The sequence below is a fragment of the Mesocricetus auratus genome, unplaced genomic scaffold (assembly GCF_017639785.1).
Source record: "Mesocricetus auratus isolate SY011 unplaced genomic scaffold, BCM_Maur_2.0 Super-Scaffold_100004, whole genome shotgun sequence".
Taxonomy (NCBI): Eukaryota; Metazoa; Chordata; class Mammalia; order Rodentia; family Cricetidae; genus Mesocricetus; species Mesocricetus auratus.
In genome coordinates, this window is record NW_024429189.1 from 56,566,825 (window position 1) to 56,633,108 (window position 66,284).

Below are 66,284 nucleotides of genomic sequence, written 5' to 3' on the forward strand. Positions count from 1 at the left end.
ATAGCGATCATAGGCCATAACCACCAAGACAAATATCTCAGTGGCACCAAAGAAGTGGGCAGAAAACATCTGTGCAATGCAGCCATTGTAGGATATAGTATTACACTGTACCAAAAAGTCTATAATCAATTTTGGGGCCACTGTGGAAGTGAAACATACATCCATGAAGGATAGGTAGCTAAGAAAAAAATACATTGGATGGTCACTAAGGTGACTGCACCTGATGGTGAGAACAACCACCAGGTTTCCACAGAGAGTTGCAAGATAACAAAACAAGAATAACACAGAACATATTGCTTTGGCATCTTCATTATGGAAAAGTCCCAGTAAAATGAATTCTGTGAGGTTTCCATACCCCATTTCTTCTATGTGCTTGATTATTTAAAGGGAAGGAATGCTGTATCTTTCAAGATCTTTGATTCATTTTTTCAAAGTCATGTTTTAACCGATAAGTATACACAATGAATGTTAAAATAATTCAATTGCAAATCTGTAATGATAGAACACAGAATAAGGTAAGTACATTACTTGAAAGTGCAGTACAGCTCATTCAAGAGAATAAATGCATAGAGTGATACTGTATATAATAAATTAATTGTAGTTGGAAGAATTGCAAAACCTTACGTTTGGTAGGAACAAGAAGGTAAATAATTTAAAAATTAAAAAAATACTCTCAGTTCAAAATCAAGATGTAAGTTCACTGTAGCAATTTAAAAAATAAGTAATAGCCGGGCGGTGGTGGCACACGCCTTTAATCCCAGCACTCGGGAGGCAGAGGCAGGCGGATCTCTGTGAGTTCGAGGCCAGGCTAGACCAACAGCCTCCAAAACAATACAGAGAAACCCTGTCTCATAAAACCAAAAAAAAAGTAATAAATGCAATAAATATCAACTAGCAAAATGTCAGAGAAGAGGGTAGATTTTTTCCAGGTTCAAGAATGACTATGACTTTCTAGATTTCACCTCATTTCCCAGTATAGTTGTCTGGCTTTTTTGGAGGCTCTTGTTGTTGTTATCAATTACCCATATTGTGGCATTATCTTGGATGTCAGCACCTGCAGGGTCATAGAGTACATCCAGAGGAGTGTCCTTCCATCACATTTTTCAACAACTTGAGTTTCTAAATTGAACCACATGTTTTAATTTTACCAGACACTTTGTATATTAATAATAGCAAATCCTAAAATATGTCAGTGATAAAAAGAGAAGTGATAAATTATTTTCCTCCTTATTTCTTATTTATTTTCTGTAACTGTAATAACCTGGTCTAAAATGTGTAACATAGATGCTCAATTCAAGGAAACTTTATAAAAGTAAATCAATCAATCAACTTCATTCATGAATGAAAATGTCACTCTAGTGCAATAAATTAGAACAGTAAGAAATCAATGCCGTTTGAATTGTATGACTTCTAAGGTAAAGCTTCAGGAAAAGTACATTTGACACAGAAAGAAATTGTGCGTCACATTTTATAGACTGACTCAATTTCCATCCACTTTTCTCAAGTGAATACATTGTTATATAGTTATTCACAAAAATCTCTGAAAGTGTCACATAAGAAAGGGTTCCATAGCAAATGGGAAATCATGTAAATATAAATTAAACAACAATGTTATATTACTCTGAATTGGCACTATTATGCAAATATAACTTAAAATATTTTAAGACAAAATTTAGTGCTTAGTTAGGGAATAAGAACTTGCCCTGTAAAAAAAGAACCCCACTAAACGCAGGTAAAAATATTCATTGCAACCTAGTAAAAGAGAGTATGATACTTTCTTTACTGTGGAATACAAAGCAGAAACTTCAATAAGTCAATTGGATCTGTAAGGAGATCACAAAACATAAGGAGCTACAAAGATGACCCAAATGCAATAATGAGCATGTGCAAAAAGCCACACCCAACTAATTTCTATGAGTCACTGAGAACTTGTAAATGAATTTGAAAAGGTGTGAAATGTCTTGGTTACATTTGAGGAATAAAGGACATCTGATAATTGAACTATAGATTGATCTCCTTACCAAAGACGTTTTTCTTACTTCTTTAATTAAAAGCTTAAGCCCATCATTCATTTTAATATGGTTTTGGAAGAATTCATTATATATCAGATGAAACTTAGATCAATAACGAAGAAATTATAATCTCCCATTAAAATTCTGAAAAACTTGACGGCCTTCTTTATTATTTAACACTTTATTTGCACTTTACTAAGTTGTAGAATTCCATAAGCATTAGAATCTGCAAATTGTCACATATTATGCAAATGTAAGTAAATACACTCCTGCAAAGCATACAGAAGACCAAAGAATAGTCTACATAAGGAAATAAGGAACACATTAATCATTAACTGCCTTTATAGCAATACCCCTAATTGTGCATTTGCTCTCAGGATGAAGAAAACTAAATCCCCTTGTTCTTTTAAATCATTAGTAGGATTTGAATAAACTCATGAACTCTTAGCTCTGAAGTTGACATTGTGGGCATCAAAAACAATGGAAAGAGGGGACTATTCAACTTCAGACTTTCAAAATATGTTGGATGTCATTTCACATGTGTGAATTATTCTCTTCAGAAACAGGCTTTACCAATTATGTCTTAACATGCAATAGTAATCTATTGTTGTGTCCCCAAGGAAAGCAGCCTATCACTGTGATTGTGCTGGTCAATTTACAGGAAATTGACAGTAATCATATCCTTGCATATCTTATATAACTCTGAGCTTTGATTATTCTCATGTAAAATAATATGATCTAATATTTTCTACCACACAGGGTTCTTACTAAAAACAAAAATATCCACAAACAGCTAAGTGTAGACATATATTGCTAATATGTTATGAGAACTAACTAAAGATGAACTATTTTGTTATTATTTTCTTTTTATGAAAATGCATCTTCTTAATTTGGCTTATTTTTAAAAGGACAAAAATCCTGAATATTTCTGAGGCATTTGTAAGACAAAGAAAACCCTGAGGATAGGTTTTCTATAGTGATTTTAATGCTTCCCCAAATATGAATTGGTAGTAAGTTATTTTGATCACTATTTCTCGATAAAATCGTATACTAATAAGAACACAGAGAACATAGTAATATGGATGAAGGGAATGAAATAAGATAAAAAAATTTACTCAATTAACCATGACCTAATGCATGCAAATAAAATCCCCCTTATAAATTTCAGTATTCAGACCAAATATTTGCAGAAAATTACAATTTCTTTCTCTATTAATATTCCTAGATTTTTTAAAGATTTGAGGAATTTATCATATATTTGATAAATTTTCTTTGAATTATTTTTATACTACTTCTACATGTTTTAGTTTGTCATCACTTGTCTATCTTGAGTAATTAAGAGCATATTGTCACTTGCTTTCACATCCTATCCCAGCCATTATCAGTGTCTACTTTAAAACTAAGACTTCAATAAGGTACTCCTATGACCAATTTTCTGTTGTAATATATCTCCCAAAATTTTCTAACAAACTATTAAAATGTGAAGTTAGGATAGAAATGAAAATAATTCAAGTTTATAGGAACAGTTAAGAAGTAGCTATATTTTCAGAAAATATAATTAATGAAAATTATGATCCTAGTGGAAAACAGGAATAAAAGAATAGGTTATCCTATGACTTTAAGTTAGACTCAGGCTATTTTTAAAAAGCAAAGGAAAAAAAGCAATGAAATAAAGAAAACAAAATCCCAAAGATCGCACTTTTGATGTTGGCCAATTCCTGTCAGCATTGGAAATAGTATCTTTAACGGATAAATTCATGACAATAAATTTTAAAATATATTCTAGGATGAAATTACACATAGATATTTCAAGAGGTAAAAATTAAGCTAAATAATCTATATGCTATTTGTACCACTATAAAATTTATTTAAAATCAATAGTCATGGAAACTTACTTTGTGAGTACTATGAATAAGAACAAAAGGCACATCAGATTCACGCGAAAAATGTGAGATGCATAAAGAATCTTTGCCCTTGTCTTCCTTCTCTGTAATGGTGAAATTTCAAGTCCAGACCTGCAGGGCTCAAAGCTTTTAGAGAAACTGTAGTCCAGCAGAGAATTTAAGGGAACTGGAGGGACTTGGATACAACCCCACTGACAGTCCCTAAGGATATTCCTGAAGCAATCTGTCAAAAATATACTCATGTGATTTTAAATACCATGTTTAACTTTTTAGCTGTACTTTAAAAAATATTTTAAATTATTTATATAAATGATGCACCATATCACATGATTTATGTTAAGAGGAAATTTTTAAAAATAATTATTTAAATGTTCATTGTATGTTGATAGTCTTTCTAACTATAAAGATTGAAATCTATTAATAATAAACAAATTTGCCCCTCTCTTAACAAAAGTCAGCTCAAACTTAGACGTATTCAATCAAATTGTCACTTATAATGTCATTCCTCATGCTTTTCATCAAGTTTAAAATATCTATTTTTTTCAGATCGCCTGATTCTTTTTCTATATATCTTTTATTTTTCTCATTTAATGTTATTGTTTCCATGAATTTTATTTATTTTTTGAGATTATAATTGCATCGTTTCCTCTTCGCTTTCTTTTCTCCACACCTTTCCACATATTCATTCTTGCTCTCTTTCAAGTTCTGGCTATTTGTTCTTTTTTATTCTCTCATATAGTACATCCTGGTTACAGATTCCACTACTCCCAATCCCTTTATGCTCCCTTCCCGCAGAACCACTATGCCACTACAAACCGCCACCACCATCTCCCACCAGAAGAGGGCAGACCTCCCAGGAATATCAATGAAACATGACACAACAACATATTAATACCTGGCACAAATCTTGACGTCAAGTCTGGGCAAGACTATACAGTAGAAGGAAAAGTCTCCCAAAAGCAGGCAAAGGGGTCAGAGACATCCCAATTCTCTCTGTAAGAATTATTGTAAAATACATATATGTCTATACATATATATCCATAAATACATAAGTATAACCTGCTCAGTCTGTATAATGTTACTTGCAATATGTTTTAGGTTGACCATTTGGTACTGGATAACCAGTAAGTGTGATTTTCCTTGGAGAAAACTATCTTTCCCAGGTTTATCATTCCTTAGTTGCCTGTATTTTTAACAATCACCATATTTAATGAAATTAAACTATTCTTTCTTGATTTTTAAGAAATTGTTTAAATTATATGTTGCCAAAAGTGAAAGTTAAATTTGAAACACCCATTACAATATAAATTTTGTTTGGATTTTAAAAGAAATTTTTCTTAATGTGTATATTATGATTTACTGAAGGGCATGGTGTTTTGTTTCCATACAGGTACCAGAAAGGAATTTGTCCAGGCTAGGAAGATGATAACAAACAAAACTAGAACTTGACTCTGAAAAATGTTTCACTACTAAAACTATGTGAAGCTGACATATAATGAAATCCATGTTGCTTTACTTTACCAAATTGCTATTTTTTAATTATAAAATTTAAATTAGAAAAATCTTATTTTACATATCAATCCCAGTTCCCTCACCTTTCCATTGCCCAACTGACCCCCATATCCCATATCTCTTCTGCTCCCCAGGAAGGGTGAGACCTTCCATGGGGGAATCATTAAAGTTCAAAGTCTGTCACTTCATTTGGGGCAGTGCCTAGGCCCGGCCTGGTATGTCTAGACTGACAGAGTATCCTTCTAGTGGTAATGGGAGTCAAAGTCCATTTGTATACTAGGGATAAATACTATCCCACTTCCAAAGGGCCCATAGACTTCCAGGTCTCCTAAATGACACCCATATTCAAGGGTTCTAGTTAGGTCCTGTGCTGGTTTCCCAGCTGTCAGTCTGGTGTCCATGATTTCTTGTTCAGGTAAGCTGTTTCTGTATGTTTTCCCAGCCTGGTTTAACCCCACTGCTCATCACTTCTCCCTCTCTACAACTGGATTACAGGAGTTCAGCTCCAGGAATTCCTGTTGAGAGCCCAAAGTGATGTAAGAAGATGCTGGTGTAGAAAGAAAACACGGCTGAATGACAGGTTCTTCTCATAGGCAACAGCCTTGTCTAGATGTGGAAAACCATCTTCCTCTTTCAAAGGAGAGGAAGCTGTTGTTGAGAACACAGGAGATGTAAAATAGTTCATCAGGTCATAGCCCTCATTTCCCCATGCAATATTTTCATTTTACTACTCAGGTTTCTATCCTTTGCTCTACTAAAGTGTTTGCTGCAAGCAGCATGCCTATTGGAGTTGCCCATTAAGTCTTATCTGCATCTTTACTGCAAAACTCTCAAATAGTTTAGTGTAGGGTCAGTCTGCAGGAGATGTGTGGCAGCAAGCATGGGACCTCAGTGTTCAGTGCACGTCCAGAAGTTGCTGGCAGATAACCCTTTTATATGCTGTGAATATATTTTATTTCAATTTGCTAAAAAAAGAGCTGGTTTAGCCTATAGCAAGGCAGGTTAGAGTGAGGTGGAAAATCTAAGCAAAGATACAGAAGAGTCTGAGCAGGTACCAGCAAGTCACCAAAGCAACAGGATGTACCAGAGACAAGGTAAAATCACAAAGCCACGTGGCAAATATTGTTGGATACAAATGGCTTAATTTAAATTGTTAAGAGCTACTTAGCAATGCCTTAGTTTATCATTATTATGATGCCTCTGAATGATTATTTTAGAGGAGGCTACATGACTGGGCAAAATGCAAGAAGTAATGTTATATAGAGTATAAATAGGTTCCCTATAGTGATGGAAAAATGACACAGTGTTGTTCTTCAAGAAGACTCAGTTGTAATTCCCAGCACCCACATTGAGGTTCACACCTGTTGTGGAATATTATTTTATCTGGGCAAAGATGTGTTACATTGTTTGTGCTTCAAAATATTACCTTAACTGTGTAAAGGTGTGTAACTTTGTTTATGCGTCATTTGTTTAATTAGGTAAAGATGCAATTATTGTGCATTTATTGCATCTTGCCTGCCTGAGGTACCTGATTAGTCTAATAAAAGCTGAATGGCCAATAGCTAGGAAAATAAAGGATAGGCAGGGCTGGCAGGCAAAGGAAATAAGTAATGGGAATGAGAGAAGAAGGAGGAGGATGAAAAAACAAGGGAGAGATCCAGGGACAAAAATCAGGCAGTTGCCAGCCAGGAGACATGAGAAACAGTGAAAGAAAAATATGTAGAAGAAAAGAAAAGTAACAATCCCTGAAGCAAAGGGTAGATAAAGAGAAACAGATTAATTTAAATTAAAGGGGCTAGCCAGATTTGAGTCTAACCAAGGCTGAGCATTCAAACTAATAGTCTCCTTGTAGTAATTTGGGAGCTGGTTGATGAACAAAAAGGAGAAGTTCCAAGTCATCCAATTTTCTCTTCTGATGTCTGTGCACACCAGGTGCATACATCATGCACAGAAGTGCTTGAAATCTAAGCATTCATATACATAGAGCAAACTAAATGAAAATGATGTCGTTACATTAATATGCTTATTTTCCTTGCCTTTTTATTCTTCTCTCATATATTGCATCCCAACTGCAGTTTCCCCTCCCTCCTCTCTTCCCAGTCCCTCCTGCCACCTTTACTCTTCCTCAGACCTACTCTTCCTCCATTTCCCTCAGAAAAAGGCAGGTTTTCCAAGTTATCAATCAAACAAGTCATATTTAGTTGCAATAAGAGTATACAAATCCAATTAAGGCAAATTAAGGTAACCAATTAGGATGAAAAAGGTCCCCAAAGTAGGCAAGTGTCAGAGATAGCCTCTTCTTGCACTGGTAGCAGTCCCACAGAACATCAGCCTATACAACCATAGGATGTATGCATAGGATATAGGTCAGGCACATGCAGGCTCCCTGATATTTGTTACACTCTATATCAATATCTATGAACCCATATTAGTTGATTCTGTGGGGTTTATTATGGTATCCTTGACACCCCCCCCACTCCTTTAATCTTTCCTTACCTTCTCCCACAGGATTCCCTCAGCCCCTTCTAATGTTTGACTGTAGGTCTCTGCATCAGCTCCCATCAGTTTCCCGATGAAGCCTCTATAATAGTTATTATAGTAGGCTTCTGTCTACCAGTATAGTAGCGTATCATTAAGAATCATTTAATTGACATTTTTCCAGTTGTGTTTAGTTCTATCCTAGGTCTCTTGCCTATCCAGCCTCTGGTTCCTGGCCCTCCAGATAGCATAGGTCATGGACTCCCTCTCATGACATGATACTTTATCTGAAGCAGTCATTGGTTTTCCACTCCCACAAGTTCTATGCCACCTTTACCTGAGTACATCTTGTGGGTAGGACTAATTTTAAGACATTGGTTTTGTGGTTGAGTTGGCATCACAATTTCTCCACTGGAAGCCTGCCTAGTTACAAAAGATGGCCAGTTAAGACTCCAAAATCTCATTACTAGATGTCTTAGCTCATGTCACCCTTATAGACTCTAAACATTTGGAAAATACAGAAGAAAAGGACAATTTTCTTAATATAAACCACTTACCAAAGTTAAATGAAGATAAGATAAACAATTTCAATATACCTATAACCCCCAAGAAAAGAGAAGTAGTCAGGAAAACTATCCAAAACAAACAAACAAACAAAAAGCCCAGGACCAGTTTTAGAGCAGAATTCTATCATCTGATAAAGAAATACAAACAGACAGGTATACCAATGAAATCGAACTGAACACCCTGATATTAACTCATACATGTAGGAAGAATTAATATCAATACTCCTCAAATTATTACACAAAATAGAAACAAATGAAACATTGCTAGATTTATTTTATGAGGCTACAGATACCCTGGTACCTAAACCACAAAAAGATTCAACAAAGAAAGAGAATTGCTGATACATTTCCTTCAGAAACATTAATGCAAAAATATTCAATGAAATACTCTCAAACAGAATCCAAGTATACATGAAAAATACCATCAGTCATGATCAAGTAGGCTTCATTCTGGAGATGCTGGCATGTTTCAACATATGAAAATTTGTCAATCTAATCCAACATAAAAATGAACTGAAAAAAAAGTAACATGATCGTTTCATTAGATGCTGAAAATAGCCTTTGACAAATCCAACACCACTTCATGTTAAAAGTGTTGGAAAGGCCAAGCATTGGTGGCACATGCCTTTAATCCTAGCCCTTGGGAGGCAGTGGCAGGCAGATCTCTATGCGTTTGAGACCAGCCTGGTCTACAGAGTGAGTTCCAGGATAGCCTCCAAAACAATACAGAGAAACTCTGTCTCGAAAAGCCAAAAAAAAAAAAAAAAAAGGGTTGGACATATCATGGCTACAAAGAACATACCTAACTATAATAAGAGCAATTTACAGCAAGCCAATAGCCAACATCAAATTAAATGAAGAGAAAATCAAAGCCATTCCACTAACATCATGAAATGACAATCCAACTTACCTTCTTCATTAATTTATGTATTTACTATTAATTTTGTATAATTGTTCCTGAAACATTTTAACTAAACAATTAAAACTTTAATGTACCTCAATCTTATATATTTTATACCTATTTTTGTGAGTTTATTCTTTAATTTGTTAACAAAGAAAAGTAACAATAATTATCTCATATTCAACTCCATCAGAGACCATTTTCTTAAGAAACAGAAGGCATCAAATATTATCCTGTCAACAGGAATTTCAAACTGAACATGCTACAATAACAGAATCAAGCTAAAGGTATGATATAATGTCAATATTTTTGAGATTTATGGGAGATAAAAACTCACAGAATATTAAAGAAATGATGTACACTATACTTACCAGTATAGTTTATTGTAGACTTTCCTGATTTCTACTAACACACATACAAAATATGATGATTCTTTGAGCTAAAGAAATTATAGGATGGGATTTTATCTTTGTTTTAGAGCCCATGACCTAAGTGTGCAAGGACCAACATTTAATCCCAGGCACTCAAAAAATCACAGGAATTATTAAATAAAAGACAGAAATTTTATGGTTTCTGAAATAACGCAATTGGTATGAAATTTTCAGTATAATTTACTGTTTTATGAAGATAATAGAAGTCTTAAGTAAAAAATAATTCATGTTTAATTTTTTCTGTGAGTAAAAACACATGAAAACATTGGCAATAGAAATATAATTAGCATGAATTTTTCAGTAATAGAATAATAATTAATAATGGTAAATATAATACTCCTGGCTAACATAAAAGAATCATCCAAAAGTTTGTCTTTTGCAAATATTCTTTTCTTCTGGATAGAATTCACATTGATGCTAACCTGTATAGACATCTCTACCTAACCACCCTACATATGCTGCACTAAATCTAACAATTTTAAGTAATGAAAATACCACCATTAGTATGGTCAAGAGAAATTATTATAATTAAACCAGAAGAGATCATTCAGAAGAAGGAAATAAGGCTTACAAAAGAATCATTGACATTGTAACCCTAAAATTGAGAGCAGAGTATCAGACATTCTCCACAGTGCATTTTTCTCTCTGAATCCTGTTAGTGTTATAGAACAATGCAAATGAACACTTTATAAGAGTTCTGAGGTAAGTAGAATTTACATTCCTTCAAGAATATGCATATTCATCTATTCTCCACCCTGCTACAATTTGAATATGGAACAATTATGAATCCAGAAAATAACTGAAGTTGATTATAAGTTCAAATTAACAAATTGTAATATATATGCATATACATACATGTATGCAATAAGAAGTAGTGGGGAAGTAAGATATTACAGTGTTGAAGAAGAGGGGGGTTTGAGCGATGAAAAGGAAGGGAGAAGTATTGTAATTATATTAAAATCTCAAAAATGAAATACTAAAAATAAGAAGTAGCTAACTGGGAGAGGGAAAATTTATCAGACATTGAATAGAAAATGTAATTGTAAAGATAAATATTAGGAAGAAATTTCATAAGTCAAAAGGAAGAAAGAAGAAAATTATAAACACAGCCACAAGTGTTGTTGGGACCGAAAGGCTGTAAAGGCACAGAAGCAGTATCACACATGCATAAAGACAAAGGGTCTTCATACTTATTTGTGTTTTGTACTTTGTCTGTCTATGTAAAATTTGACTCAAAGTGTTTCACATTGGCTTTTTACTATATAAGCTTATAAACTCATGTCCTAAGAAACTAAAACATTAAACTAATAATAGATATATTTATTGACTTCTAATTAATTGCTAACTATGAGAAAATATCAAAGACCTCCTTTTACTTTCTATCATCTGAGACCAGTTTCTTCTGCCACAACTTTTTCATGGCATTTTTCATCTCTGCATTCCTTAGTGTGTAAATCAGAGGGTTGAGCAAAGGTGTCCCAATTGAATAAAATACAGTTATCATCTTGTCCATAGGAAATGTTGTTGCAGGGCGCGTGTATATAAATATACAAGGTCCAAAGAAAAGGATGACAACAGTTATGTGGGAGATACAGGTAGATAGGGCTTTTCTCCTTCCTTCAGCACTGTGGTTTCTTAGGGAATGCAGGATGATGATATATGAGACCATCAGCATGAGGAAACTCACTGTACAAATGGCCCCACTGTTGGACACCAGAAGTAGGTTTATCATGTATGTGTCTGAACATGCAAGATTCAAGAGTGGCTGCAAGTCACAGAAATAGTGATCAATCTCATTGGGACCACAGAAAGGTAAACTCAAGGCCAGAAATATCTGAACTAAGGAATGCACACAAGATCCCACCCAGGCTATGGCCACAAGAATCCCACAGACCCGACGGTTCATGATGGTCATGTAGTGCAGGGGCTTACAAATGGCCACATAGCGGTCAACAGCCATGAGGATGAGGATGAAGATCTCCAGGCAGCCAAAGAAATGGAATGTAAAGACTTGGATTATGCACTCACTGAATGAGATAGTGGCCTCCTTCAGCAGAGAATCCACAATCGTTCTAGGGGATATGGTTGTAGAGAAGCAGGTGTCAGACAAGGATAAGTAGAACAGGAAGAAGTACATGGGACTTCCAAGTGTCTGGCTTGCCTTGATAGTAGTAATGATCAGCAAGTTACCCAGTAATGTCCCCGTATAAAAAAGCAAAAATACAACAAATAGGATTTTCTTTCTAAATGGATCCTGTGTCAAACCAAGTAGAATGAACTCAGTCACGCTGTTATTGAGCCACATTGTTTCATTAGTGATCAGAAGTAGAAAATATGAAATATTTTATCTGAAAAACAATAAAGACATTTATTTTGAGGATGGTATTTTATTCTTCTGAGTATTTTATGCAAAAGTAAGTAGTCCTTATTAGTGATATTCTGTTATTTCTTTAGTAAGGGATTTAATACTTTCTCTTAAATTTTAACGACCATTTACGTGCATTAGTATGAATGTGATGGTTTTCCATATGATTCTCCAAATACAAATTCAATTATTACAAGTTTGGTTAATTGTATAAACCAATGGTTTTAAAGTTTATATCATTAAGTTTATTTTTAATATTAATATTAAAGCACATAATGTACTCATCATTCAGCATATAGTTGATTGCCTTGGTGTTTCAAGGAATAGAAACCACAACTTAAAGAATATCATTTTTGACACACCATTAATCATATTTTTGTAGATATGATTAAATGTATACTCTTTCAGCACTCTACAATACTTCTTTCAGAAATTCCAGTCTTAACATGACAAATTAAATGTTTATAACTTCCTAATAATCTTAAAATGTCCTGTGTTAGTTATCAATTGACACATTCAATGTATCAGAATAAATTTTTTTGGTGACTAGAAATATTATTAATTTTACCATTTTAAGTTCTTGCTTATTTTTTAGAGGCACATTTTTAAGTATCCAGAGCTCTTTGGTTACATATGAATAAAATGAAAATGATGGTCATCATTGTTCAATTATTAATGTTTTTATGATGAGTTTTATTTCATATGTGTTAAAATCAACTTTCAATGGACTACAATACAGAGGTAACCACTTTTATTTTTACATCAGCAAATCTCTAATTATCATGTTCTTGGAACAAGGCCGTAGTTCAGATAAGAAGATGCTGTTTTGCAGAAGAGAAAAAGTAAATAGTTCCTAATTGACTCTTCCATTAGTTTATTTCTGGCTGCAAAATTCAATAATTGCCCATTTTTAATGCCACTTCTTTCAATAAATAAGTAACACGGAATATATATTATTATCCTCCTTTTCACTTTTAAGGAAAAATAGCCTTTTTAGGGGGTTTTACGAGACAGGGCTTCTCTGTATTGTTTTGGAGGCTGTCGGTCCAACCTGGCTTCGAACTCACAGAGATCTGCCTGCCTCTGCCTCCCAAGTGCTGGGATTAAAGGTGTGCGCCACCACCACCCAGCTGAAAAAGAGCCTTTTTACCAATTATTTCTGATCAAAATTAATTTGAATGACATGTATAGGGAAGTATTGAAGTGACATCTCCTCATAAGCTATATGAAAAATCCATGTATCCCTCTGTGTTCCACCAATCCCACCAACATATTTACTGCATAATGTTCATAGGTGTCCATTGAAACAAGGGATATGAAAGACATGACAAACACAAAATTGCTGTTATATGGATTTACTTTACCCTCTTGGGAAATTTTCTTCTCTATCATTGACTTGAGATGGCCTTTCTTCTATGAATCAAAATACTATGGTAAAATGTCAAAGTTCCTTACTGTAGGTTCTGTGATCTTTGACAACTGTCAGGATATAAGAGAACTGAGTTAGCTGACTAGTCACTAAATGAGCCCATTTCCTTATTTTTTGCACTCAAATCTGCAATGGCGTGGTTGTTCAGGAAAATAGCATATGCTTTGTGGACATGGTGATGGACAAAATGCATCACCTCAAAACATTTTAGTCACTTCTTAGAGAATGAAATGTTTTGGGTGTTTGATACAAATCCCAATAGTTTTCTTTCATATCTTGAACAAACACATTAACCTCAAACACAGGCATTGATTTTGTTTTATAAGGAATCCGGAGTACTAGATTCAATATACTTGGCAAAATTTATCATTCTTGATCAAGCATTTAGTCATTACTTTCATCAGCAGTCAAAAAACCATGATGGAATGTACTCAGTTTATAGCTATTGCATTCATCCTGACATTTTAAAATTCAGTTTTAAAGAAAAAGAAGTTTTTAGTTATTGTTTTAAAATAAAGAAACTAATCTCTGATTTGTGAGAATCCTTTCTTCACAGGTTTTGTTGTAGCAATATAGGAACTCAATTCATTGCAACTATCTGAATGATTCTTTAATTTCCTTCCTTGAATAAATATGCAGGGAATTTAAGCTCCTAAGATAGGACACTCCACTATAACAAACTCAACATCTTGCATATATGGATATCAAATATTTTACATTGAGCATTATTTCTTAATTCTTAAAATGTAATACTTATCTTGTTGATGGTGAGATAGTTCAGTGGGCAAAGTATTGCTGAGTATGATATTATGAGTTCAAATCTCTACCAAGTAAAATTCTACACATGGTGGAATGTACTTATAACTCAAAAGCACAGTACTCATCTCAGAAATCCTTGCCCAACTGAAATTTATAATATTGGAAGCAAATGAAGAAAATATTCTAATATCCACTTCTGGCTTCCACAATTAGGCTGACACATCCTCATGTACATGTGTACATCCACACACCCACACCACAAATTTAGTATGTATCTGATTCTTTTAGTGCATTTCTGACTTTAGATTGTATTCAAATCATGAATTTACTGGAGTTTCAACCTACTGTATATGGAAGGAAAATATTATCCTAATTTATTTTTTAAATCTCCAAGATCTAAGTATCTGATAAACTAACAGCATGAACTATAACACACGATTTTGTGTTTTAAAGCATACTAATATTATTGGGGTTCTGGTACCCACAAAATGAAGGTTTACAGATTCTGTTGGTGGTGTTTTACTTGGATAATCTTGACATTTTCATGTCTTCTTGATATACTTAATTCTTTTATGGGTGTCTGTATATATAATCCTATGTCCATTTCCCATAAAAATTGTTGCTTTTTAAAAGCAGGTTCTGAAAGGAATCAGGTATGAAAACAGAGCAGTGTTACAGAGATAGCTGGACATACTCTAGGATGGTTATAAGAGATCAACACAGCAGTAAACAGACAGTGAGTTAATGATGTTTGTGGTCGCAAAGCCCTGAATGAAAAGCAACCTAGAAAAATTGGAGAGCAAAAGTGAACTAGAATTTGTGGTGACTCCTCCCATGGGTCTATGCTGCACCTCAGAGCCCCTTCACTGCTTCTCCTTGTCCCTATCTTTGCTACGTCAGTTTATTCTTCTAGAAAATCCCGACACTCCCTTTATTTTTACAAGGAGTTTACCATTCACACTAATGAGAAAAATAAACTTTTCTTGTCTATAGAAGAGGGAGGACTGATGAGCAAAAGGGTTAAGACTGGGCTTGGTTAACCCCCAGAAACAGCTGACCTGACAAGGTTTAGCTCGACTGAATAAGACCCCCTGAATGTGGGTGTCAGTGAAGAGGTCTAGGTAATCTATGGGGCCTTGGGTAGTAAATTAGTATTTATCCCATGGATACAAATGGACTTTGAGTACCCATCCAACAATGAGAGATGCCCTCTCAGCCTGGACTTTTGCGGAGGGTCTAGGTCCTGCCCTGGATGTAATGACAGACTATGGACACCCCCATGGAGGGACTCACCCTCCCTGGGGAAATGAGGAAGTATTGAGGGGGTTGGTGGGAGAGCGTGGGAGGAGAGCAGGGAAAGGGAGAGGGACCTGGGATAGACATGTGAAACAACCTTGTTTCTAATTTAAATTTAAAAATAAAAATAAAAAGAAGAAAAATGTACTATTTTTTCTGGCAGGTTTAATCCTTCCCAAAGTCTGAAATAAACAGTGCTTAATATTTCTCTCCTGGTGGAATGATTCATGAAAAGCAGGATGACTGAGGACTCACTCACTATACAATCAGAATCTCTAATCAAGTTATTGCATACCAGGTTCCTTACATATAATGAACATATTATTTAGTTACTCTTCCTCTCAAATATTACTAAGCAGATGACAAGATCACTAAATCCATGTAAAATATTACATAATAGAATATGTTAAGTTAAAAAAGTATTAATTATGTGCAAACACTGAAGAAAATGTAAGATTTTCCCCCTAGTGTATTAAGAATTTTCTATGTTGACTTTACAGCATTTTTCTCTCATCTCTAGTATGCTTGATCTTTATATGGCATTAATTCATGATTTTACCATATGGATTACATATTTCATATATTTTGTTCAGAGTTCTTTTGCATATATTAGCTCTGAAAATTCTGTAAAATGCAATCACTTACTTTCCAAACTAAATCTCAAATGTGAATGAATTTCTAATTACAGTCTCCTGATATACTTGAAGAAACATGGAAAAGTATCTTATTCTGCTCAGATTTGTCAGGTGGAGATGGAAAAACTGTCATCCTCCCAAGACAAGGAAATGTCATTGATCATTGTTCAGCTAACTCTAGTTGTAGATAAGGCAAATCTTCTCCTTAACATCTGGGATCTATAATATCTTAGTGCTACCTTGTCTCATGCTATTACCTCAGAAATACAGTATTTGGAAATTATTCTGTACTCTTCCATAACAATAAATTATGGTCAAGTTTAACATGTGGAACACGTTCTTGTTTTCCCACTATAATGGTTTTTCACAAATATGATGTTTATATAAACCTATGGTCAACATTAATCAATGTTTTCATCCAATATTTGTATTTAACTTACTTTATTTTCTTTATAAGAGTAAGGGTATACAAATATTTGGGCTATTTTTCTATACCTTGCTCATAGAATGACAGAATGGTACAGATTTAAGACAGGACATGTATTAAAGTATACTTAAGTAACCTGTGATAATGACTGTCTGACATAAAAAAGCAAAATCTGTCACTTACCAGCTGGTGTAATCAGAAAGTTAACTTCTATGTCTGTCCATTGCCTTTTGAAGGCAGATTTTTCCACAGAGTACCAAGTCAAACAAATTTATTGTTGCATCCCTGTGGGAATTTTTATACATAGTGGTATAATTAATCAATATTTTAAAATAAATTAGTCCCTAAACTTAATATTATTTTACAGATGATACCTTAATGGTATTGTAAGTTCAACTTTGAGTTTTATTTATCCCACAAGAACATCAATGTAACCTTCATCTCACCTGAGAACCAGATGTTATCCAAGGTGTGGGGTTAGAAGCTTGACACACGCACGCACGCGCGCACACACACACACACACACACACACACACACACAAGAAATGCAAGTGTGTGATGAAGATAGTAGAATGTAGGAAGAAATAATTTTATTAGTGAAAGAAGAAATGGATAATTAAAAGAATATCATTGCTCAGACCAGTGTCTTAAGCTAATTTTGTACCTTTTCAATTTAATTTCATTTTTATAACATTTCATATCAATAAATGTCATTTGAAGAACGAATTTATTGACAAGTTTTATTTCATGAAGTATTCTGAGTATTTTATACTACTACTAAAATAATATTTTTAATTTCCATAGTTGTTCCATAATATAGAAATTAACAAGAAACTTCCAAATACAAGAAAATAAAACAGTACACTGCTTGTATATTTATGAAGTTTAGCACTGAGTTATTCACTAATATTAGTGCTCTGTGATTTTCTTTTAACATGTGCTTTGCTTACCTTGACAAAAATGAAAATTGTACTAATTGATAGTGATTATTATAAAAGGTAATTGCAGTAGGTAAGAAATGGGTATATCAGAATTAATAATTCTAATGATAGGCAGGTAACTGTGTCAATGGCATTCAGGTCACAATGTTATACACACAAAAAGTATTCAGTAGATAGATAAACACATTTTAAATTTTAAGATTCCTACTGTTGAGATGGTTCAGCAAGCAAAAGAGCTTGGCACCAACATTGACAATATCAGTTTGATCAATGGGACCAACACAGTAAAATGACTGAATTATCTCCTGAAAAGTCATCTATTTATTTATATATCTATGCAATTGTTTGTGACCCATTGCTCACTGTCTCAAACAGACAGACACACATGCACATGTGCACATGTGTATCACATGCATGCATCCCCCCATGCACATAAGTTTAAAAACATTTAAAGTATACCTTCCCAGTCAATGCTGCATGTATTAATTTGGAGATTGATTTTAGAGTCATAATTTAAATCGTGAAACTGAATTTTTTAAAAGGACAGCTATAGAATGAATGAGTCAACCAAGTTCTCTATATATGTATTAATATAGATATAGACTGTGCATTGTACACAAGCCAGCCAAAGATGGATTTTGTTTTATGTGTGAGCAGGTAAAATCTGCATTACATGTATTGTAATTCTTCTAGTTTTATTTCTTCATGTTTGTAGCCAGACTTTTCACGAAGTCTTCCTTTTTCAACCCTGATCATCTTTAACTTTGAACATAATCACAGACTTATTTTCTATGGAAATAAAAGTAGAACATGGTTTCAAAAGTAACATATCTTTTGAATTCCATTTCGAAGTCAAAACATTTTCAAAATATATAGGTTGGTTTAACCCAGCAGCATCTATAGTCAAGTGTCCCTTAGCAGCTACTGCTCCTTCCTCATACTCAAAACACACAGACAACACAAGAACATACAGTATTCAGACTGCATGTGTATTTTTCTTCTTTATATTTTTTTCTTTTTTATTACTTTACTTCCCCTTTAAGGACTTTATTTAATTATGTTAATGCTGTATTTTGAACTCTATGTTCTTTCTTTCTGTCTCCACAAGCCTAGGCATAATTTTAAATACATTATAACCATTTAGACATCTAGAGGACTTTGTAATCTGACTTTGTCTTTACTTCATATCTCTATCTTTTCTGACCACATGTGTTTTTAAACTGCTAAGCCACAAGGCTAAGGCCAAAGTGGTATGACTTTGGTTGCTTCTCTGCCTTGATCCTTTGTCTGTGAGAGCTTTGCATCAAGGTGGAGGTATTGGTAGGAGCCGCGTTTACCACATCAGCACTGTGGAGTTTTGGGGCCCATGCTGCCAAGTAGCATGCACCTACAAGTTATAAACTCCATTTAAGTGTTCCATAACATGTTGAAGAATGTGGATAGATCCATTTCTATTACAATGCACAAAACTTAAGTCCAAATGGATCAAAGACCTCAACATAAATCCAGGCACAGTGAACCTCTTAGAAGAGAAAGGGGGTGGTACCCTTGAATAAATTGGTACAGGAAACAGCTTCCTGAACATAACAACAGTAGCACAGACAGTGAGATCAAAAATTAATAAACGGGACCTCCTGAAACTGAGAAGCTTCTGTAAGGCAAAGGACACAGTCAACAAGACAAAAAGGCAGCCCACAGAATGGGAAAAGATATTTGCTAACCCCACATCTGCCAGAAGGCTGTTCTACAAAATTTACAAAGAACTCAAGAAGCAAGTCTCTAAAACACCAAAGGATTCAATTAAAAAGTAGGCTACAGAACTACATAGAGAATTCTCAATCGGCGAGTTTAAAATGGCTGACAGTAACTTGAGAAAGCGCTCAACATCCCTATCCATCAGGGAAATGCAAATCAAAACAACTCTGAGATACTATCTTACTCCTGTCAGAATGGCTAAAATCAAAAACAGCAATGACAATTTATGCTGGAGAGGTTGTGGAGAGAGGGGAACACTCCTCTACTCCTGGTGGGAGTGCCAACTCGTACAGCCACTTTGGAAATCAGTATGGAGATTCCTCAGAAAATGGGAATAAGCCTACCACAAAACCCAGCAATTCCACTCTTTCGCATATATCCAAAAGATGCAAATTCATACAAGAAGGACATCTGTTCCACTATGTTCATAGCAGCATTATTTGTAATATCCAGAACGTGGAAGCAACATAGATGCCCCTCAACTGAAGAGTGGATAGAGAAAATGTGGTACATTTATAGAAAGGAGTACTATTCAGCAGGAAAAAAACCACAATAGAATCCTGAAATTTGCAGGCAAATGGATGACACTAGAAGAAACGATCCTGAGTGAGGTAACCCAGTCACAAAAAGGGAAACATGATATATCCTCTCTCATTTATGGATTTTAGACATAGATCAGGGGAATGCCAGGCTACAATCTTAATGACAGTGAGTCTGGGAAACAAAACCTTCATTCAATGGCTGATGGAAGCAGACGTGGACTCTTACAGTTAAACACTGAGCTGAACTCAAGGAACCCAGTGACAGAGAGAGAGGACTGATGAGCAAAGGGGTTAAGACTGGGCTGATTTAACCCCTAGAATCAGCTGACCTGACAAGGGTTAGCTCTTGAATCCCAGACTGATGCCTGGGAATCCAGCATAGGACTGATAAAGACCTCCTGAATATGGGCATCAGTGAGGAGTCCTAGGTAATCTATTGGGCATTAGATAGTAGATCAGTATTTATCCCTCGCATAGAAATGGACTTTGTGTGCCCTTCCCACAAGGCGTTCTCACCCTGGACTCTTGGTGGAGGGTCTAGGACTTGCCCTGGATGAAATGACAGACTATGGACACCCCATGGAGGGCCTCACTCTCCCTGTGAAATGAGGGTGTACTGGGGGATTGGTGGGAGGTCATGGGAGGAGGGAGGAAAAGGGAGAGGGACCTGGGATTGACATGTGAAGCAACCTTGTTTCTAATTTAAATTTAAATAAAAAACTTAACCAAGGTGGAAAAAAACAGATACTAATGAAAAGTTATTGTTCCTTGTCCTTTTTTCTTTGAAGCTCTTATCATTATTTATTTTTTGTGTTAGGTTTATTGATTGATATGTGGCAATGGGACAACTTTTTTTTTTTTGGTCCAGTCTATTTGGTGTTCTGTAAGCTCCTTGTACTTTCATAGACATGTTTTCCTTTATATTGGGAAGGTTTTCCTCTATCATTTTTTGGAATATATTTTCTGTGTCTTTCATCTGGGTTTGTTCAACTTCTTCTAGGCCCATTATACTTAAGTTGGTTTTTTTCATGGTGTTCCAGGTTTCCTGAATATTTTGTGTTAAGAATTTGTTTTAGCTGGGCGGTTGTGGAGGCAGAGGCAAGTGGATCTCTGTCAGTTCGAGGCCAGGCTGGACCGACAGCCTCCAAAAGAATACAGAGAAACCCTGTCTCGTAAAACCAAAAAAAAAAAAAAAGAATTTGTTTTAAAATTTTCTTTGGTCAATGAATCTATCTCCTCTATTGTATCTTCAACACTTGAGATTCTGTCTTCTATATCTTGTATTATTTCAGTTATGCTTGCATCTGTATTACCTGACCATTTACCCAGATTTTCCATTTCCAGCATTCCCTCAGTTTGTGTTTTCTTTATTGCCTCTATTTCAGTTTTCTAGTCTTGAACTATTTTAACTACTTCATTGCCCTGTTTGATTGCTTTTTCCCTCTTCGCTTTCCTTGCTTTCTTTAAGGGATTTGTTGATTTCTATCATTTTTTCTTTGTCTTTTTTTCCTTTCCTTAAGGGAGTTTCTCATTTGCATTTTCAGGGCCTCTATCATCTTCATAGAGTTATTTTTAAGGCTGTTTCTTATGTTTTGTCTGTGGTGGGATAATCAGGTATGTGAGCATAGAACCCTTAGTTTTCTGGTGGTGTCATACTGGTCTTTATGTTGTTGAATGTATTCTTATACTGTCATTTACCCATCCCTTTCTCCAGTGGATGCAGGTGGGTCCTGTGCTTCAGAGGGTGCCTCTTTCTCCAATTGGTGCAGGTGGGGCCTGTTTCTTAGGTGGTTACTCTTCCTGAAGGAGAAAGTGGGTCCCTACTTCTGCTGGATATTGATACAACTCTGGGACTCTTTCAGTTGTAGGCAGGGCCAAGACTTCCAAGTTTTCAGATGCCCTGAAGGATGGTTTAGTGTTTAGGGTGGCTGTCCCCATGTTTCTAGAGATTTTGGGGTAGAGATTTAGGCATGCAACAAGCTCAGATTGATCAGAGCATGGAGAGTTCCAACTGGGGACCCAGGCACTCACTTGCCTGGTGGGGTTGTACATGTGTATCTTCTATTTTATCTCATTTAGCATTATTGTTTCTAGGATTTTTATTTTTAGATATTTGTTTTTTTGCTTGAGATTATAATTACATCATTTCCTCTTTTCCCTTCCTCTCTTCCAATGCTCCCACACACCCATTCTTGTTTTCTTTCAAGTTCTTGCTACTTTATTTTTTTTCATTTTCCTTTTAATTCTTTCATTCAATGAATTCTGACTACAGGTTTCTCTCCCTCCACTTATCCCAGTAACCCTACCTTCTCTTTTATGGAGATCCACTATCTCACCACCCAGTGTGATCTTCCATGAGAAAATAGCAGGCCTCCCAATTGTATCAATGGAACATGAAACAAGAATCAATGAGAACTGACAAAAACCTTTACACCAAGGTTGGGTGAGGCAACAAAATAGGAGGAAATTTGTCCCACAATCAGGCAAAAGAATCAGAGATACCACATCACCCACTGTCAGAATGGTTGTTAAACCCAAATAATTATGAATATTTATACTCCTAAATAACAAATATAACCTTCTCATTCTGTATAATGTTACTTGAAATATGTTTACAGGCTGACAATTTGGTATTAGATAGCCAATTACTATGCTCTTCCTTTAAGAAAATTTTTCTCCCATTCTCAGCATTCCTTAGTTGCCTGTATTTTTAACCAATATCTTACTGAATGAATTAGGGCCATTCTTCCTCATTTTTTTAGGAAATTGTTTAAAGTGTATGTTGGCATATAATTTATAACAACAGGTATAACATGAAATTGTGGTTGGATTTTAAAAGAAATGTAATATATGTATTTTGATTTACTGAATGGCAAGGTATTCAGTGTTTCTAAGGGGGTACCAGGAAGGAATTTGACATGGCTAGGCAGATGGTAACAAACAAAACTAGAACATGATCTATGTTACAATATTTTACCACTAAGACTATGTGAAACTGACATACAATTAAGCCTATGTTGTTTTATTTTACCAAACAGCTATTGGTATCTTATAACCAAATAGGAAAATGATGTGACTTGCCTCCTGTATATGATTGTAAGTGCAGTTTCTTAAGCATATTGAAAGAATAACTCAGATCAGTGTCCTAGGGTGGGCTTTCATACCATAAACTAAGAAACTTAGCCAATAGGAATTTATTTTTCTCACATTTCTGAAAGCTAAAGTTTGAGATCACACCAGCAGTGGGTTAGGTTCCTGTGCAGGACTCTGAGGAGAGTCCATGCATTGAAACTCCTAGATCTTGGGAGTTCCTTAGCACATGTGGAAGTTCTTTGGTTTCTAAAAGCATCACTTTAATCTGTCATCATTTGCCTATGACATTCCTTTCAGTGTGCCTATCTTTATTCTTTAATTTCCATGTATATAAGTGTTGATATTAAGGACTGTTGATGGGAGATGCCTTTCTGTGTGCAGTGAATATATGTTTTTCTTATTGGTTTATGAATAAAGTTCTTTTGGCTAATGGAAAGGCAGTATGTTGACAGGCAGAAAGTATAGGCAGTGCTGACAGACTAGAAGAAAGCTGGGAAGAGAAATAAAGAGTGAATTGGGAGTAAATACCATTTAGTGGCCAAGGAAGAAAGAGGTCAGGACATCACCAGTAGGCCAAGACCATGTGAAGAGACATAGTTTAATAGAAACAGATTAATAATAAAGAGAAAGCTAGTCAATAAGAAGCATGGACCATTGTCAAAAATTTATAATTAATAACAACCTCTGTGTGCTTATTTGGGACAAAAGTGTGGCAGCATTATGCTGGACAGAAACTTCTGTCGACAAGTGGAATTCAAATTTTTTTCAAGAATTTCCACATAAAATTGAACCAAAGTGGGCTTCCTAGTCTCACAATCTCAAACAGGACAATATGAAGAGACCCTGTGGCAGTCAGGCTTGAGCATAGCATGGCATATTCCCACTTCAGTACACAGAAACCAACTCTAAGCCACATAGCATGTTGCATGGCACATTTAACTTTTACTCATACAGACAAAAAAGGTTTATGGGCAGTGTACTACAAGCTGCTTTAAGGTGGCATAGACCAGGGTTGAGGCCATAGGCACAGCTCCTAGAGCTGGTGGTAAATATACCCATGGCCAAGTTGGAAAGCTTAGTTGATTGGATCCAGAAGCTAAAACCTTAACTTTAATCCTACTCATGCAGTTTAGCAGATTAAAGACTCATGTGGTCAGAAAAAAGATAGCAATAAACAATAAAGACAGAGTTAGAGAAACAAAATCTCTAAATGGTATACAGTGTGTTTAAACACATACCTAGACTTGAGAGAGAAAGGAAAAAGGACAGAGAAAGTTCTTAAAAAGAAATGGAATAGCTGGGAGTGGTCGCACACATTTTCATCCCAGCACTCAGGAGTCAGAGGCAGGTAGATATCTGTGATTTCCAGACAAGCCTGGTCTACAGAGTGAGTTCCTGGATAGCAAAAGATACACAGAGAAACCTTGTATCTATAAAAACAAAAAATACAAAATAAAACAATATGGTGTAATAAAAAGGCCACATAAAGATGAAAAATACACAGAAAGTCTGGCTGCTATATGTTATTGTGTTGTGCTAAAAGATATTTGATTATAAATGCTGCTGAATTAATTCAACCTGTATAATTTGTCCATGCCTTGACTTCAAACTTTAAGTCTAAGGATATGTTACCTTGGAAAAGATTTTATGCTTTTATTTCTATAGAAGATGAAAAGCTGTGGATTCTTTCCAGACTAATATGGTTTGATCAAGCTAGAACCCTGAAGGAGTGGCCCAGGTGATCCAACATGCAAAACACCTTAGACAATGCAGTCTCACAAACCACTAGAGCCAGGATTTGTCCATGGTTCTCAGGATTCTCAGGATGCCCTTAGGATTGACAGCACCCTAAAACAGCAGGAAGAAGTTTGTAAAGAACTATGACAAAATTCCCAAAAATTGTTTACAAATGTTTGTTTTCATTTAAAGGTTGATGTGGGAAGTCCTGTTATTTGTCAATAAAGCACTGTTGAGCCAATAGGAATCTAGATAGGTGGGACTAGGAGTCCAGGAGGACTCTGGGAAGGAGAAACACAAGAGAGTCAACATGTAACGCCATGGGGTCGGAAGCCTGGAACTATTATCCCGTAAGAGAAATACTTAGATTAACAATTATGGGGTAATTACTTAAGCCAGAGCTAGCCAGTAAGAAACAAGCAAGGCCAACAGCTTCATAATGAATATAGCCTCCTGTGTGTTTATTTGGGACAGATGCGGCTCTAGAACCAGTCTGGCGGGAAGGCTCCTCTCAAAGAAAAGCTTCTCTTTACAGAATGGTGTCAGAGCGGGATTGAATTTCCATGTAGAATGACAAAAAGCTTTAAAGGAATTTTAGAAACAGAGGAATGGAGAGAAGCATAGATTTTTATTAGCAGCATTTTTCTCAGGTGTTTTGCTAGCGACAAGCCGAGATTCATGCGGCTCGCTTACCGGAGTCTTCCTGATTCGGCATAAAAAGAAAAAAAAAACAGCAAGCTTCTTTTAAGAGACTCTGCTAACGATTGAAAGGTGTGTACGTACAGCTGGAAGTGGCAGCTTTTGCTGGATGTCAGCATGGACTGAGGCGGTAAGCTGGAGTCACGCTTACGCCTGCCATCTTGAAAAGAAAAAAAAACAGCAGTTTAAATAGCCGCAGTTTTAACAGATAAGACACATGACCAGAAAAACATAAAGATTTACAGTAAAGTCAGACTTGGATGAAGAAAAACCTCTAAAGGTTTACAGTGTTTTTAAAAATAAACGTAAGATTGAGAGAGAAAATAAAGAAGCCAGTTGTGGTGGCGCACGCTGGTACAATTGCTGCAGAGGCAGAGGCAGGTGGATTTCCAAAGAGAAACCCTGTCTCAGAGAAAAAGAAATAAAAGTAAAAGAAATAGAGTAATAATAGATAAATAAATAAGCCACGTAAAGATGGAAAATACACAGAAAGTCTGGATACTGTAGGCTATTGTGTTTTTCAGTTTTTTCATTGCTAAGGAAGGAACAACTGATAAAGTACACTTGCTTATAAATGCTGCTAAATTAATTCAACTTATATCTTTTGAAAATACCTTGACTTCAAAATTTAAGTATAAGGATATGTTACTTGGAAAAGGAGTTTTATTTATGTTTCTACAGAAAATGAAAAGCTGAGGATTCCTTCCAGGCTTCTGTGGCTTGACGAACCAAGACCCCCGGAAGCAGTGAATCAATGTTCCAACAATTGAGACAGCTAAGATGATGCAGCTTTACAGACCCCGAATATACGGACTTATACAGGTTTATGAGTTTTGTCATGATCCCCATGGTGTGAACAGCACCCCCTTCCAGCAGGAAGCAGTTTGGAATGAGCGACGTCCTAATTCCTATCTTGTTTATAAATCTTTGTTTTCATTTAAATGGGATTGTTTATATTTGGTTAATGATCACAACCAATCTCTTTTTAATGGTAAAAAGGGGAATTATGGTATAGGTATGGGTTTTCATTTATTGATACAAATTCTAGGTCAAATTTGTGATGTGTATATATCTCCTCTTGATTAAGTATTGTGCTTATACTGATCTTTTAAAACATAATGCATAATTAAATACATATTATAGATAGTTACTTATAATAGAACTTATAGTTAGGTACGTTAAGTTTTCTAGATAGATAGAGATGTATTTGAGACAGATAGATAGTCTTCAAACCTTTCAAAGACCTTCAGAAAATGGCATTTAAAATGGTTTAGGGTTTTCCTTGACAATGAGAAATGTCTGCTCCTGGCAGCACCAATTATATCTGAGAGGAAGATGGGCATCAAAGAAACTTGTTATGGAGTTTGCTTTCAACATGGCAAGATTAGCCATTTGGGCAAGAAACTGCTCTTGCCTGTACTGCTTGCCTGTTGTTATATAATCTGGACATGCAGGACCCACAGAGAAGTAACTGCTGAACTCAGTCTTACAAGGTTCCTGCTTCATGGAAGAATCTACCAGACTTTCTGCAGGACACAGAAAAATGACTGACAGACTGCCAATGCAGATGGACAGTTTGAAATTTTCTGCTTTGCTGAGAAGTGTTCCAGACACATTGTGGCCTATGGGCTGAAGATGGATGCCCCAACGTTACAGAGGAACTTTGGATGACTGTCCAGGCAGTAAGATGTCTCTATCAATCCTAGTGTTTATATATTATCCTTCTGTGGTCTTTGATGGAGTTGAAGATAGATAGTTATAATTATAGTTTTCCTTAGTTATGATAAAAGATAAGCTACATATAGAACTTTGGACTCACAAGGATGGGATAGATGATATTTTCTTTAAATCTTGTTAAATGATGACAAAATATTGTAACTGTGTTCTTACTTGATAACTATTCTTTTATATATAATTTGACTATGTTAAAGTTAAGACCTTTCTTTTTGTTTAAACAGAAAAGAGGAAATGATGTGAGAAGTCCTGTTATTTGTCAATAAAGCACTGTTGACCCAATAGGAATCTAGGTAGGTGGGACTAGGAGTGCAGGAGGATTCTGGGAAGGAGAAACACAAGAGAGTCAACATGTAACGCCATGGGGTTAGAAGCCCGGAACTATTCTCCGGTAAGAGAAATACTTAGATTAACAAGTATGGGGTAATTACTTAAGTCAGAGCTAGCCAGTAATAAACAAGCAATGCCAACAGCTTCATAATGAATATAACCTCCTGTGTGTTTCTTTGGGACTGATGCCGCTCTAGAACCAGGATGGCGGGAAGGCTCCTCTCAAAGAAAAGCTTCTCTTTACAAAAGGTAGTTGAATGTAAATGGTTAATGATCACAGTCAACCTCTTTCTAAAGAAAAAAATGGAGTATGATATAGAAATAAATACTTTGCATTGGAATGGATTTTGGTTTATTTTCATTTCTGTTATGTGTCTATTTTATTTTTGTGTTATATATATTTCTACCCTTGCTTGGGTATTGTGTTTATACAGCTCTTTTAAAAGATATTATCAAGTATAGATTAAATGTAGTCACCTATAATAGTCAAAACGTATGTAAGTTAGGTTTTCTAGATACACAGAGATATATTTTAAGTGGATAGGCATGCTTTAAAACCTTTCCAAGGCCTATAGTATACGGCATTACAAATGGTTTATTACGGTGCTTCATGACCATGAGACACTTCTCCTGTCATCCCCAATTACATCAGAGAGGAAGATAAACACCAAAGAAACTCATTATGGATTTGCCTTCAAGATGACAGGGATATACATTTCTACAAGAAACTACTCTTGCCTGGGACTGCTTGACAGCACATTGTCCAAACTGCATAAGCATTTTAAATAGAAAAGGGAATGCTGAGCTTCCATGGGACAAGATGTTCTTTCAATATTCCTGCTTCATCAAAATTCTACCAGACATTCTGGGCCTTTAAGCTGAAGAGGTATAATCCAATATTACAAATGAGTTTTGGATGACTGTTCAGGCAGAAAGATGTCTATCTCTGTCATTTCTAGAATTTATAGATTTCTCTTCAGGAGTCTTTAATGGAGTTGAAGATAGATAGTTATGTTTTTCCTTAGTTATGACAAAAAATAAGTTATACATCAAATTTTAGACTCACAAAAATAGGGGGGATGATTGAACTTTTTCTGTAAATTTTGCTAAATGTTAATGAGCTAAGTAGTGTAAACTTAATTATTACTTGATAACTTTTGTTTACATATAATTTTACAATGTTAAAGTTAAAAGCATCCTTTTTTTCCTTTGTATGCTGTGAACATGATTTCTTGTTGGTTGATGTATAAAGTTTTTTGGCCAGTATACAGGCAGGATGTAGCCAGGCATGACGCATAGTTGTGGCTACCAGACTAGGAGAATGTTGGAAAGAGAAAGAGGGAGTGAGTCTCCAGGAGATGCCAAGTACCTCAGAGTCAGAAAGAGGTCTAGATATCACTGGTAAACAAAGATCACATGGATATTTATAGGTTAATAGAAATGGGTTAACAATTAAGAAACAATTAAGCAGTAAGAAGCCAGAACTATTGGCTAAATATTTTATAATCAATATAAGCCTCAATGTGAATGTTTGGGATTAAATGGCTATCATACAGAAGAAAGAAACTTCTGTCTACAGACTGCTTAATGACTCTATTTCTAGATAAAGTTTATCTAAGGCACAGGGAGTCTGATTCATCCTATTTGTTTTTTAGGGGCAAGCAACCAAATAACAGGAATATTCATTCCTAAGTCATGACTGAGTCTCATATTAAATGATTTATTATTATCTAAACTTGTATTCCAAAAACCATTATTAAAACATTCAGAACTCATGCTCATACTGACGTTTTCATCAGGTTCATTCTTGCATCTACTAGGTAACTCCTGATATTTCCTGATATGAATCAAATCTTTGTAAGGTAAGTGTGTATTTTATTAGCCAAGTTTTCCTAAGATGTTTCACTGAGTTTCTGTTGGGAGCACAACGTGATATATGAAGATGCTGGTTAGAAAGCAAACACTACTGAATGACAGGTTCTTCTCATAGGCAGCCATCTTGTCTAGATGTGAAAAAGATCTTTCTCTTTCAAAGGAGAGGAAAGTGTTTGTGAGAACCCAAGAGATATAAAATAGTTCATCACTTCAAAGTCCTCATTTCTACACACATTTTTTTATTTTACCACTTAGATTTTCAAACAAGCCAATAGTCAAATCAAATTAAACAGAGAGAAACTCAAAGCAATTCTACTAAAATCAGAAACAAGCACAGCCTGTCTACAATAGCCATGTATGTTCAAAATAGTACTCGATGTTCTACCTAGAGAAATAATATAGTTTTCCTGCTCTTAAGAACAGACATTACCCCTCCCCTTCAGCCATCATCCTACTTCCTCCCCTCCACCTCCTCCTATGCTCCCAGTTTATTCAGGAGATCCTGTCACTTTTCCCTTCTCAGGTAGTCCAGGAATGTCTTTCTTTGGGTCCTCCTTGCTTCCTAGCTTCTCTTGGGTTGTAGATTGCAGGCTGATTATCCTTTGCTCTGTGTCTAATATCAACTTATGCGTGAGTACATACCATGTTTGTCTTTCTGTGTCTGGGTTACTTCACTCAGGATGTTTCCTCTAGTTACATCTATTTGCCTGTGAATTTCAAGATTTCCTTGTTTTTTTACTGCTGAGCAGTACTCCATTGGATGCCACATTTTCTTTATCCATTCTTTGGTTGAGGGACATCTAAGTTGCTTACTTGTTCCGGATATTACAGATAATTTTGCTACGAACATAGTTAAACAGATGCCCTTGTGATATAAATGTGCATCCTTTGGTAATTTGCTTAACAGTATAATTGCTGTGTCTTGAGGCAGATAGATTCTCATTTTCCTGAGAAACCTCCATACTGATTTCCAAAATAGTTGTACAAGTTTACATTACATTCCCACCAGCAATGGAGGAGATCATGAGGAATTAAGAAGGTAGAGTTGAGGGATGGACAGAGAAGGACAGCAAGGAAGGAGATACCAGCAGTCATTATGGGCTTAATGAGAAACGTGGAACTGTGAAAATTCCTTGAAATCCACAAGGATGACCCCTACTAGGAATCTAAGCAATAGTGTAGTGGCTACCTTAAATGTCCTTCCACTACAATGAAACTGATGACTATCTTAAATACCATCATAGAGCCTTCATCGAGTAGCTGATGGAAGCAAAAGCAGACACCCACAGCTAAGCACTGAGCTGAACTCCTGGAATCCAGTTGGAGAGAGGGAGGAGTCATGAGCAAAGGAATCAAGATCATGTTGGGAAAACCCACAGTATTAGCTGACTTGAGCAAGTCGGGGCTAATTAACCCTAGTCTGACAGCTGGAGAACCTGCATAAGACTGAACTAGGCTCCTTGAATGTGGATGTCAGGTTGGGAGCAAGGCCAGTCAGTATATGAGGCATCTGACAGTGGAACCAATATCTACTCCTAGTGAATGAACGGGCTTTTTGGAACTCAGTCCCTATGGAGGGAAAATTTCTCAGCCTTGATACAGGAGGGAGGGTTCTGATCCTGCCCCAAATGATGTGACAGATTTTGATGATTCACCCATAGCAGGCCTCAGGCTCTATGTTGGTGAGCAACGGAATGCAAAGACAGTGTGGGGTGTGGGAGAATGGTAGGGAGAGGGAACTGGGATTGTATGTGAAATAAGATTGCTTTTAATTTAAATCATTTTGGTTTTTTTGATTTTTTTTTTTGAGGCAGGGTTTGTCTGTGATTTGGAAACTGTCCTGGAACTAACACTTGTAGACCAGGCTGGTCTCCAAATCACAGAGATCTGCCTGTCTCTGCTTCCTGAGTGCTGGAATTAAAGGCATGCACCACTACCGCCTGGTCATTTTTTAATTTAAATTAGAAAATAATAAAAAATAAAGAGAAGGTACCAAATATTATTCTGTCACCTGGAATGTAAAACTGAAAATCCTACAATAGCACAGTCAAGCTGTAGGTATTGCTTGATGACAATATTCTTAAGATCGATGGGTGATGGAAACACACAGAATATAAGATATCATACCAGTATAGTTTATTGTAGACTGTACTGATTTCTGGTAACACAAAAAATATGATCCTATTTTGAACTACAAAAATTGTAAGATGATGTTATATCTTTGTTCAAGTATCAATGACCAAAAAATATATATAAATAAAGAAATACAAAGAAAGAAATTTTGTGGTTTCTATATAAAAAATTAAAACAGATTTTGTAATATAATTTGCTGTTTTATGACGGTAGTAGAAGTCTTAAGTAAAAATAACCCATGTTTAATTTTTTTCTATTAATAAAACACACAAGAAAATATTAACACTAGAAATATTATTATCATGAATATTCATCACTCCTATACTATTAATTAATAATGATAAAGTTAATACTATTCTCTATTGGAGAAACATCATCCAAATGTCTGCATTTCCATTGATAACATTATTTTCTTCTGGATTGGATTCAAAATTCACTAAAATCATTTATATTTGCAATATAAAATTTCTGTTTCAAAACCTAAAATATTCCTGTGGGTCCTCCTGTTTTTGTCTAATCTGGTAATACATTCAAATAACCTATATTGAAGCAATTGTTCTCTTGGTGCTAACTATCCTATACATGCTACACTTAAACTAACAATATGTTATAACAAAAATACCATAATTAGTATGGCCATGAGCAATTTTATTAATTAAAATAGGAGAGATCAAGTCAGAAGAAGGGAAAAAGACTTACAAAAGAATCATTGAGACTGCCACTATAACATTGAGAGCAGAGTATCAGAGATTCTCAGGAGTGAATTTTTCTCTCTGTATCCTGTCAGTGTTCTAGAGCAATCTAAATAAACATACTATAATAGTTCTGAGTCAATCCCCAAATAGAATAGAGATTGTTTCAAATGAATACGTTTTTACCTAAACGAATTAACACTTGCTCGAATTGTTTGACTCTGGAACAATTTGCTGAGTCCAGAAAATAACTTAGGTTGATCATAAGACCAAAGTATCATCATAAAAGTAATTAATTAAATATATATGCATAAGCATAAACATACATTCATGCAATTATAAGAAGTAGGAAACAAAGGCCAAAATTTTGAAGGACAACAGGAAAGTATATACGGCAGGGATTCAAGATAGATAAGGGAAGGGAGAAGTGCTGTAATTATATTAAAATCTTAAAAAATTTAATGTTAAAAATAAGAAGTAATTAACTGGGAGAGGGAAACATTATCAGGCGTTGAGTAGAAAATGTGATTATATAGATACATAAATATAAAGAAGAACCTTCAGAAGTCAAAAGGAAAGAGGTAAGAAAATTACAAACACAGCCTAAGTTTTGTTGGGACAGAAAAGCTGGAGAGGCACAGGCACAGTATCAAACATGAACAAACACAAAGGCTCTTCATAATTATTTGTGTTTCATATTTTGTCTCTATGTAAAATTGACTCAACATATTTCATTTTGGCTCTTTACTATATGGGATTGTAAAATCATGCCCTAAGAAACTAACATATTTAACGAATAATAGATATAATATTTATTGACTTCTAATTTATTGCTAACTATGAGAAAATATCAAAGACCTCCTTTTACTTTCTATCATCTGAGACCAGTTTCTTCCGCCACAACTTTTTCATGGCATTTTTCACCTCTGCATTCCTTAGTGTGTAAATCAGTGGGTTGAGCAAAGGTGTCCCAATCGAATAAAATATAGCTATCATCTTGTCCATAGGAAATGTGGTTGCAGGGCGTGTATATATAAATATGCAAGGTCCAAAGAAAAGGATGACAACAGTTATGTGGGAGATACAGGTAGATAGGGCTTTTTTTCCTCCCTTCAGCACTGTGTTTTCTTAGGGAACGCAGGATGATGACATATGAGACCATCAGCATGAGGAAACTCACTGTACAAATGGCCCCACTATTGGACACCAGAAGTAGGTTGGTCATATATGTGTCTGAGCATGCAAGCTTCAAGAGTGGCTGCAAGTCACAGAAATAGTGATCAATCTCATTGGGACCACAGAAGGGTAAACTCAAGGCCAGAAATATCTGAACTAAAGAATGCACACAAGATCCCACCCAGGCTATGGTTACCAGAATCCCACAGACCCGACGGTTCATGATGGTCATGTAGTGCAGGGGCTTACAAATGGCCACATAGCGGTCAACAGCCATGAGGATGAGGATGAAGATCTCCAGGCAGCCAAAGAAATGGAATGTAAAGACTTGGATTATGCACTCACTGAATGAGATAGTGGCCTCCTTCAGCAGAGAATCCACAATCGTTCTAGGGGATATGGTTGTAGAGAAGCAGGTGTCAGACAAGGATAAGTAGAACAGGAAGAAGTACATGGGACTTCCAAGTGTCTGGCTTGTCTTGATGGTAGCAATGATCAGCAAGTTACCCAGTAATGTTCCCGTATAAAAAAGCAAAAATACAACAAATAGGATTTTCTTTCTAAATGGATCCTGTGTCAAGCCAAGTAGAATGAACTCAGTCACACTGTTATTGAGCCACATTGTTTCATTAGTGATCAGAAGTGGAAAATATGAAAAAGCTTATTTGAAAAACAATAGGTATTTATTTTGATGGTAGTATGTGATTCTATTGAGCATTTTCTGCAAAAGTAAGCAATCCTCATTAGTGATATGGTGTTTATTTCTTAAAATGTGATTCAACACTTCTTAAATTTTAGTTGCCATCTATTTTTCTTTTTATAAATGTGACGGTTTTTCATAGCACTCTGTAAACACAAACCCCTGTCATTAAAATCATGGTAAATTTTACAAGGCAAAGAATAAAAAAAGTTGGAATAAGTGATCTGTAATATATTATCACTAACTTTAGTTTTCATAATCAATTAATGTTGAAGCACATGATCAACTCAATATCATATATTAGATTGCCTCCAGATTTCATGAAATAAGTAGGAAGCTGCCTATCTTTCCCATGCCATAAAACTGATGTTTTTGATACATCCTTGTGCACATTTTGAAGACATGATTAAATATGTAATATTTCAATACTCTACAAAGCTTCTTTAAGATATTCCAAATTAAACATGAGAAAAATAAATACTTCTAATTTCCATATAAACTTAAATGTGCCATAATACTTATTATTTAACATATTCAATGGATCATAACAAATGATTTTTAGCGGGTAGAAATATTGCTATTACCACCTTTAATTCTTGCTTATTGTATTAAAGACACATTTTAGAGTATGCAGAGCCCTGTGGTGATACTTGAGTTAAATGAATACTGTGGACATCATTGTTTAATTGTTAATATTTTTATGATAACAAGTTTATTTCATATGCGTTAGAATCAGCTGACAGGGCACTAGAAGACAGATGCAAATCCCAGTATTTTTATATATCAATATGTTTGTAAACACCATATATAGTAGAGAAAGGAAGATGTGGTTTTTCAGAGAAGAAATGTAGTCAGTAACTGACTCTTCATTCCATTTGTCTCTCCCTATAAAAGTCAATAATTGCCCATTTTAAATACCATAAATGTGATGGAATATTATGATATTATTATTTTCACATTTAAAAACAGAGACTTTTTTTCAATTATTTCTCGTTGAAATGATTTTGGATGACATATATAATCAAGCAATACCAATGTTGAAGTTGTATTTACAAGCTATGGGTAAGACCTATGTATCCCACTGTGGTCCTACCAACTCCGCCAACATATTCACTGTGTGATAATGAATGCTGTTAGTTAAAATAAGGAGTATGACAGACACAAATTTTTCATTATATGGATTTAATTTTCTCTTTTGGTAGATTTTCTTCTCCATAATAAATGAGACATCTTTCCTTTCTATAAATGAAAAACACCCATGGGAATATGTCAGACAACGTTATTCTCTGTGAGTTCTGTAATCTTTGACAAGTGTATTAGGCTGTAAGAGGACTGAGTTGCTCTTTTACTTATTAAAATGAGCCTATCTTTCCTTATTTTTGTACTATAATCCACCATGGCATGTTTGCATATGAAAATAACATATAGAAAAAGTGTATTCACTTCAATACATTTTAGTCACTTCTAGGAGAATACAAGTTTTAGCATATTTGGAAAGAATCCCATTAGCTTTTTCATTTCTAGAACAAGTTCATTAGACTCAAACACAGACATATACTTTTTATATAATGAATTTGAATTCTTTATAAAAACATAAGGAATTCAAATATAAAGTATTAGGAACTTGGTAAAATTTATTGTGCTTGACCAAATAAATATTTAAAACTTACTTTCATCAATAGTCAAAAAGCCATTTTATTCCTAGAACATATTCAATTTTTGCTATCATGACTACTCATACTTTTAAGACTGAGTTTTAAAAAACTCAAAGAATATTAATGATTGTTTTAAAACAAAGAAACTAATCTCTGATTTTTGAGAGCTTTTTCCTCACAGGTTTTGTTGTACTTGATTCATTTCAATTATCTCAATGGTTCTTTAGTTTCTTTTCTTGAATAAATATACAGGAAATCTATACTCACAAGATAGCACACTCCAATATCAGAAACTCAACATCTTTCATAGATGGATACCTAACATTTTACAATGAGCACCGTCTCTTACTTCTTAAAATGTAATATTTATCTGGTAGTTGGAGAGATGTTTCAGTGGGTAGTGTAGTTGCTGAGTATGACATGATTTCAAATCTCTATCAAGTAAGATGATAGGCATAGTGGAATGCATTCATAATCCAAGATCACAGTACTCATCCCAGCAATTCTGGCCCAACTGTATTTAATAATATTGGAAACAACTGAAGAAAGCATCCTGATGTCCACTTCTGGCTTCCACAGTTGGGCAAACACATCCTTGTGCAAATATGTACATCCACACACCCACACCTCAAATTTAGTATTTATCTGATTATTTTAGTGCTTTCCTGACTTTAACTCATTCAAGTCATGACTGTATTGGAGTTGACATCTATTATGTATGGAAGGAAAGAAAATATTATCCTAATTTATTTTTTAAAAGCCCTAAGATCTAAAGAAATGGTGAGTAAACACCATGACTTGTAACACAAGATGTTGTCTTTTAAACCATGCTAATATTACTGGGGCTATCACATCCATAAAATGAATATTTTCAGAATCTGTTGGCAGTCTTTTACATGAAAAATCTTAACATTTTCACATACTTCTGATACAAATTTGTTCTTTTGTGGATGTCTGTACATATAATCAATTGCACATTTCCCTACAGAAACTGTTAATTTTTTTCACCAGGTTCAGAAAGGAATCAGGTATAAAAAATCTGGTGCTCTGGTCTTAAAACAGAACAGTGCTGCAAGACTCTAGGATCCCTGCAAGAGATCAACACAACAATAAGGAGACAGTAAGACAATGTTGTATGTGGTGGAAAAGCACTGAATGAAAAGCAGCCTACAAAAAGTGGAGAACAGAAATTGGTTATAACCTGTGGTGTCTCCTCCCATTGCTTGCTGGGGCACCACAGAGCTCTCATGGAAAGTAGCTCTGCTTCCTACTGCCCCTATCTTTGCTAATTTAACTGTACTGCTTGTCTCTCTTCTAGAGAAATCTCCACACTCCTTATTTTCATAAGTAGGTTACCATTCTCACTTATAGAAAAATGCATTATTTCTCTGAGAATTTTAATACTTCCCAAAGTTTGAAATGAACAATACTTATCTTCCCTCTTGGTGGAATGATACATGAAAAGCAAGATGCCTGAGGACTCATTATACAAACAAAAGCTCTACGCTAGCTATTGCATACCAGTTTCCTTTTTTTTTCTTCATTTTTTTATTTTATTATTTTAATTTTAAATAGCTTGCTTCACATGTCAATCCCAGTTCCCTCTTCCTCCTACATCCCGCAGCCCCCCACAATCCCCCCCAGCCTCCCACCCTATCACCACTTCCTTCCACATAGGGGATATCTAGAGTCTGTCATTTCACTCAGGGTAGGGTCCAGGCACTCGCCTAAGAGTTCAGGCTGAGAGAGCATCCCTCTTTGTGTTATGGACACACGAAGTCTGTTTGTATGCCAGGGATAAACACTGATCTACTGCCCAGGGCCCCATGGGTTCCCCAGGCCTCCTCACTGACTCTCACACTCAGGGGGTCTGGATTAGTCCCATGCTGGTCTCCCAGCTGTCAGTCTGGGGTCCAAGATCTCTCCCCTGTTCAGATCAGCTGTCTCTGCTGGTTTTGCCAGCCCATTCTTTGCCAATTTGCTCATCGCTCCTCTCTCCCTGTCACTGGGTTCCATGGGTTCAGTTCAGTGTTTAACTGTGGGTGTTTGCTTCTGCTTCCATCAGTCACTGGATGAAGGCTCCAGGATGGTTATGGACATCAAGTTCATTATCAGAAATGGGCATTCGAGGTGGTCTCTCCACTACAGCTTAGCTTGCCCATTGGTGTTATCCCTTTAGATCACTAGAGGTCTCACTGGTGCCAGATCTTTCTTCTAACCTATGATTCCCTCTTCACCCTATGCTATTCCCCACTCAACCTTCCTGTTCCCCCATGACCTACTCTCTCTTCCTCTTCATGAAATTAATATGTAGTTATTTTTCTTTTCAAATATTACTAAGTAGAGAACAGGATCATTGTACGTGGACAAGAGTATATCATAATATCATATTTTCAGTTAAAATATGTTTACTGGGACAAACACTAGAAACAAGAATGATATTTTTAACCCTCAAAAATTTTCAGGATTGCCCATGCTACCTTTATAGCATTTCTCTTGCCTTTGGTGTTTACTCATATTTATCTTTTATTAATTATACAATTACTGGATGGATTACATATTGTATATACTATGCTTAGGAATCTTTTTTATATATTTGTATTCTCTGAAATGCAATTATTTACAAACAAAATCTCATTGGTGAATGAATTGCAAATTACAGTCTCATTATATTATTGAAGAAATGGTCAAAGTACAGAATTCTGGTTAACTTTGTCAGTTGGAGATAGAAAAATGTGTATCCTATCAAAGACTTGGCAATGTTACTAGTCTTTGTTCACCTTTCTCTAATTGTTGAAAAGGCACATAATCTATGTTCAATGCCTGTGATCTATAGCATTTTAGTGATATCATGTCTTATCTCATCATGTCAGAAGTAAAGTACTTGGGAATTATTATGCAGTTACACATATCAATAAATCACAGTCAAATTTAACATATGGAACACAATCTTTGTTTTTTTTCACAAACATGATTTTCATATAAAGTTTTTGAGTATATCAAAAATGTTTTCATGTGAATGTTTATATTTCAATCGATTCATTTTCTTTAGAAGAGTGTTTAAAGGTGTTGGGTTATCTTTTCTATAACTTGCTCATAGAATGATAGGATAGTACAGACTTAATACTGGACATATATTGAAATATACTAATTAACCTGTGATAATTACAGTCTGACCCCAAAAAGCAAACCTGTCACTTACCGGCTTATAGGCTCAGGAAATTAACATCATATTCTGTCCATTGCCTTTTGAAGACAGATTTTCCATAGAATACTGGGTCAATCAAATTTATTGTTGCATCCAAATGGGAATTTTTAACACATGATGATATAATGAATCAATATTTTAAAATAAATTAGTCCCTTAAGTTATCATTATTTTTCAGAAGAGTCCTGAATGACATTTTAAGTTCAACTTTGAGTTCTACTTACCCCACGAGACCATCAATGTAACATTTTTCTCACCTCACCCTAGAACCAGATGGAATCCAATATATGGGGTAAGAAGCTTCATACACACATATTTACTCACACCAACCCACCCAAACCCACCCGCCCACACATACCCACACACCAAGAAACACAAGTGGATGATAAAAAAAGAGAAGAAAACAAGAAATGATTAATTTTATCAGTGAAAGAAGAAATGGATAGTGAACGAATATCTCTACTCAGACCAGTGCCTTAAGCTACTACTCAGTGTGTTAGTAGATAAGCTTTAGAACTACTATAATATAATATGTTATGTTTTCTCCTTTTCTTTTGTCTTTAACTGTTATGCAATACATATTTGACCATGTTTTCCCATCAATAAACTGCTTCCAGATGCTTTCCAATACCCTAACCAGTCAACTTCATATTCTCTCTCAACAACAACCAAAAAACAAACAACAGTAAAAAATTAGCAATATTAAAATTGTCAGTAACACTCCACCCCCCCCCCAAAGCAATGCAGACTCTGTGTGGTGTGTGCGGGGGTGGGGACAAAAATTCCTGGGTATCAGGAGTGTGACAAGTTATTGTTGTAAACTAATTCTTCTTTTGCCAATTTGTATCAGTTTGGTGTAGCTTCTTGATTAGGGGTGGGAACAAATATTCATTTCTTCTTATTATTGCTGAAATCTCATCTAGACTGAATTTATGTAGGGCCTATATACTCTCATATATTCTATTTTAGTTAATGTATGGATATGTTATGTATTTTCAGAAAGACAATATTTCTCAGAATTCTTCAACCATTTGCATCACCTAAAATTTTTCTACCTCATTTTCCATACTGATCTCTGACCTTTGAGAGGTGATGTTTGATGAAGGCATTCCATTTATGGGTAAGTGCTCAAAAAGTTTACCATCTGAATTTTTTCAGTAGTCAGACTCTGTGTTAATTAGCATCCACTGCAAAACATAGTTTCTCTGCTGAGGGTTGAGCAAGGCACCATCTATGACTGTCATAGTTGGTAGTTCATCAGGAGTGATTTTATTGTTATGCTTCTTAAGTAGAATAACTATCTACAGTAGGTTTTCTCTGTGGACCATGACTAATAGAGCTTCCTGTTCTTAGTTACTGCACCACTGTCAAATGTGGGTTCTTAAATATGTATTTTTTCTTAAATATCTATGGAGTGTTTCTTCAATACCTATATTTTTAATTTAAAAAAGTGATCGGTTACTCTAGTATGTGTTACTATGGCAGCAATATTTCTGGCCTTCAAATTTAAATCAGGGATACCAAAGTGATGCTATAAAAGTATAATCTGTTTCTACATTACAGACATATCCTTCTAAGGACTCTTTTGAGGTTTATCCTTAAAATTATTCTGAAGACTAACATACACGATAACAAAGCATCTAATTTTGTACCTTTCATTTGTATTAACAATACATACCAGTAAAAATCATTTAATGAACAAATTTCTTGACAAGTTTTGTTTCATGAAATATTCTTTGATTATTTTATATAATTACTAAAAGTATTTTAAGTTACACAGTTGTCCATAATGTAAGAGTTAATAAGAACATTCCAAATACAAGAAACTACAGTCCATAGGCATAAAGTTACTCTTATTTCATATTTAAGAAGCTTAGTTCTGAGACATCCACTAATTATTAGTACTATGTGTATTTCTCTTTCCATGCACTTTCCTTTCTTCAACCAAAATGAAAATAGATAATTGTAGAAATTAGTACTGATTTTAGAAAAGATATTTTAGTAGGTATCTCAGGTTTAATAACTATAAGGCAACGTCTGTCACTGGGTTTCTTGGGTTCAGTTCAGTGCTTAATTGTGCATGATTGCCTCTGCTTCCATCAATCACTGGATGAAGGCTCCAGGATGGTTATAGACATCAAGTTCATTATCAGGAATGGGCATTCGAGGTGGTCTCTCCACTATTGCTTAGCTTGCCAATTGGTATTGTCCCTTTAGGTCACTAGAGGTCACTCTGGTGCCTGATCTGTCTTCTAACCTATGATTCCCTCATTGTTAAAGAATCATGGAAAAAATCATGTTGGGATAATGTATTTGTTGAAATATCCTCATGATAGTGTACACTCTTCCTCAGTATGTGGTGTAAATGGCAGGATCCATAAAGAAAATGGATTTACTTCAATCTTTGAGGGCATTTTTTGCTTTCCTATACAGTATTTTAACATTTTTGTAGATATGTCCAGACACATTAAGGATGGTGATAATACAATCTGATAGAATTATCTGAATGAATCCTGATTGTTCATACCTAACATTATTTTCATTTCAGTTGGAATAAAAGAAATTTTCTACGACTGTTTTCACTATTTGCCTTATTACATTTTTACTATTTTAAACATTTTTATTTTAAATCATTTATTTATTTTACATCAGTCCCCCCTCCCTTCCTGCCTCCTGCTCCCCCTGCCACTGCCCCTTCCCTTCTCAGAAATGGTAAGGTCTCCCATAGGGAGTCAACAAAGCCTTGCATATTAAGTTGAAGTAGGATGAAGCCCCTCTCCACTGTTTCGAGTATGAGCAAAGCATCCCACCACAGCGAATGGGATTCAAACAGCCATTTTATACACCAGGAATAGATTCTGGTCCCACTGCCAGAGACCCCAAAAATATACCAAGCTACACAGCTGTCACTCATACAGACAGCCTAGTTTGTTCACATGAAGGCTCCCCAGCTCTCAGTCTAGAGTTCATGAATGCCTGTCAGTTATCTCTCTGGGTTTCCCCATCATAATCTTGAAGTCTTACTCACAAGCTTCCTCCTCCCTATCTTCTGTGGACTGGTGCTTGGCTGTGAGTCTCTGCATCTGCTTCCATTAGTTACTGCATGAAGTTTTTATGATGACATTTGTGGTAGTCACCTATTTGATTACATGGGAAGGCTCCATAACCATTGTATTTAATAGACCTGATACCTTCTTAAGTCAGATTTTTGCATGCAAAGTCTTTTAAATGTAAGAAAATGTTTAGAATGTGAAATTAGGACCTCCCAATAAATGAAATATTTCCAGTGTATATAATAATTTAAAAATCACTATTCTCAGATAATCACAGATGAGTAGGCATATTCCCATTACTTCTTAGTGGTATTATTTATTTGGGTAGGTGATTCTCATGAAGATGCATTTTTCAAATCAATCCCAACCACAGAGATCTTAGAATGTGAAGTTCTGCTTCAGGTACATGCAGCAGAGAAGGTACAGAACATCCCCAGAGATGCCTGGCATAGTGTGGTCAGTATCTCCTTCCCACATGGTCTCTTGAACTCCAAGGCTGATGCAATGCTTTAATTGTTTACAATGCTTGTTGCCAAAGCCATTTCTACACTAACAGGCTTATTATTTATCAACTCCCCAGTGATGGATTCTAGCAGTCAATAGTTTTTGGCAAGAAGCTCCTGCAAACAGGACCCAAATCCCCAAATATGACAAAAGATTCTCTGAGCTCGTTATGTTGGAAGCCTTGTGTGATGTTTTCGTCTCTAGTGTCCTGCCTGGTCAAAACTCTCATTAATGCAGTCACTGCTTCCCTTTCTCCCCATGCATGAATCCGTGCCAACACATTTGTTTTACAATAACTAGTTCCTGACATGGTTCTCCCCTCCTCACCTCATTCAGAGCATTGCACATAACTACCCTCACTAGAAAACTGTGTTCCTTAAAGTTCCTATATTTGTATTCAAGGCACCTAAGAACATATTGTGATTTGTACATAGTTTTTTTAAACTTGAGGTTTTATTGAAATTCTCTAAATAGGGATATCCTGAAGTGTAGCCTCAGTCAATCACCAATCTCACCTCCAAATTTGACAGTTTGAAATTTAAATACCTATATCACTATCATTAGTTATACCTCTGTATTCCAACAATGCAACTGCACATGTTATTATCATTTCCAGGCTTCACAACAATACTATTTCCACTAGTCATAGAGATTTCATTTGTTGTTAATCTATAAATATGTATTTCTAATATTTATGAACAGCTTACATGTAACTTAATGAACATAAGTCTCATTTTTATATTTTCTCAATGTGGTTTTATATTAACTAGCTTGATAGTCAAATGACAATTAATAATGATAATAAAAAACTTGATTTCTAACATTTAAGCATAAATAAGACAAACATAACATTTTTTGACATCTAATCAGATCAGAGTCAAACAGTAACTGGGTCACAAGCAAATGGTAATTGTACAGCCCTTTTGTTTCAGTTTTAAAACAATACCATGTAGAAAAGCAATGGAATAGTGTTTTATGCTCCTTTAACAACATAGTTAATAAAGTATCCTAGTGAGACAATGACAGTATTGTGATAATGGTCTGTGTTAAAGTTTGGACCAAGAGTGTCTTCTAGAATGCCTGTACTAAAGGTTGGTGAGACTAATCGGGAATGACTTAACATTGAGACAGTAAGTCTTACATTCTAGAAGGAATTTGCTTCATACATGTGTACCCTTGAAGTGAATATGGGGTTTCTTCTTCTCTCTTCACATTCCAAGAATTAAATAAACCCTCTATATTAATGTTTTCAATGGAAATTACTGTTCTGCTAAATGACGAAAGAAACAGATCCAAGGAATCATGAAGGACAATCTGTAAAACTCTGAATCAATGTAAACCTTTCTTCTGTGTAAGTTGTTTATCCAAGATATTTTGTGAATGTAATGCACATTATACTGATATGTATATTTACCCATATATATGCAAACACATGTAAACCCTGAAGGGATATAAATTTATACTGTATCAATACTTTTATTTTGGTTTAAATATAGAATGAGAGCATTAAAAGGGAACTATTATTTCTCCAATAATATTATTTAAAAGTGTTTCTAGAGTACACCAGAGAAAATAAGGAAAAGTTTTGGTTCATTTCCTACTTCTACCACACAAACAAATGGAAAGAAGAAAACCACAATATCATCTCATTAGATGCAGAAAAGGCCTTTGACAAAAATACAACACCATTTCATAATAAATGTCCTGGATAGGTTAAATATTCAAGGGACATACTTAAACATAATAAAGGCAGGCTGCACCAAATGTATAGCCAACATCAAATTAAATGGAGAGAAAGCAAAAGCAATTCCATTAAAATCAGAGCAAGACAAAGTTGTTCATTTTCTCCATAAATGTTCAATATTGTGCTTGGTGTTTTAGTTAGATCAACTGAAAGAGATAAAGGGTAGATGATATGATAGTATATATAAGTTCCCTGAGAAATTCCACCGAAGAACTCCTACAGTTGATAAACACGTTCAGGAAAGTAGCTAGATAAAAGATTAACTAACAAAAATCATTATGCCTTGTATAGAGATGACATCCAGAGAGAGAAATGCGGGAACCAATAACTTTCACAATAACCCTAAATAACATACAACATTTAGGGTAACTCTAAACACATGTGAAAGATTTTTATATAATAAAACACTGAAGAAAATATCAGAAGATGGAAACCTCTCCCATGCTCATTTATCAGAAGGATTAACATAGTAGAAACTACCAAAATAATCTAGTTTCAATGCAATCTCCATCAAATTTACAACACAATTCTTCAACCTTAAAAAGACAATTCTCACCTTCATACAGACAAACACAAAATGTAGGGTAGATAAAACTGGTCTGAACAAAGCAAACAACAATAACAAAACTGCTAGAGGCTGCTCTAGTACCACCCCCTCAGATCCTGAAATCTACAAGTGCCATTCTACCCTAAAACCCACCCACCCCTGTAAACTTAGTGGTGCTACAAGACACTGCATCTGAATAGGGAGGACCAAGAGGTGAGCGACAAACCTCCAAGCTGGAAAGCCCAGTCTCTATACCCCAAGCCCTGAGGCAAAAACCTGGGTCCTGCCGGCACTTGGCCCACCTACACTAGCAAATCAGCGGGAAGCCTCCTGTGGGCAGACTGCTCCAGTACCACCCTATAGGTCCAGATAATCTACAAGTCCCATTCCAACCCCAAACCCACCCAACCCTGGATACTTCAGTGTCTTCCCAAGGCACAAAGAGTGACTATTCAGAGCAGACAAAAAAGATAGTCCCTAACACAGAGACACATTTGCAAGGATCTATACATGAAAGGATCCCTGAGACATAGGCTGAAACTGCAAGGAATGGACCAAGACACTGCACCAATTAGGAGAAGAAATGGGTAGGTGCCAAAGCAAGAATATACTCAATGACCTAAAGAGCAATATGGCAACACCAGAACATAGTTGTCCTAAAACAGGAAAACGTGAACATCATAATCCAGATAAGGCAGAAAAAAACAACCCTAAAGTTAGCTTTCTGAAGATAGAAAATGAAAAATTTCCTTAAAAATGGAGGGAAAGACAAACAAAAAAATTGAAAGAAATCAGTTATCTCTTAAATAAACCCAAGGGGAAAAACAATTGAACAGGTGAATCAAAGAGTTCAAACAGTTCAAACTTGAAAATTGAAATGGACGCAATAAAGAAAACACAAACAGAGAATTCTAGGAATGGAAAATCAGAGGAAAGGAACAGGAACTACAGATATAAGTATGACAAACATACTGCAAGAGATGAGGTAGAGAATATCAGGAGTTGAAGATACAATAGAGGAAATAGATTTTCGGTCAAAGAAAATGCTAAATCCAAAAAATTCTTAACACAAACATCTAGGATATCTGGGACACCATGAAATGAACAAACCTAAGAATGATGGAGATAAAAAAAGAGAAGTTCAAGTCAAAGGCACAAAAAATAAATCCAACAAATTAATACGAAAAAACCTCTCCCAACTTTTTTTAAGGATGTGCCCATGAAGGTACAAGAAGCTTACAGAACATCAAATATACCAATCCAAAAAAGAAAAGGATGTCCACTGGCCATATAACTATCAAAACACTAACCATACAGAATAAAGAAAGAATATTAAGAGTTTCAAAAGAAAAATACTAAATAACATATAAGGGAAGAACTTTACACCAGAATTCTCAGTGGAAATGAAAGTCAGAACCTCTTGGACACTAAAAGACTATGGATGCCACCACACACTACTACACCCAGCAAAACTTTCAACCACCAAGACATAGAAAACAAGATAGTCCATGACAAAACTAGATTTAAACAATATGTATCCACAAATTCAGCCTTACAGAAACTACTAGAAGGAAAACTCCTGCCCAAGGAAGTTAACTGCACCAACGCAAACATAGGCAATAAATAACCTTATACCAGCAAACCCAAAGAAAGTGAACACATAAACACTGCCACCAAAAAAATAACAGGAATTAACAATCATTAATATTTCTTAATATTAACGAACTCAAGTAACCTATAAAAAGACTCAAGCTAACAGAGTAGATACAAATAAAGGGTACATTCTTCTTCTTCATACAATAAACACACCTGAACTTCAAAGACAGATATTAGCTCAGAGAAAAGAATGTGGAAATGATTATCCAATCAAATAGATCTAAGAAACAAGCTGTTGTAGATACACTAATATCTAACAAAATAGATTTCAAAATAAAGTCATTCAAAAGAGATGGAGAAGCTCACCTCACACTCATCACAGGAAACATTCTTCAAGATGAGGTTTTAATTCTAAACATCTGTGCCCCAAATGTAAGAACACCTACATATGTAAAAGAAATGTTACTAAACTTAAATTTTATACCAAACCCCACACATTAATAGTAGGAGACTTCAACACCTCACTCTCACCAATTGACAAGTCTTTCAGACAGAAAACTAACAGAGAAATAAGAAAACTAACAGATGTCATAAATCAAACAGACTTAACAGACATTCCACCTTCAACAAAAGAATCTGTCTTCTTCTTAGAATTTCATGGAATCCTCTCTAAAATTGTCCACACATTGGGTAACAAAGCAAACCTCAACAAAGACAAAACAAAAATGGAATAACCCCTGAATTGTAAGGGGTCATCATGGTTTAAAGTTGCAAATCAAAGTCACTAATTTAAGAAAACCTACAAGCTCATGGAAATTGAATAATGCTCCACTGAATCACACCTGGGTCAAGGAAAAAATAAAGAAAGAAATTAAACACCTCCTAGAATACAACAATAATGAAAGTACAACACACCCAAACATATGAGACACTATGAAAGCAGTTTAAAGGGGAAAATTTATAACAGTAAGTGTCTACATAAGAAAAATGGTGAAATATCACAATAGTGACTTGAAACTCATGAAACTCTAGAACAAAATGAAGTAGAGTCACCCAGGAGGAGGAGACCCAGGAGGAGGAGATGTCAATAAATAAACAAATTGGGCTGAAATCAATAAAATAGAGAAAAGAAAAGATTAGCTTGCTAAATGGGGTCCCTGTCATGGTTGGATGAACAATATAACCTTGCATTTACAGTTAAGTGGGTCTGTCTCTTTGATGGTCTTTGAGGATCTTTGAGATTGGGTTACAATACTATAGAGCCATAATAATAAAAGGAGCTTGGTATTGCATTAAAAACAGACAGGGGGACAAATGGAATTTTATTGAAGACCCTGATATTAATCCACACAGCTATGAACACCTGATTTTTGACAAAGAAGCTAAAAGTATAGCAGGGATATAAGAAAGCATATTCAACAAATAGTGCTGGCATAAACAGATGTCAGCTTGTAGAAGAATGCAAATAGAACCATATATATCCCCATGCACAAAACACAAGTCCAAATATATCAAGGACCTCAACATACATACATCCACATTGAACCTTATAGAAGAAAAAGTGGGAAGTAGCCTTGAATGCATAGGTACAGGAGAACATGTCCTAAATATAATTCCAGGAACATACAAATTAAGTGAAACAATCAATAAATGTGACTTCCTGACTATGAGAAGCTTCTGTAAATTAAAGGATACAGTCAATAAAACAAAATGGCAGCCTACAGAATGGGAAAAGATCTTCACCATCAATCCTCACCCATATGAGAGAGGGCTGATTTCTAAAATATGTTAAATACTCAATAAGCTAGACATCAGACTACCAAACAAGTGAGTAAAAAAATGAGATACAGATCTAAGCAGAGATTTCTTTAAAAAAAAGTAACCTCAAATGGCTGAAAGGCACTTGAGGAATTGCTCAGCATCCTTAGCCATCATGTAAATACAAATCAAAATGACTCCGAGATATCATCTTACACCAGTCAGAGGGCTAAGATCAAAATCAACAATGACAATTTATGATGGAGAGGATGCACTCTAAGGGGAACACTCCTCCATTGCTGATAGGAGTTCTAACGTGTACCTACACTTTGGAAAGCAGTATGATGATTGCTCAGAAAACTAGGAATCAATTTACATGAAGATTCAGCAATACCACATTTGGGCACATACACAAAGGATGCACTCTCATACCACAAAACATTAGCTCAAATATGTAGGAGTATTATTTGGAGCCAGAACCTGGAAATAACATAGATGCCCACCCCTTAACTGAAGAATGGGTAATGAAAATGTGGTATATTTATAAATTGGATTTCTACTTAACAGTAAAATATAAGGACATCATTGAATTTGCAAATAAAAGGATGAATTTAGAAAAAAATCTTGAGTGAGGTAATCCAGCACCAGAAAGACAAACATATATACTCACTCATAAGTGGATATTAGACATAAAACAAGGAATAGGCAGCCTATAAACCACAACCCCAGAGAAGCTAGGTAAGAGAGACATACAGGGATTACCTTGGGAAGGGGAAATAGATAGGATCTCTTGAAATAATTGGGAGCATTTGGGTGGGGAAGGCAGAATGGGAGAGGAGAAGGGGAGGGTAGTGGAGAACATGAGGAAGGAGATGGTCAAGATGGGATAGACAAAGAGAGGGAGAGCAAGGAAAGAGATGTTTCCACTGAGAGAGACATGATGGGCTAGTAAGAAATCTGGCACTAAGCAAATTCCCAGGAATCCCCAAGGATGACCCCAGCTATGATGCTAAGCATTACCAAAGAGGATGCCTAAACTGGTCTTTTCCTATAATCAGATTGATGACTATCTGAATTATCATCATAGAATCTTAATCCAGTAAATGATGGAAGCAGATGCAGAGATGCACAGTAAAGCACTGGGCCGAGTTCCCAGAGTTTAGTGGAAGCAAAGGAGGAGTGATGATATGAGCAAAGGTGTTAAGATTATGACTGCGAAAATGACAGAAACAACTGACATGAGCTAGCAGGAGCTGTAGGAGGAAACAGTGTTCTGCCACTATATACAGCAAACCTTGATTGTAAAAGTCAGGATATGGGAGCTTGGGTAGGTGAAGCTATTTGTACAGGATTGAGGAGGCATCAGGATGCAAAATACCCTACCAGTGACAATATAGAGACCTGGGTCGGGGAGGCAATCTCCAAAAATTTTAACAGACATAAAGATTCCACGTGCTTTAACTGTGGTAAAATAGGACATCTGAATAGGAACTGTAGACAACATATTCCTAGAAATAATGCTTTTACCAGGAATGCATCAGACAGAAAGCCTCAGCATCCTGGTCTCTGCAGGAGGTGTGGAAAGGGAAAACATTGGACCAAGGAATGCTGGTTGACTACAGATAGACAAGGTAGACCTTTACAGCCTGGAAATTTAAACAGGGGCCTCAGGAAGGCCCCAGAAAGCAAAATTATCTGGTCATTCCCAGTGACATCAGAGGACAGCCTCTCCCAGTACTATTAGAAGATCCACTGCCTATTGTAAATAATATGGCACTGGATAATACATTAGCTCCAGAGGATGAATCAATTGTATCAGGAGGAAATATAAAACATATTTTTAGCAAACTTCTATACAATATCATAGACCCAAGTTGCCAGTTAAAGTGTATAATATGGTGATTAATGCCATTTTAGCCACTGGAGGTGACATCACCATCATAAATCAGAAGTCTTATCTCCCAATTTGGTCTTTAAAAGAAGTTAACGTTCAATTCTTAGGAACTGGAACCTTATCTCAAGTTAAATAGAGTGTTAGATGGATTGACTTTATTGGGCCAGAAGGACAGAGAGGAAGGTTAAAGCCATATGTTGCAGATATTACTATAAAACTCTGGGGTCGTGATCTATTACAGCAATGGAATATGCAGATTAGCATCCCTCCTGGATCAGCTAGGAATTATAGACAAGCTTTTGGTGGTAGAAAGTATACAGTAAGACAGAACAGAAAACAGATGCCAAATGTAGAGGCTGTACAGAAACAGGATGCTACTGCCAAACCTACAGAGCAACCAAAAGCTATACCATTAAAATTGCTAGCAGATGAACCTGTCTGGGTGGGTCAATGGCCTATGACATCTGAGAAGATAGAGGCTTTTGAGAAATTAGTTCAGGAACAGCTAGAAGCTGGACATATTGAGGAATCAACTAGTGTATGGAATTCACCTCTTTTTATTGTCAAGAATAAGTCTGGTAAGTGGAGAATGGTTACTGATCTTAGAGCCATCAACAAGGTAATTCAGCCTATGCGGTCTCTACAACCTGGGATGCTGTTACCCTCTCTAACACCTAAGGATTGGCCAATTATAGTTATAGACTTAAAATATTGCTTCTTCACCATACTGTTACAAGAAAACGACAGCGAAAAGTATGCCTTCATGGTACCTACCTATAATAATTCCCAACCAGTACAAAGATTCCAGTGGAAAGGGCTGCCTCAAGGTATGTTAAATAGCCCAACTTTGGGTCGATATTTTGTGCATAAACCTCTAGAAATAATTCAGAAAAAAATTTCCACATTCATTAATATATCATTATATGGATGACATATTACCGTCTGATTCAAATAAGGATACTTTGGAAAAGATGTTTGAAGCAGTAAAGGAAACTTTGCCTCACTGGGGATTACAAATTGCCCCATAAAAAATGCAAAGAGGAGATTCTATTAACTATTTAGTTTATAAATCAGACTCTCAGAAAATTAGACCGCAGAAAGTACAGATCAGAAGAGATCGTTACCGGACTCTTAATGATCTTCAAAAACTATTAGGAGAAATCACTCAATTACAGACAATTATCGGTGTTGAAGGGCATGATTTAAAACACCTGAAAATGGCTTTAAAAGGAGATAAAGACCTAAATAGCCCACGAGTACTATCAGCTGAGGCTGAAAAAGAATTAAAATGGGTAGAAAAGAGAATATTAGAAGTACATGTGAACTGTGTGTATCCAAAACTGGACTGTATTCTGATTATCTTACCATCTAGAGAATACCCTTCAGGAAATTTAATGCAGAGGGAAGACATCAAACTAGAATGGGTATTTCTGCCACATAAACAGAATAAAAAATTGAAAACACATATAGAAAAGATCTCTGATTTGATATTAAAACGTAAGTTAAGGCTTCATCAACTTCCTGAGAAAGATCCAGCTGAAATTATTGTACCTTTAAGTAATGAGGAAATTTCCTCTTTATGGAAGGATAATGAGTATTAGCATATAGCTTGCAGTGACTTTTTGGGAACTATTAGTAATAACTATCCCAAAACAGAGAGAATCAAATTCATAAAGAAAACAATTTGGATTCTTCCACATATCATGATACAAGCACCTATTTCTGGAATTCTTTCCTCCTACACAGATGCAAACAAATCAGGTAAGGCAGGGTATAAATCAGGAAATATAAGTAAAGTAGTTCAAAGCCCTTACAACTCCATACAAAAGACAGAGTTATATGTCATTCTCATGGTACTTAAAGACTTTACAGAGCCTCTCAATATAGTCACAGATTCTCAGTACGCAGAGAGAGTTGTCTTGCACATTGAGCCTGCAGAATTTGTTCCTGATACTACAGAATTAACCTCATTGTTTTTACAATTACAGGAAACCATCAGAAACAGGACTCATCATATATATTACACATCAGATAACATACAGGTCTGCCAGGTCTTCTGGCACAAGGCAATGATGAAATTGATCATTTATTAATAGGTAAAGTGTTGGAGGCTTAAGAATTTCATAATAAACACAATGTTAACAGCAAAGGTTTAAAGAAGGATTTTTGTATCACCTGGCAACAAGCCAAAGAAATAGTAAGAAATTGCCCCAGTTGCTCATTCTACAAACAAAATGTTACAAGCAGGTTGTAATCCTAAAGGTATTCACAGAAATGAACTTTTACAAATGGATGTATTTCACTTCCCAGAATTTAGCACTTTGAAATATGTACACCATACCATAGACATGTTCTCGGGCTTCTAATGGGCTACTGCCCTCAGCCCTGAAAAAGCTGATTCTGTTATTACACACCTCTTAGAGGTGATGGCTGTTATCGGTATACCTAAACGATAAAAACTGACAATGCTCCAGCATATATCTCCAGTAAATCGGAACAATTTTTCAAATATTATAATATAAAACATGTAACTGGTACACCTTACAATCCCACAGAACAAGCAGTGATTGAAAGATCTAACCGAACCTTAAGAGAGATGCTTCATAAACAGCCAGGGGCAACAAAGACCCCCAAACACAGGTTACATAATGCTTTACTAACGTTGAGTTTTCTTAATGCTGATGAAAAAGGACAAAGACACTGGACTTCAGAGAAGACTTCTGAACTGAACCAACCAGGGTATTTTAAGGATGTTATGACCTCAGTCTGGAAACCAGGATATGTGTTACATTGGGGAAGGGGTTTTACTTTTGTTTCCACAGGAGAAGAAAAACTTTCGGTTCCATTGAAATTAATTAAGATTTGATCTGAACAGAATACATCTCAGGAGGAAGAAAGATAACAGCTCATCTACAAAATCATATTCTACCATGGGTAAAGTGACCTCCTAAAAGGAAAGAAAAGAGTTTTGTTTTTTGTTTTTACAGGTATACTCAGCAAAGAATACTGGACGTATGGATTCCTGAAGAAGGATGAATAGCTACCCTGAGTACCATCAAACAAACAGTAACTCACTGTGTGGTATCAAAGTCTAAATCTCTCTATATTGTTTTTTATAGAACCCTTTTATCTTTGTTTCTTCATATACTTCAGTCTCTATTCATTTAACTGAAGCTGGCTTTGGAGTTTGATTGGGTCTCCTACTCTAAATTCAAGCATACTCTTTAAATAAAATTCAGAATTTCTGAATTATATCAAAGAGCCATTGATATAAGACAGAAGAAAATAAAATTAGGGATTGTTATCTGTGGATTTCTTTTTCTGAAAAGTCTAATTTCCTTCATGTTTACCATCTTCCTTATTGTCACCTCTTCTGGTATGCGTACATATAAAAGTTAAAATATTTCTTTGTTTTCATTAATGTTTGAGTTTTCCAGAGAACAAGGGATTTCCTGACAGCAGTCTTCAACTTCTTCATAAAGAGAATGAGCATCCACTTCCTTAACTCCACCTGATTTGACTGGAGGCATCTGAACTGCCCCACATCATCGACTCCACCTGACAAGCACTATCCTGGAACTGGCTTGAAACTACATCACTCAACACAACTCCGGACAAAGGAACTTAAACAGCACATCTTCTACAATCTGTCCAGAGCTTCAGACGAGAGCTTCAATCAACACTAGAACTCCAGTCAGGAACTTCAATCAAGCATCTCCTGCCATACAGTGACTGTCTGATCTACTGAAGATTTTGTTACACTAACATTTTTCTTCTCACTGGTTCCCATGAGATTGTCATCATCCCATCGCAGCAGGAAATAGTTTTGAGAATTCCATGCTCTCTCTCCCTATTATTGATATTATAGGCTAGTTTACACCTGTGAGTGTTGGTTTTCAATTATTTTAGAGTTGGGATTGGAAAGAGGTGTTCAGACTTGGGTGTTTCTTTCAGATAAATTTAGATTTAGATGGGATAGATGTTTGATACATTTTGTTCATTGACACAAGTTAGTTGTTTTAAGTTTAAATATCCTTTTTATACTAAAAGGGGAATTGTAGGAGGAAACAGTGTTCTGCCATTAACCATGTGACTTATTAGAGGCACATACAGATGAGGTGATAAAAGGGCGGTTTACCACACCACTAACCACATCCACTTTAGGCATGACTAAAGACGTATATGGACTTAGGCGGTGAACTAGGTCACTAGCCAGGCCCAGTTTTGAGCATGGCTAGGTGTGTTACAGAGGAAGGTATAAAAGACTGAACAGTGGAAGTCTAGCTCTTTTTTTCCGGCTTTCCGGCTTCCAGTTCAGCAGTGGAAAACTACTGGGCTCATCTGGGTTACTTGTTTGTCTCTTGTGAGTAGTTTCTACAATAAATACTTATTTTTACTTTCAGTTAAGTGTGTCTTTTATCGTTGCACTATCAGGGAGCTCATTGACTCTGGAGTGACAGTGTAGCAACCTACATAGGACAAAACTAGACCCTTTGAATGCTGGTAATAGTTGTGTGATTTGGTCAGTCTATGGGGCCACTGGCAGTGGGACCAGTATTTATTCCTAGTGCTTGGCCTGGCTTTTTGGAGTCCATTCCCTTTGGAGAGATACCTTGCTCAGCTTAGATATAGGGGGCAGGACCTTGGTCCTTCCTCAAGAGATGGGCCAGATTTCCTTGACTCCCCATGGGGAGGAATGGATAAGGTATGGGGTCAAGGGAAAGTGAGGAAAGCAGGAGGACAGGAGGAACTGGGAATGGTGGTTGGTATATAAAATGGGATAGGATTGTTTTAATAAAAAAAAATCGCTAGAGCTATTAACATTCCTGACTTCAAGTTTTACTACAGAGATATAGGATTACAAACTATATGATATTCACATAAAAACAGGAAAGTTGATCAATAGAATCAGATTGAAGATGACATCATAAACACATACACACACACACACACATACACACACACACGCACGCATGTGTGTGCCTATTATCTTCTGATTTTGGGAAAAGAAGCCTGAAATACACACCAGACAAAAGGTAATATATTCAACAAATGATGTGATAAACTGTATATCCGAATGTATAAGTTAAATAGATCCATACTCATCACCCTGTACAAACCTCAAGTCCAAGTAGATCAAAGACCTCAACATTAAACCAGATACACTACTGAAATTGATAGATGAAAAGGGGTGGCTTACCCTTGAACACATTAATACAGGAGATAATTTTATGAATAGAACATGATACTTCAGGTGCTAAGATAAACAATTAATAAATGGGACTTCAGACAACTGAAAAACCTCTGTAAAGCAAAGGACACATTCAATCAGACAAAGGGGCAGACTGCAACATGGGAAAAGACTTTTGTCAACTTCATATCAGATATAGGATAAATATCTAAAATCCATAAGAACTCAAGAAATTAGATATCAAAAAAATAAATAAACCAATTAAGATGTTATACAGATCTAAACAGGGAAATCCCAATAGAAGGAACTCAAATGACTGAGAAATACTTTTTAATAATGCTCAAAATCCTTAGCAATTATGGAAAAGCAAATCAAACTACTTTGAGATTCCATGTTATACTTGTCAAAATGACTAAGAACAGAAACATGAAAGACAGTACTTGTTGTTGAGGTTGTGGAATAAGGGGCTCAGCATTCACATTGCTGGTTGGAGTGCAAACTTGTTATGCCACTATGGAAATCAGTGTGCATTTTCTCAGAAGGTTGGGAATCAATCTTCCTCGAAATCCAGATGTACTGTTTATTAATTGTTGGTATCACTGTCTGTGCTACTGGTGTTATGTTCACGAACAGTCTTCTGAACCAATTCATTCAAGGATACCTTCCACTTTCTCTTCTAACAGGTTCAGTGTGGCTGGATTTATTTTGAGGTCTTTCATCCATTTGGGCTTAAGTTTTGTGCATGGCTATAGATATGGGTCTATCTGCATTCTTCTACATGACAGCATCCAGTTATGCCAGTACCATTTGTTGAAGATGCATTCATTTTCTCCTTTGTATAATTGTAGCTTCTTTGTCAAAAATCAGGTGTTCCTATGTGTGTGAGTCCATATCAGGGTTTTTAATTGGATTCCATTGTTCTATTTTTGCTGTGTTCAGGGCTATAGCTCTATAACAGAGTTTGAACTCGGGGATGGTGATGCCTCCTTTTTTCAGGATTGTATTTAACATAGGGAGCATATTTAAACAAGGGTTTATGGCAGAGACACAAAGGGAAGTATTCTGGTTCAGTGACCTGCCTGGCTTCCTGAATAGATTTGTCAGATTAGGACTTTTTTGATATTGTAGGAAGAATAAAGCGCAGAGCACAACACTTCAAAAGTCAAAGAAAAGAATTGCGGTCTTATGTGAGATAGAAAAAAAATGGAAAAAGTAAGAGAAAAAAATAAACATGTGCCAGGCGGCGGTGGCGCACGCCTTTAATCCCAGCACTCGGGAGGCAGAGGCAGGCAGATCTCTGTGAGTTCGAGGCCAGGCTGGACCGACAGCCTCCAAAACAATACAGAGAAACCCTGTCTCATAAAACCAAAATAAATAAATAAATAAATAAATAAATAAATAAACACGCAACTAAGGGATTAGACTTCCATAGAAAGATCAAATATGCATTATAATAAATTAATAATGTCATACAGATCTCTATTCAAACCAATAATGGCTCCTTCTATTATGGTATCTTTTATTCTTCTCTCCTCTATTCTTTTCCCTACTCAATTTTCCTGTTCCACCATGTCCTCTTCTCTACTCCTCTTTACCCCTATCTTTCTACCATTTTTCTAACTCCTCCTCCCCCCTGTGCTCCGAACCCCTTCAGAAGATTCTGTCCTATTCCTGCTCTCTGAGTTACCATGCATATCTCTCTTAGGGTCCTCCCTGTTTCCCAGACTTTCTGAATGGGATTGTAGGCTAGCACTTCACTGTTTCAGGCCTAAAATCCATAAATAAGTGAGTACTTACCATGCTTGTTTTTTTTGACTGGGTTACCTCACTCAGGATGGTTTCTTTAGTACCATCCATTTGACAGAAAATTTCAACTGAACTGAAACCATGGAGCATATTCCACATGGAGGCATGGTGTCTCCCTCCTTGACACATGGAGGAGGGCCTAGGCCCTGCCCCAGATCATATGACAGTCTTTCCAGATCCCCCAAGAAGGGCCTCACCCTCCTTGGAGAGTGGAATGGAGATTGGGGAAGGGGTTGGGAGAGGGTTGAAGGGGGACAGGAGAGGATGGGAGGGAGAGAGTGCTAGGATTGACATGTGAAGCAAAATTGTTTCTAATTTTAATTAAATAAAAATGATATAACACAGGATAAGATTTATATTAGAGGTAGTAGGAAATAAAGTCTGATCTATTGTCTTAATCAAACTTAAATAAAGAAATCACATCTAGTATTTCTGGAACCTCATGGCTTAATGACAGTGGTTTTAAGGAAAAGACATTGAGTTAAAAGAACTGATTTTCTCATAATGTTAGATTTTAGTTCTCATGAAAACTGCTTCTGTTTCATTTTGTGTCTTTTACTTTTATATGTTTATGTAATCAAGGAAGACTTCAGAAAGAATATATACCATGAAAAAATTTTATAGTCAATGATTAAAATCTACTGAGAAATGATTTTGTGTATAAATAAAACCCATAAAAGAACAGATTGCCAGAGAGGGCAAGCCATAATGAGATGTGCTTCCTATCTGTCCATCTCTTATAAGATGAATCTAAAAGATTTCCTATTTTTGATTTCTCCATAACTGCAACTGCATCAACCTGATTCTGGCCCTGCCCTCATAGATAGCTGAATTCTGGAACTGATAAGATTCTCACTTTCCATAAGATACCATCAGCAATCTCTTCCCCACTTTTTTCATGGCACTTTTCATGTCCTTATTTCTAAAAGTGTAAATCATAGGATTGAGCAAGGGAGTTAGAATAGTGTAAAATATTGCCACCATTTTATCAAAATAGAATGCAGATGGAGGCCGTGCATATATAAATATGCATGGAACAAAGAACAAAACCACAACCGCAACATGGGATCCACAGGTGGAGAGAGCTTTCCATCGTCCTTCAGAGCTATGGGCTCTCAGAGAGAACAAGATGACACCATAGGAGACAAGCAAAACAGAGAAAATTATTATGCAGATAGACCCACTGTTGGCAACCACCAGAAGGCCAAAGATATGCGTATCAGTGCAGGCAAGTTCCAATAATGGGAACAAGTCACACATGAAATGATCAATGATATTGGGTCCACAGAAAGGTAACTGTAAAGTGAAGATAATTTGTATGATAGAATGTAAGAATCCTCCTGTCCATGCTATCCCCACCAGCGTGCCACAGAGCTTCCAGTTCATGATGGACGAGTAGTGCAAGGGCTTGCAAATAGCTACATAACGGTCATAGGCCATAGCTGCCAAGACAATTACTTCTACTGCTGCAAGAAAATGTTCAGCAAAGAGTTGCAACATGCATCCTTCAAAGGAAATGGTTTTCTTCTCATAGAGGGAGTCCACAACCATCTTTGGTGTGATGACAGAAGAGAAGCATGCATCCAACAGGGACAAGAATGCCAAGAAGAAGTACATGGGACAGTCTACCAGTGCTGGGCTACAGACAATGGTCACCACAATTATCATGTTGCCTCCAACAGTTGCAATATAGACAAACAAAAATACGAGAAAAACTATTTTCTGGACTTTAGGGTTCTGTGAAAGTCCAAGGAATATGAACTCGGTTACAAAACTCTGGTTTTGCATAATTTCAAGGAGAATGTAGAAGTGGATCTGTAAACACTAGAAAAATGCTTCAAATAAGTGCATGTCATCAATAAGTAGGGACAACGCTAAATAAATTTATCTTGATTGATAATAGAAAAACCAAGTGCTTTTCTCAAAACATGCACATACAATCAACATTAAGTAAATTATAACAAGTTGCATATACCTTTTTGCAATATAGACAGACAGATAGACAAATCATAGGCATATATACATATATTTTTATGTGTTTATTAATAATAAATAAAAGATATTGAATTTGGGGGAAGTTTACAGCAGGAGTTTGAAGGGGGAACAAGGGAAGTAAGAGTGGAATAATGTAGATAAGGTGTTCATATATGACGTTGATTTTAAAAAAAAGAAAAAAGTTGTTTTCTAAAGGCAATTTTCAGAGATTGTGTAGCATTAAAATGTTGGCTCTTTTTATTCTGCACAAAATCCATATGCAGTTTGCCCTTGAACTTTTGACATTCATGATTCTCTAATGGATTCCTGAAGTAGAATATTAAAAATCATTGTGAAATATTTACATGTTGTACATATGAAGAAAAGCATATGTATTAATCATGTCTGTTGTCTGCTTGGAATGAGGCAGAGATGTGTATTCTGTCACGGCTGATCAGAATTTCCATCTGCCAACAAAAGAGTGAGGAAAATATAGTGTAGGTTGTAACTGAAAAATTCTCATCACATTTAAAAATAGTTGAACATCCTGGGAATGATGGAGTATCAGATGAATTAATTTATTCTTCAAAAGCATAAAGACCGGCCAGGCGCACTCCTTTAATCGTAGCACTCAGGAGGCAGAGGCAGAGGCAGGTGGATCTCGGTGAGTTCGAGGCTGGGCTGGACCTACAGCCTCCAAAACAATACAGAGAAACCCTGTCTCATAAAACCAAAAAAAAAAAAAGCATAAAGACCTACTAGAAATACTTGTTTCTATAATATTCATGTTCAAAGTATAGAGGTTTTCCTTTTAATTCTTCATTTGGAACTAAGCCCAGGATGTAATATAAAATGACTTTTGTTAGGATAACTGAGATAATACATGTTAAGCAACTGTTTAAAACTTAGGTAACAAGAAGTTATAGGTTAACTCTTCCTACTGTCATGATGAAATTTTTAGGTAAATGTGTTACATTCAAACTCAAAAAAGATGCATAGTCTGGCATTTGAGCATAGAATTTCTGGTTCTAAAGTAAAAGATTTCTCCTTGTGATGAGCAGAGAAGGAAGGGGATTCATGTTTTCAAACAGGAATTGTAGTCTAAAAGTGATGATTGTATGCTCTACTTCTAGGGATAAAAATTAAAATGTCTTCTTACCTTGTTTATGTGTGATTGACTCGTCTTGATCAAGTGAACAGAAGAAGTAATGAAGAATTATAAGTCAATGTTTCAATCATCCACATATAGAAATTGGCCACAGTCACATAAAAGGAACAGAAATTGTAGGTTAAGAGTCTTGAAAATATATATTTGCATATTATTGATTCAAAGTTTGCCTTGTTTATGTAAGCAAAAGTTTTCAAGATAAATGATTTGAAATTTATAAGATTTTTCTATAGCAGAGATGTTTATAAATAGATTTCCTGCTCAACTACAAGGTTTATGGAAAACAACAAATGTGAACATGTAAAAACAAGACACAAGTTAAATGTCCTTACCAATTCTAGTTATAATTCATTTCTAAATCAGTGTCTGTACTTTCAGATAGTTATCCCATGACACCATAGATACGTATTCCAGCTCTTGAATTCATTTTCCACAGGCAGAGATTGATTCAATTCTTTCTGAGTCCTCTCCTGTATAGAAAACTAGAATACATTAGTAAAACATATTTGTGTCCACATACTTTTGTAAACATACATAAATATATATTTTTATATATGCATTTGTAAAAATGTCTGAATAATATATATATATATATATGTATGTATTGTATGTATCTAGAGAGAGAGAGAGAGAGCTGACTTCAATGAATTGCACTGTCAGCTGACATGTTACTGAATATTTACAGAACTACAGGACTCAGATATACACTTTTGCCTTAAAGCAACAATTCCCATGTACTCTCAACTCCAGTCTTCATCAGTGTCTGTAACACATGCTCTGCCTCCACTCTCCAGTTAAACCTGAAGGAGGAATAGCATAAAACAAACAACATGGAGGCAATCATTAGATCAGATAATATATATTTTCAATAGCTTGAAACTTCAATATATAATCTAGCAGTGGCCAGTTTAGTATCAGGCCAAAGAACAAACAAAAACTTATAGCAAATAAGAAGATCACAGGGCATGATTCATGTTAATGCCACAATAAAAATCATTATTGTTTAAAATGTAAATATACACAGATACACACACACAAAAAAAACATGCTCAAATTCTAACTCCTCTTTATGTTTTTATCACTTTACTTCAAGTCCTTGAAAGCCTTAGGTTTCAGATCTGCAAATGGATATAATCATTAGAGGCATCACCAATTTTCATGTGACAATCACATGTAGATACCAATGGAGTCATGAGCTCCTGGAGAAGGGCTTGGTAAATGCTTTGTCCTAGCTGTTACATATAGACACACAGAAGACATATATTTAGTTCTAATTCCTGTTTTGTATGGCCAAGCCTGATGAGTGCTTTCCTTCATATTTATTAACAAATGTAACATATTTTCATTTCATAATCACAATGAGAGATGGCATTTTTAAATACAAACACATTTTATATCTTTAGTAATTATCAGGTCCACTAGTATAATACACAGACCCAATATTCCTGTTTAATATAGCCTTGTTATGCAAAACAAAGAATATCTGGATAGGAAAATAAAAGGAAATGAAATTCTAATATAAATCTCAAATAATGTAAAAATTAGCTTTCAATAATCCCTATTATTTCTCCTAAGAGCAACAAAAATTAATATAAATATCCATTAGTTATGGCCTATGGCCATACATTCTCAGCAAAGTGCTTGATAAAGAGAAGAACGTCACAAGCATGAAGTCCTCAGAATCCAGATACACAAGCCAGGCATGATGGCCCTCACCTGTTTTCCCCAAGCTTGTCAGGTGGTGACAGGCTCATCCTTGGAGTTTGCTTACCAGCCAGGCTTGTATGTAGGTGAGCTCCATGTTAAGTGAGGAATCCTGTTTCAAACACATACTAAGGTGAAGATCAATTAGGATAGACACCTGAAATCAAACCAAGGCCTCCAAATATAGGAGCACACATGTATAGGCATGCTTTCACACATATCAGCACATTCACAAAGAAAATAAAACTCACACACATACATACAACACACATGGAGAGAGACAGAGACAGAGACAGAGACAGAGATAGAAACAGAGAAAGAGATACAGAGAGAGGGAGGGAGAGAGACAGGAAGACAGGAAGAAAAGAAGAGAGGAAAAGAGATAGAAGACAGCGCTCAGGGAAAATAAGGGGAATCGGCAGGATTTAGAGGGAAGTAGGAGAGTGTGGCATGAATATTATCATAATTCATTGTGTATAAGTACTTATACATATATAAAATTACTGTCACATAAGTTGCTGATAAAATTATTAAACTGGTTAATTAGTTAAATAGGAAATATAAATAAAACACATAATGGAAACTCAGTTAAATACAAAATTTTATATTTCGTTAGGAGAAATATATTTTTATTTCATAATTATGACAAATGAGTAATAATGATATATGATGACACTATCAAATGAAGCTAAGTGGAAATACGTTAGAATATTATCATATTCATGTTTCACAAAATTAACAAAAATAAAGCATTGAAGTGAAATGCTTTCTCTTTCCCTATTAATAAAAATATAGCAATAATTATAAACAAAAAAGAGCCCATCAATTTGAAAGTAATCAGAGAGAGAGGTTTTGGAGGGATAAAAGACAGGGGAGAAATGATATAATTACAATACTCCCAAATGACAGTAATATATTTTTTAAAGATAGAAAAATAATTATGTGGCCTAATATCTAGGTAACACTGAACAAACTACTGCACCCCAAACTCTGGTTCTCAAGAGATTATGAGCAAAATTCTTCAGAATAGCATCTTGAAAAGTGTAAACCCAAAAGAAAACATGGACACCTGCATATAGAGAGAAGCCTTTTCCTTGCCAGCAACTTTGGTTTTTCCCCACCAGTCACCTGGGCTCTGCCACGTGTAGTCCCCAAATAACACATAAGAAGCTGTATTAATTATGAAGCTGTTGGCCTTGCTTGTTTCTTAGTGACTAGCTCTGACTTAAGTATGTATCCCCTAATTGTTAATCTAAGTATTTCTCTTACCGGAGAAAAGTTCCGGACATCTTACTTCTCTGGCAGGCTACATCATGACTCTCTGTGTTTCTCCTATCCAGAGTCCTTCTGGACTCCACTCCCACCTATCTTGCTTCCCTATTGGCCAAAAGTGCTTTATTGACATATACACAGGACTTCTGCATCACCTGCACATACAAATTGATATAAAACTTGAATCAATCCTAATATATCCTCATAAATATCAGAGTTTAAGTACTATATTAACTATGAAGTTTGTGTTCATCAATAAAATCCTTTTGGAAAATGAATCTGTAAATAATTTCAAGTCATGAACACCGTTGTATCTTTTATGTTAGTAACCCAAGTTCAAAAATTTTATTTTATAGTTAAAATGAGATGGCAAAATTTCATATCATAATATGATACTGTGTCACAAATATATTGAAAACATCTTCATTATTCAATAGCAATGATACATAAATTAAACAAATATTGCATTAAACTACAAATCATTAATATAAGTAAAATATCCATAGTACATATAAGGAGGTAGAAAAAAGCTAATGTAGATATTTTACATGTAATGTATAACCTAGAAGTGAGTATGTAATAATAGTGGAGACTTTAAATTTCAGTATTTGTCATCTTACTAGTGTCATAAAATTTAGAGAATAAATTATATTCTTAAAATCTACAAATCAACCTTCCCTCTCTTAAAAAATTGGGTGGACAGGGAAGTAGCGAAAGCCTGGGATGAATTGGGAGAATGGAATAATATGGTCAAAATACATTGGATGAAAAACTTTTGAATAGAAATTAAAATTTCACAATCTATGGAAATAGATGTGAGGTATGCAGTTAATTGATTAGCAGAAAATTTAAGTCAGACTAGCACTACAAAACTTTTCCTATTAACATTGTAAAACTGTCATAAACTTTACATAAACCCATACTCTCAAGTCCCAACCATGATACAGTCTTCAATAAAGATTTCAAATCCACTCTCTTGTTCTGTCCATATCTCCAGAAATAGTCCATATTAGGTACTATTTCCTTCCCATTAATTTTAACAACAAATCTATTGTAGTGACATTTGTGATTCCTCAAATAACAGGATTTCTTTTTAGTGAATAATTATATGTAACATTTAAGTTTAACAGAAGGATGAGTAACAGTTTGTCAGTATAAATACTATTTCTAAAATATGTAGTAAAAACAAATAAATATTGATTTTACAAAAAAAATAACTGAGCATCCTGTTTGAAATAGTTTTCCTGTTAAATTACTTGAACCTATTCTATTTTGATCTAAAATTATTACTAAAGATAAATATTTCCTATGAATGCAGGCAAGCGAACATTTATCTGAGAGTAGATGTGTTCCTTTCGAATACTGCCCCTCTTCTCATTGTTTCACTTTAGTGCTTATGATTTATGAAATATAGGGGAAAGGATCATTCTCCATCTCCTTTTATCTGCTGCTAACAGTTGCCTGAAATTTCTATTATTCTGCTTTTAATGATTTATCCTTCTTTTAGGAGAGCACATGATGCCTAAAGCACTAACCTAGTTCAGAACATCAGCCTCTTCACATTGTCCTGAAAAGTCCTGGGATGAGGATCTCATGATGGCTACAGAACCAACACAGTAAGGGAAAATTAATTGAACATAGTTCACTCTATAGATTGAGTCACGCTGACATTTAGTGTCTGTCCATATTCTGTATGCTAATCTGTGGTTGTAGAAAGAATACTTTACACTTCCATAGTAACTGTATAGGGTGCAGCATCCCTTTAAACTCTGACACAGTCTCAAGCCACACTGCATTTATTAAAAAGTAGTAGAATGATGAGAACACTAGTATACTAGCCCAATGCGACTGTGATTGCTAAAACCAAACTCATATTTAGAGAAAGAATACATAATGTTCCTTTAGTGAATTTTTATTTTGCCTAGTTTCAAGATGAAAGTTTAATATTCTGACAGTTGGAGAGCTTTTGAGATATGCATTCAGAAGGAATAAAGGGAAGAAGGAAATATAGAAGAGAGGAAAGAAGGAATGAAGGAAAGAGAGATGGAAGGGAGGAGAAAAGGAAAGGAATGATTGAGAGAGGGAGGAGGGACTGAGGGAGGGAGGGAGGGATGAAAGAAGGAAGGGAAAAGAAATGAATATTTGAGTTTTCACCCTAACACCTCTTGTATATTTGATACCTAGGAAATGCTGTTGTGTGGGATCCACATGTTCTCTGTGTTCTTAGGTATATCCGTTATGCTTGTCATGCAATCCATGCTAAAGATGAAGAGTCTAAACACCAGACTTCATATAACTCTTTCAAGAACACTTACAAAGTCGAAGGCCCCTGACTACATTTAACACATTAGCCTGCCCACACATCCAAACTGTAAATCATTTATTTCAAAGTTTAAAAACATTTTCAAACCTGCAAAAGGAGTGTCCTACATTGCAACTTGTGAAAATTTGAAGATTGTCTTCTCCTCTTCTCTGTGGAGAACATGTCCTTTGAAGGTGACCAAAACACCTTCAAATTTGGATCCTCCTCTTCAGTTGTGGGATGTAGATGGAGACACTATCATCCTTCAGTGGTGCTGTCCCCACCATGGTCTTAGATAAAAGAAAATGAATGCGAGAAACTTTCCTTCTTGATTCCAGCTGGAATTTAAGGAAGTTTCGCTGAGACCTCCTGAACCTGTGAGATTCATTCTTAGTTCCCCAGGGTTTGGAAAACAGCTGGCCGTACTGGATTCTACAGTTTGAGCTGCCTTTTACTTGTTCAAATGTTAATTGTTTCGTATGCCACAAATAAAGTTTAGTTTTTATTTTGTTTTAAATATTTTCTTGAGGTTATTTGGTAATTTTTCAAAATCTCTTACAGTTCAAGAATATATTTTCCTTAGTAATGGACTATAGTGTCTCTAAGAAATCCTACATGAACTCCTGTGTTATCTCTCAAGCCTAAGAGCTGAGTACACAGCCCATCCATTATTAAGAAAATATACAATATTTTCATAACAATTTTATGTGAAATATTAAAGTTTTGGGGAATGTAGAAGATAGAACTGCTATTAAAGAAAAATGCTGTAAAATATATGAAGGATAA

At 35.6% G+C, this 66,284-nt stretch overlaps 4 protein-coding genes across 4 annotated transcripts in view; all 4 read right to left on the bottom strand.

Moving 5' to 3' along the window:
- The window catches only part of LOC101837831 (olfactory receptor 4P4-like), a 927-nt gene extending 567 nt beyond the window's left edge, over positions 1-360 (bottom strand). Inside the window, exon 1 of the mRNA XM_013119052.1 lies at positions 1-360. This exon is cut by the window's left edge and continues 567 nt beyond it. Within this exon, the coding sequence (XP_012974506.1) occupies positions 1-360 (360 nt within the window).
- Positions 361-11,176: 10,816 nt separating this feature from the next.
- LOC101837562 (olfactory receptor 4C16-like) lies at positions 11,177-12,109 on the bottom strand. The gene has a single exon (XM_005064992.1). The coding sequence runs from the start codon at positions 12,107-12,109 to the stop codon at positions 11,177-11,179; it is 933 nt and encodes a 310-aa protein (XP_005065049.1).
- A 21,001-nt stretch (positions 12,110-33,110) lies between these two features.
- LOC101837293 (olfactory receptor 4C16-like) lies at positions 33,111-34,044 on the bottom strand. The gene is given in 2 exon segments (XM_013120263.1): positions 33,111-33,350; positions 33,352-34,044. Coding segments are annotated over 2 exon segments (933 nt in total).
- A 23,886-nt stretch (positions 34,045-57,930) lies between these two features.
- On the bottom strand, positions 57,931-58,884 carry LOC101837024 (olfactory receptor 4C15-like). The gene has a single exon (XM_005064991.2). The coding sequence runs from the start codon at positions 58,864-58,866 to the stop codon at positions 57,931-57,933; it is 936 nt and encodes a 311-aa protein (XP_005065048.1). The 5' UTR covers positions 58,867-58,884.
- Positions 58,885-66,284: the final 7,400 nt, after the last annotated feature.

Excerpts from the sequence above, each read along its gene's own strand:
- LOC101837562 (XM_005064992.1), bottom strand. The coding sequence starts at position 12,109 with ATGTGGCTCAATAACAGCGTGACTGAGTTCATTCTACTTGGTTTGACA.
- LOC101837024 (XM_005064991.2), bottom strand. The coding sequence starts at position 58,866 with ATGCAAAACCAGAGTTTTGTAACCGAGTTCATATTCCTTGGACTTTCA.